The following is a 72,089-nucleotide window of genomic DNA, read 5'->3' as shown; positions in this document are numbered from 1 at the left end:
GTGTGCACACGCCAATAGTGGCAGGCAATATCATTCCTGCTGCAGAGTGGAGGGTGGGGCCAAGCCATGCTGTGTGTGTCTATGGAAGCACAAAGCCTGGCTTGGCAGCAAGCCTTCATGTCTGCCCTCGTTGCATGTGGCTTGCTATGGTGGCAGACACTGAAGAGGAGAAGTCAAGAGCACCAGAGGATCAGGGCCACGCTGTGTAATTCCATTGCACAAAGCAGGTAAGTAGAGCATTTGTTATTTTAGGAAAAGAAGACTTTATAATCGCCGTAAACTTACTTGAATGTTGAAATAACCAAAATCAAAGAAGCCAACATACAGCTGTGCAAAGTGCAGGGCAAAAACACACCTCTTCCTATATGGCCTTAAAGGTGAATGCCCTCCTTTTAAAGGGGAATTTCACTTTTGTTAGTGTAGCACCCCCCTTAGTCAGGTGCTAGGATAGATAAATTTAGCTCTGGCTCACTGTAATCCGTACAACTGCAGGTGATTAGTTAGGTCTGTTCTATGTTTCACATGCTGCAGGTTTGATGGCCTTTTCCCTGTATTTTTCTGGGTGGTTCTGGAACATAGTTGTGAAGTAATGTGAATGGACAGCATGAATATTTATGCTATGGCAGCCAATCCCTGTCTGCCCCACACAGGTGGCTGCTAGGAAAGGGATAAATAGTCTGGGACCTGGAACAGAAGTGCCCTGTCCTTCAGGAGGAGATCACAGCATAAGGTGGGCTGATTGCCCCCTTAGGCATTCCTGCCATGTGTTTGATGTTCGTTGAGGCCTTAGCTGGCTAGCTGAGAGGCATGGATGCTGAAAATTGATGGAAGCTGACTGAGGGGCTGTGCCTGAGGATCTAGCCTGATGTCACTGGGAAAAGGTGCCTGGAAGATATTGGAAAGAGGCAGCAGACCGGTGCGAGAGATCCGAGAGACTTTGTGCTGTTGCCACCCCTCTGGTATTAGAGAGTTAGCAGTGTGTGTAAAGGAGACACTGTGTTAGATGTCTAATTCTCAGTGAAGGGATCCAGATTGTTCTAAGTGGAAGATTTTACAGTATATCTCCAAGTTGCTACTACTGAGCTATAAAGCTAGAGATTACTAGAGTGTCCCAGTTACTCTGCTCCTATCCAAGTTCACGTTTTTCATAAAGTCATCAGACAAGCATACCCCTAGACTGTTCATTGAACCAAAGGAGTGACTGTGAGGCAACCATTGGGAAAACAACCCTGGGCATCATTCTAGTGGCTTCTATGGGGGTAATGCTAAGTATAAAAAAATAACATATAGAATTGCCACACCAGCCATTTTGTAATTTAATGTTTTTATACATGTATCTTTCCATTTCAATCTGACACTAATGTAATTTTCTAAAACTGTCAAAACATAAAATTCAATATAATAACCTGGAGGTGTTCTGTACAACAGAAATATAATTTCTTGCTTGTCTGATTAGTTCACTGAGCTGGTTCACTTGTCTGCCTGCAAAGGTAACATTTTAGGCATCCCATGCAATAGGAATTTCATTTTTTATTAATTACTTCTAAAGGAATGCAGACACTGCAAATTAGAACACTGAAAGTGTACCAGGTGGTTATAATGACCTATACCCTCCCTTTCAGAATTAGTGCGCACAGAACTCACCAAAAATACTTAGTGCAGAGGTCTTTACATAAGCAGAAAATTACAATTTTGGAGGTGTTCTCCAACAGCAGTTTCCTCCAAGTTGCCATATTGCTTTTTTTTAAATTACACTGATGCAGATTGAAAAAGAAAGGACATTTTTTAAAACATTAAATTCTGTTACGGCCTATATAGCAATTGTATGTTACATTTTTTTTTTTTTTCATAAAAGTAAAGTTATGCTTTAGGTGTTTAATATTTTACTCCAGCCCAATGTGTTATTGCTCTGGAAATTTTAGAACCTCTGTAAAGTTTTTATTGCTGTCTCTGTTTCTGTTTGGACAGTTGTCACCAGGAGGAAATTCTACCATTGACAGCTGTCACTAGAATAAGTGGTGACGGACAATACTAAAGTATGAACACCTGTCTTGGTTACAACTGTCAAAGATAGAATTCATCTCACTTTGGGGAGAGTTGCTCTCACTTGCTGTCATGTCACTTCAGGCTTGTATGTTTTGTATTTTTCTTAAAGTGATGTATAATGTGTATATATACAGTATATACAGGGCTGCTGTTGGAAATCATGGGGCCTCGTACAACCTAGCTGACAGGAACGGTGAACCAAGCCTAACAGGTGGCTCCAGCCGCATGAACAAACTATATTATTCAAGGAACCAGAATATCTGTGAGCCCTTAATTATGTTGTTTTTACATATGTCTTGAGAATTTTATTATTTTTTACTTTTTAAATTTTTTTAACAGCCCCATGGGGGTTGGTGAGATATCAGGGGTCTAAACAGACATCCAACATCTCACTTTTGAGAAAGAGAAAGATATTGAGGACATAGATTCCTCAATCCTTTCCTCCTCTATAAGGGAGGCTCCCTGTTCATTCATAAACTGAAGCAGGGAGGGCCAGAGGGGGCAATTGGTTCCAGTAGTCGGGCCTATTCCTACTGCTGTGGGGCCCCCCTATTGAACTTATGGCGCATGTGCCCTGAACAGGAGGGCAGGCACTACCCCCTTATCAGCACCCTTGAATATATATATTTATACACTCACCGGCCCCTTTATTAGGTACACCTTGCTAGTGCCAAGAAAATATCTCCCACACCACCATTACACCACCACCATTAGCCTGAACCATTGCAAGGCAGGATGGATTCATGCTGTCATGTTGTTTACGCCAAATTCTGACCCTACCATCTCAATATCGCAGCAACCAGTCTGTCCATTCTCCTATGACCTTTGACATTAACAAGGCATTTTCATCCACACAACTGCTGCTTACTTGATATTTTCTCTTTTTCGGACCATTCTCTGTCAATCCTAAAGATAGTTGTGCATTAAAATCCCAGTAGATCAGCAGTTTTTGAAATACTCAGATCAGCCCACCTGGTACCAACAGCCATGCCACGTTCAAAGTCACTTAAATCCCCTTTCTTCCCTATTATAATGCTCGGTTTGATCATCAACAAGTCATCTTCACCAAGTCTAGATGCATAAATGTATTGAGTTGCTCCCATGTGATTGGCTGATTAGCAATTTGTGTTACCAATTGAACAGGTGTACCTATTAGAGTGTATATGGATATATTATATAATCATTTATAACAGCATGATGGCATTAGAAAGTCCAGTTTCCCATCATCAGTTTCAACCCAGCCATTGCTGTTTGAACATACTGTAGAAGTATTGTATATATTATACATACGGTATATTTTGACATTGGTTGGGTCTGTTATTATTTTGGTGGGTTGCCCAGCATTATAGATTATAAATGATGCAGAAGACTAAACTATGAAACAAGCTCACATTCAGAGACAAATACAGTTATGTTCGCAATGTGAGGTAGGCTTTGTGTATCAATCACCCAGCAGGACAGAAGCCATTTTGTTCCTGCCCGTACAGCTTACTCATCATCTCCAGTCCTTTCACAAATTATATGAAGAAAAATGTAATGAGATTTTCAATATAAGACCGGTAGTCATCACTCACCAGCTCTAGCTTACTTCCAAACAATCCCATTAAACTCAACTTCATTTTAAGGAGAGTAATTAAGATGAAGTTAAGGAAGATGACTTTTCATGGTCCGGTGAACCTGAATAGTCAGGTACTTATTGAAAACAACTTTACAGCTTGTTCCCTCAGAGAGAAAAAAGAAGAAGAAATTAACAAGGGTCATTTTAGTTTCCTAAAGACAACATTTTCAATAAATGGTGACACACTGTTTCTTTAAGGATATAGAACATGAAGAATTTAATTTACTTAACCAAGAGAAGGAACAAATGCTTTGAAAGGATCGTAATATAGTGCTTTTATTTATGCAATAAAGGACATCATTTACAGAAGTTGTTCAAACTAAACCCATCAATAAAGAGGTACAATGCACTGTATGTTCTCTTCAAAGGAGCAGTATACGCTAGTGGGACCCATCTACAACCTGGGGGGATTTCAGAGCTAAACAAATGGATATGTGGTTGGGAGGAAAGAAAATTGGATGATTGTGATGAAAAGTAAAATAATAGGCCATTAAAACACCATCAGGGCTGATTCAAGGTCACACTAATGAGATCCCTCCACTTCGTTCCGCAATAGGTAATTTAGAACTGTATTCCCAAATTAATGTGCTCAAAACAGACAGATTGTTGGGAGTGGCCAGGGAGGTCCCAACAGTCGTGGTATACCTTGGAAACAATGAGGCAGTTAGGGGGAAAAAAGATCTTGGGGAATTAAAATTTAAACTTAAAGGGTAACTCAACTTTCAAAAATACAACTAATAAAAAAAATAATATTGTTACACAAGTCATATTGTAATTTAAAGTGGTTGTAAAGGCTCAAGGTTTTTAACATTTATGTATTCTATGCATGAAGATAAAAAACCTTTTCTGTGCTGCATCCCCCCAGCCCCCCCCCCAATACTCACCTAAAATCCTCTCGATCCAGCGATGTGCACTGGAGTCTCCGCTATCCCAGGACTCCCTCTCCTCATTGACTGAGACAGAAGTGGGAGCCATTGGCTCGTGCTGCTGTCAATCACAGCCAGTGATCCAATGAGAAGAGAGGGGGTGGGGCCGAGCTGTGGCTCCATGTGTGAATGGACACATGGAGCAGCGGCTTGGGAATGCACCTGCGAGGGTACCCCCATTGCAAGCTGCTTGCTGTGGGGGCACCCGACAGGAGGGAAAGGCCAGAAGCGCTGGTGGGGAACCCAAGAAGAACAGGATCCAGGCTGCTCTGAGCAAAACCACTACACAGAGCAGGTAATTCCAACTTTTTTTTTCCTTTACATCAAGCCTTTTTTTAGTATTGCTTTAATGTTATTTAAAAAATACCTTTCCATTTTAATCTTCAGCACTGTAGTTTTCTGTAAAATTCTGTGCAATGCAATATGCTAAATGTTGGTGCACAAAATGCATCCATAAATGTCATTTCTTGCTGGTGTGATTAGCTCAGTAATTTTCCCTGAAGTCTGCACTAAATAACAAAAATGCAAGAATGCATGAAGGTAAAAAAAAACCTTCTGCTTTTAGAACCACTTTAACTTTTCAATAAGACACAAAAGGTGAAACCAACACAATTTTACTTCTGATAATTGCAGTATAGAGGATGTTTTTCTAGCCTTTTGAAATGTAAGAAGACAATGCCAGTCCTGTCTCTGTGAACTACTGACACTGACTGAGGGAGCATGCAAGGAACAGGGAGGGACTAGATAGAACTGAACTAAGTAGCACTAAATAGGAGGGGAGTAAAGAAGAAGCTACCAAACTACATAGTAAACAAGGTGTAAAGATCCTAAATTGACAATAGATGTCACCATACTAAAAAGCAATAGTAGTCCGATGCAGAAATATGAAAATAATAATGATGATAATAATAAAAAATAAGAATATATGTTTATGTCTACACTTACGTACCCTAAAGACTTCCCTACATAGTAAACAGAGGTGGGGACACACGTTTCCACATTCCAAGCTTAATACTGTCTTAGAATAGTGGGTGTTCTGCCAAGCAGAGTATTGCAAACAAAGAGTAGACAAAGGAAAATGTCTAAAACATTTTTCACACGTTTCGTGTCATTATTGGAACTCTCATTTGAGCTGCAGGGGCTAGAGCAGCACATACCCAGGCAGAGCAACTAAACTGGATGAACAGCGCAGTGATGTAAGGCCCCTTGGAAAGCTCTGTAACAAGTTTGTGACATCAAACGATGTCTAAATGAAGTAAAATGCATGCATCCAAGTGGTTTAGAAGAACTCTTCCATATGAGTATCTTTTTCCAGGCACCCAGTCATACTATGTAGTTATTCTCCTGAGCAGTTCCACTAAATTCATGCCATCTGTCTTCTTGTTTTATTCCAAGCTTTTACCTTTTGAACTACAATATACAATATTTTTGGCTAAGGTTCTTTGGCTCTTTTTTCAAAATATGCCTGCAACTGTGGTTAATAAACCCTCGCCTGTATCATATTAGAGTCTTGATTCTGTTAAAATGTTATTTTTATTTAACTGATTTATTTAAACCATTTGTTTTTTAACTTTAAAATAAACAAAAATTTACTTAAACAATATTTAAAGTTATTTTTAAACCGTGGTGAATTTCCTTGTAATCTGTCTAGATATTAAATTCCCATCTTCCATCAGGTTGACAATGGAAGAGTCTGCACGGGCTATAAAACGAAAAAGAAGGATTAAAGCAATAATGACTCAAGAAAATGGCACCTAAAGTCTTTGATCTGTCATGGTGTATGCACTTTTGCTATGTGGGGCACAGGGGCGGACTGACCATTTGGAAACTCGGGCACTGCCTGAGAGCCCGGGGTCAGTAGGGGGCCCCATGAGATGCCCCTGGTACCTTTTTCATAGGCTTTTTTGAGTTTGGGCAAGGATACAGGGGCCCCATGATCCCCTAATGCCTGGTGGGGCAGGTATTTGATTAGCGCTCGAGGCAAGAGGAGGGCCACTGCAGGGCACAAGATGGCGGAGGGTTTGGCCTCAACAGGAGGGACAGTGTACTAACAAGGCTGGAGCTGGACTAGAAACTTGTGCTCTTGGCACCAAAACCAGCCAACCACAAAGCCCCTCTTACAGGAAGCCTGTTTTTTTTGTTATGGTATTAAAGAGTCACTAAATTGTGTAAAAACCAGTGTGTCAGTTGAATATAATATATATTCCTCCACCTCATGCTTTTTTTTTCAGGAACAACCTTTCAAAATGCAATTTTTCCCCAACATTGAACTGCCCCCCCAAACCTAGTAGGCATGGGTCCAAAATGTCCAGTCTGAGGTTTAAGCAGTGTACATAAAATCACATCATGTGCATTGCTCAACTCAGGCTAGACATCCCAGGATTACTTGTGCCAGTATTCAGAAATGGGCACGCTTCTCACAAATCAGCTAGCATATAGTTGCAGGAAGTTTGTTTTTGCCCACACTGGCTGCACTGACACGTAATATAGTAGTAGACAATGGGAATTCATCAAGGAGGGTTGTTATGTATGATCTACAATAAGGCCATGTAGGGATAGCAGTGCCACCCTCGAAAAAGGCAGTACAATAGTCTGATTTTTTAAAAAAAATATTCTTTATTGATTCAGAAGCAACAATGGCTAATCAAATAGATTAATAAGTATGCAGGAGAGGATAAGGGAATGATATTACAGGAAGCAGCTGAAGCTGCAGGAACAACAGCTATTTACTGCACATTTACTATATACAATTAAAAACCATAGCTGTGTATTCTATATAAAAAGAGAGTTATTGATAGAAGGTTACTAATAGGCTTTATGTATACCTAAAAAGTCTGTCAACCGAGCTATAGATAGAAGTCAAACATTTTGATTTTTTGAACCTTTTCAATCTATTCAAAAACTGTTGAGTTTTTTAGACCACAAATGAAAATGGTCAGTGAGCTAATAATGCAACAGGGTAATCAGGCAGCAAACCAAGTCAGTAAATTCACCCAATGTACCTTAATCCAAGGTAAATGTAATCCCCCAAATTAGGCATCATAAACATACACACCTATACATCTATAAGGGCCAGGACAAGGGGGAAGGGGGAGCATAAAAAGCAGTGCACAGGAATTCAATAGGTGGGATGATTGCCATTGTCAGAAGCCTCCCCATTGTCAGTAAATTCACCCAATGAACCTTAATCCAAGGTAAATGTAATCCCTCAAATTAGGCATCATAAGCATACACACCTATACTGCTATACAGGGCCGAGACAAGCTGGAAGGGCATAAGGGGCAGGAGCCCTGGGCACAGGAATTCAATAAGTGGGATGATTACCATTGTCAGAAGCCTCCTCGTTGTCAGAACATTGAGAGTGATTCCCCCATCCATCAAATGTATGGATGAGGGAATTCGATCATTTTTTTCGTTCAACCCACTGGCTGAATGAAAAAAAAAAATGATTACTATATGGCCAGCTCAGGAGGTTTGAATGTGAATTGTAGCTTTTACACAGTACTAAAATAAGCACAAAGCTTATATCTGGACATTACCCAAATTTACCCTCAAACCTTCTTTTACTTCCCCGAAACATGTTTCAGCATTATTTTTCACTTTTACCTGGTTCTCTTTGCAGGAAGCAACTTTATTCCTTCCTGTGACATCATCACAGGCATGAAAAATACTTGTAGGGGAAATGGCTAGGTGTTCAGTTTCTATTGATGTAGGCATGCCCCCAGAGCTACATCTCCCAAAAGCCCTTTTCCTACACACAGAGAGGCTGATGTATTAATGGGGTTAAGAATGTTTACATAATAAACCATGTAATATTCAATGCAGGGGCATGGTTTTGCTAGGAATGTGCATGTGAAATGGGACAGAGAGAAGCAAGATTGGGTGGGGCTCTGTAGCTGACAAATCTGGTTGGGATTTCAGAGCACACTGTTAGGGGTACACTGGATTTCTGGCAGAGTAATAGCTTGGCTTGGCTACATTCAAAGATATGAAACAAACAAGATAGGAATCTGCAACAATGTTTGCTGAACTCATTGTATCCTCCTGGTCAGGATGCTAGGTAAATTTAGTTTTTGGCTTGCTCTATAATCAGAGGAGCAGTGATCATTTGCCTTGGTCTGATCGTAGGTTCACAGTCTAGGAATTGGTTTCCTTCTGCCTCTGAGAAAAGCTTCCATAGCATAGGGTGGGAAATTCAAATGACCAGCATGAATATTATCTATGTCGTGGTCAATTCCTGGAGAGGTGTGCCCAGAAGACGGTCAGGGAGGTGGTTAATAGCCTGAAGCTCTGGCCAGACTGTCTTTTTCCCCATGAGGGATGGCTGAGTGAGCTTCAGGGGGCTGCTTGCCCCTGAGGCATTCTTGGACTGACTGCTGAGCTTCACTTTTAGTGGATCACACGTGAGAAGATGTCTGTACTGGGATTTGGGAGTAGAGACTAACTGTTCTGCAACTATTCTCATGATTCCCAGCTGTGAGAGCTAGATTGCCCTATCTTTTTTGCGAGAAGAGAGTCCCCCGCCAACTGTTCTTAAAGCGGAGTTCCAGCTGAAAAAAAAAAAGTTAGCAGCTACAAATACTGTAGCTTCTGACTTTTAAAATACAGACACTTACCTGTCCCTCGGTCCAGTGTTGTCCTGACCACTGCTGATATCACCAGCCGTCTTCTCTACCTGGCATCTTCAGTGTGGGCACCCAGCTGTGACAGCTTGTAGCTTCACAGCTGGGTGCCCACTGCGAATGCGTGAGAAGCGCTGAGCTTTGTCAATGACCCCCTAGTCTTCTGGGACCTGTCACATGTCCCAGAAGACTACAGGGATGAAGGGGGGAGGACAACGTCCGCTTCCGACGCTTAGGCAACCCATCCCCCTCTCCCCATTAAGGATTGGCACCTTTGGGGAGCGGGGGACGAAGCATTGAAGAAGAAATTCCCCTTTTGAGTGGAGCTCCACCTTAAGAGTTCAAGCAATAAACTTAAAAAAAAGGACATCCCTTACAGGGGTAGGCAACCTGCGGCTCTCTAGCTGTTGTGGAACTACATTTCCCATGAGGCATTGCAACATTACAAAACTGACAGTTACAACTATGACTTGCAGAGGCATGATGGAACTTGTAGTCCTGCAACAGCTGGAGAGCCACAGATTGCCTACCCCTGCCTTAGACTGTCTAATGGAGACAGAGTGAGCTAACTGTTGCCTGTGTGATTGGTAGTTTCTGCGCTGTTTGGGAAACAACCCATTAAAAGCAGCTCCCACAGGGGTAGCCTTACACTTGCAATATATAGGGTTCACCATGAGGGAATTTGTTTTCTTTTTCTCTACAAAAGTGGAGTTACATTTTAAAGGCAAGTGGGAAATTCAACCCACTGGCATCGATCCATAGCTGATAAATGTCTTATGTAATATCTATGACTGTAATATAGATTTTAAAGTGTATTCCCACTTTAGCAGCCAAATTGGGATAACAACTGCTTTATCTTTGTTAAGTTTCCATCCACATACCTTTAACTAGCTTTCTATTTGCTTACATATCTTACATAGCTTCCCCTCCTAGGTGTTTTTTACTTTAATACATTAATTAAAAAAACACCTTACTACTTGTTTCCCTCCTCCCTAACCTGACACCTCTCACAATCCAATGCTGTCCCTGCCGACAGCCCTGCTCTCCTCTCTTCCTAAATTCATAGGCTACACTTAAAACAGCGGGAGTCATAGACTCCTACTGCTGTTAGCCAAATCCTGAGAGGAGGGTGGTGAAGCATGGCCGAGCAGCACTGTGTGTGTCTATGGATGCACATAGCCTGGCTCGAGAGCATGCCCGCATGGGTGCCCCCATAATACACTGCTTGCTATGGGGGTACTCGAAACACTGGAGGAGCAAAGGGACTAACAAAGAAGAGGTAAGGAACCTCTTTGTGCCATACTGTTACACATAGTGTTCTGTATATCACATCATTGTGTTGAATAGGGAGCCATCTACTGGGCATTCTCTGCAATTGCAGTCTATTTATTCTTTTTTGAAATAGGAAACATGAAGTTTCACTCACACATCAATCCATTTTCAGTTCAGTTTCCACAAGAACACACCAGTGAAGGCTTCCCTTCTCCCTATGATACACATATGCCTGTATATTCATTCATACTGTTTCTTAAAGTCACGTATATATCTAAATTGCATTTAAATGTATTTAACCTCCTTGGCGGTATGATTCTTTCCGATTTTTTGTGCTGAAAGCGGTACCATTTTTTTGCATGGAAATATGTAGTTTCTTATTGTAGGCTGTAATTTTTAGGAATAACTCACTGCCATCTGTCCAAACAAGAGTCTATTAAACATCCCGGGTATGATAAAATTTGAAACACAAAATCATGAATTATAATTTAATAAATAATCATAAAAAATAATAATATAATAATAATACATTTAATTCAATAATATAATCAAACCAAAAACACTGAAATTTGAAATACAGAGGCAAATTCGCACATTGCTGAGCAAAGTCGCAAAATCGTTTTCAGTGTCTAATGACGAATTTCCCCACGAATCATTATCACTCAATTCTGCAAGTGGTTCTGATTTACTATCGCTGTTCTAAAACCGCTTTTGACGTAAAGGGACGCTTTTTGGACGCAGGCAGGGCACAGGACAAAGCAGTAGGGACAAAATATATGTGAAATGCATTGAAACAGCAATGACAGCAAAAATGAAATTTTTTAAAAATTTCAAATTTCCCGCTGGTTCCAGCGCCCGTATGTCCCGACGTCACAGGGACCGGAACACAGAAGCCGGATGCTGGCATCGGCCGGAGGAGATGGCCAGGGATGCTGCAGGGGACACATCGCGGGAGCGAAGGACAAGGTAAGTGCTGCAAGGACCCCCAGAGCAACGCCGCATGGTAAACCCGCATGGTAAAAACTCGGGATTACCGCTAAGGAGGTTAATGTGAATTGTAGGTAGCTGTTTGCAAGAAATGTGTTCATTGTAAGCATTTGTGAGAGACATGATTACCAGCATATTGTAACTTCAATTTATGTGATTGTATTGCAGTTTTACAGAACTATTCACAGAAGTAAATTCAGTTTTGGAATGAAACACTTCTGTCAGTTTTGTTAGCTAGCTGCAGGCTAACCATTAGTAGGACAGCACACATTGCATGTAAGTATTTTTTTTTCATGTTTTTATGTTAAAAAAAAAAATATATATATATATTCATTATAATATCACTTTAACCACTTGACCTCCGGAAGGTTTTACCCACTTCATGACCAGGGCATTTTTTTTTGTTGTTCAGGACTGTGCTACTTTTTTCACACAAATACAGTTTTTTTTGGTGGTATTGATTCACCACTGGGTTTTTATTTTTTGTTATATAAATGAAAAAAGCTTGACATTTGTGAAAAAAAACCCCAATCTTTTCTACTTTTTGTTATAAAACAAATTTCTTCATACATTTAGGACAAAATGTATTCTGCTACATGTCCGAATAAGTGTATATTAATTGTTTGTGCAAAATAGCATCTAAACCACCACATTACACCTCCCAGAAACTCCCACTCTGATCACAGTGCCCAGATACCCCCACCCTCATTACACACACCTTTGTAATAACCAATCCTCCCAGATCTCACCGGTCCTGCAATACCTCCTCCAGATGGGGTCAATGGAGAGGATTTCAAGACAGGAGGGGCAGCTACAGAAAAGAGCAAGGGGGGCTCCACCCTGACCTCTTCCTTTTCTTCCTCCTCCTCCATGGGGCCCTCTGAAGACACCCCCTGGCCTGACCCACCATGCACAGGGGTGCATGCATTGTATGTCTTTCCCCACTTTTTCATTTCACTTGTTCATAATAACTTGCAACCTGCCTATAATGTCTTATTTATAAACCAGCTCTAAAGAAACAACTGGAAAGGTAAAGAAAATATATTTTAAAAAATTATGTTTTAGGTATGTTGTGTGAATGGGAACACGTAACAGACATATAGTGGGATTTTCTCAAAATGAACTGAATTACGCTTTACGTTTTGTACACCATGTTTGCAAAAAGCTCTTTTACAAATATACCACTACTACATATAGTACAAAAACTGCTAAACAGAATAGACACATGGTGGCAGCATTGAGCACTTCCATTGACACTAAAATGCTAATTACACACCTTGATTAATCACATGCAAATTCCACATTGTATTAATCTGTGATCCCAGTTATTTGGAACACAGAAATCCAATCTGTGACTGAAAATGACTTGCTTCAAAGTAGTGTTTTATATTAAACATAACTTGATTTCCATAGACTATATATCTGCATTAGAGATGAGCGAATCGAAGTATCCGAAGTGGAATTCGAGTCGAATATCGGAAAAATTTCGATTCGTGCCGAATCCGAAAAATAGCCTAATTCGGACGCGCGAATCGAAATTTTTCAGAAAATGGCGGCTGACATGTGCGGCGACGGAGCGGGGATGTCTGGGAAGGCGCGCAGACAAGGCGCGCTGACCCATAATGCATTCCTCAACTACATGTGATCGCATCAGCCTATCAGCAGCCAGCCAGCCAGCACTGTGTAATGGTCGAGCTATAAATAGCGGCCATTTTGGAATTCTTCATTTGCCTGCAGTTATTGAACAGAGGCAGACCGCTCTGTACTAGGGACAGGGACAGAGTTAGGGCCACAGAAACGATAATTGGGGACAGAGAAAAGTTACTTAGGGACAGAGAACCATTACTCAGGGACACAGACTTGTTAATGAGGGCCACAGAATCGTTATTTAGGGACAAAGAAACGCTAGTTAGGGCCACAGAATTCATAATCAGGGACAGACAGAATTGTTACTCAGTGCCAGAGAATTGTTACTTAGGGCCACAGAAACGTTATTAGGGCCACAGAATTGTTACTCAGGGACAGACAGAATTGTTACTGAGTGCCAGAGAATTGTTACTCAGGGACAGACAGAATTGTTACTGAGTGCCAGAGAATTGTTACTTAGGGCCACAGAAACTTTAATTAGGGCCACAGAATTTTTACTCAGGGACAGACAGAATTGTTACTCAGTGCCAGAGAATTGTTACTCAGGGACAGACAGAATTGTTACTGAGTGCCAGAGAATTGTTACTTAGGGCCACAGAAACTTTACTTAGGGCCACAGAATTTTTACTCAGGGACAGACAGAATTGTTACTGAGTGCCAGAGAATTGTTACTCAGGGACAGACAGAATTGTTACTGAGTGCCAGAGAATTGTTACTTAGGGCCACAGAAACTTTACTTAGGGCCACAGAATTGTTACTCGCACAGACACAGAATTGTTACTCGCACAGACACAGAATTGTTACTGAAGGCCACAGAACTGTTACTTAGGGCCACAGAATTGTTACTCGCACAGACACAGAATTGTTACTCGCACAGACACAGAACTGTTACTGAGGGCCACAGAACTGTTACTTAGGGCCACAGAATTGTTACTCGCACAGACACAGAATTGTTACTCAGGGCCACAGAACTGTTACTTAGGGACAAAGAAACGCTAGTTAGGGCCACAGAATTCATACTCAGGGACAGACAGAATTGTTACGGAGTGCCAGAGAATTGTTACTCTGGGCCACAGAAACTTTACTTAGGGCCACAGAATTTTTACTCAGGGACAGACAGAATTGTTACTGAGTGCCAGAGAATTGTTACTCAGGGACAGACAGAATTGTTACGGAGTGCCAGAGAATTGTTACTCAGGGCCACAGAAACTTTACTTAGGGCCACAGAATTTTTACTCAGGGACAGACAGAATTGTTACTGAGTGCCAGAGAATTGTTACTCAGGGACAGACAGAATTGTTACGGAGTGCCAGAGAATTGTTACTTAGGGCCACAGAAACTTTACTTAGGGCCACAGAATTGTTACTCGCACAGACACAGAATTGTTACTCGCACAGACACAGAATTGTTACTGAAGGCCACAGAACTGTTACTTAGGGCCACAGAATTGTTACTCGCACAGACACAGAATTGTTACTCGCACAGACACAGAACTGTTACTGAGGGCCACAGAACTGTTACTTAGGGCCACAGAATTGTTACTCGCACAGACACAGAATTGTTACTCAGGGCCACAGAACTGTTACTTAGGGACAAAGAAACGCTAGTTAGGGCCACAGAATTCATACTCAGGGACAGACAGAATTGTTACGGAGTGCTAGAGAATTGTTACTCTGGGCCACAGAAACTTTACTTAGGGCCACAGAATTTTTACTCAGGGACAGACAGAATTGTTACTGAGTGCCAGAGAATTGTTACTCAGGGACAGACAGAATTGTTACGGAGTGCCAGAGAATTGTTACTCAGGGCCACAGAAACTTTACTTAGGGCCACAGAATTTTTACTCAGGGACAGACAGAATTGTTACTGAGTGCCAGAGAATTGTTACTCAGGGACAGACAGAATTGTTACGGAGTGCCAGAGAATTGTTACTTAGGGCCACAGAAACTTTACTTAGGGCCACAGAATTGTTACTCGCACAGACACAGAATTGTTACTCGCACAGACACAGAACTGTTACTGAGGGCCACAGAAACTTTACTTAGGGACAAAGAAACGCTAGTTAGGGCCACGGAATTCATACTCAGGGACAGACAGAATTGTTACGGAGTGCCAGAGAATTGTTACTCAGGGACAGACAGAATTGTTACGGAGTGCCAGAGAATTGTTACTCAGGGACAGACAGAATTGTTACTGAGTGCCAGAGAATTGTTACTTAGGGCCACAGAAACTTTAATTAGGGCCACAGAATTTTTACTCAGGGACAGACAGAATTGTTACTGAGTGCCAGAGAATTGTTACTCAGGGACAGACAGAATTGTTACGGAGTGCCAGAGAATTGTTACTCAGGGACAGACAGAATTGTTACTGAGTGCCAGAGAATTGTTACTTAGGGCCACAGAAACTTTAATTAGGGCCACAGAATTTTTACTCAGGGACAGACAGAATTGTTACTGAGTGCCAGAGAATTGTTACTCAGGGACAGACAGAATTGTTACGGAGTGCCAGAGAATTGTTACTCAGGGCCACAGAAACTTTACTTAGGGCCACAGAATTTTTACTCAGGGACAGACAGAATTGTTACTGAGTGCCAGAGAATTGTTACTCAGGGACAGACAGAATTGTTACGGAGTGCCAGAGAATTGTTACTCAGGGACAGACAGAATTGTTACTGAGTGCCAGAGAATTGTTACTTAGGGCCACAGAAACTTTAATTAGGGCCACAGAATTTTTACTCAGGGACAGACAGAATTGTTACTGAGTGCCAGAGAATTGTTACTCAGGGACAGACAGAATTGTTACCGAGTGCCAGAGAATTGTTACTCAGGGACAGACAGAATTGTTACTGAGTGCCAGAGAATTGTTACTTAGGGCCACAGAAACTTTAATTAGGGCCACAGAATTTTTACTCAGGGACAGACAGAATTGTTACTGAGTGCCAGAGAATTTTTACTCAGGGACAGACAGAATTGTTACGGAGTGCCAGAGAATTGTTACTCAGGGCCACAGAAACTTTACTTAGGGCCAGAGAATTTTTACTCAGGGACAGACAGAATTGTTACTGAGTGCCAGAGAATTGTTACTCAGGGACAGACAGAATTGTTACTGAGTGCCAGATAATTGTTACTCAGGGCCCCAGAAACTTTACTTAGGGCCAGAGAATTTTTACTCAGGGACAGACAGAATTGTTACTGAGTGCCAGAGAATTGTTACTCAGGGACAGACAGAATTGTTACTGAGTGCCAGATAATTGTTACTCAGGGCCCCAGAAACTTTACTTAGGGCCACAGAATTTTTACTCAGGGACAGACAGAATTGTTACTGAGTGCCAGAGAATTGTTACTCAGGGACAGACAGAATTGTTACTGAGTGCCAGAGAATTGTTACTTAGGGCCACAGAAACTTTACTTAGGGCCACAGAATTGTTACTCGCACAGACACAGAATTGTTACTCGCACAGACACAGAATTGTTACTGAGGGCCACAGAACTGTTACTTGGGGCCACAGAAACGTTAATCAGGGACACAGAATTGTTACTGAGGGCCACAGAACTGTTACTTAGGGCCACAGAATTGTTACTCGCACAGACACAGAATTGTTACTCAGGGACACAGAATTGTTACTCAGGGACACATAATCGTTTAATTAAAGAGTATGTCAGACAACATGCAGAGGAGTGGCAGAGGAGGCAATGTTTTAGGAGCGAGCAGACGTGGCAGCAGAGGAAGGGGTCGAGGCAGCACTATTCGCAGCCAGAGGCCAGTGCTCCCGGTGTCATCCAGCGGTCGTGTCTCCACCGACAACCCTGCCGTCGTCGATTGGTTGGCTCGGTCGTCTTCCTCTTCCCAGGTCACCTCTGACACCTACAGCCAACGGTCGGTGGGTACGTCAGACACAACCGTTAGTTGGCATGGCCCGGGACCAAGCCCACTGAAATCACGTGTCCTCTACCTGCCCCTGTCCTTTGGTGTTCCCTCACCAAGCGAAGTATCGCATGCTGTGGGCTCAGCCCCACTGTACAGTGAGGAAGAGCTAACAGAGGGCGGTCAGGAACGGGGGGAGACATCCGCCTTTTCAGCAGCCAGGCGAAGAAGTAGTGGCGAGGAGAGTGGCTCGGTAGCCGGTCTAGAGACAGGTCTGTCTCCTGACCCAGACGCAGCCGAGGGGGCTAGTAGTGAGGCGGAGACCCTACTTGATGATGAGGAGGTTGATCGCACTTGGCAGCCTCGTCGTCATCAGGCAATTTCTTCCGCATCATCAGGAGAAGAGGGTGGCAGCTTGGCAGCGAGCAAAACAGTCGGTGGGTTGCCCAGGAGACAGCAGCAGGGTCGCAGCAGTGTCAGTGGAGCCAAACGTCCACGGAGTAGAGCACCAGCTCCACTGCAGCCTACCACCACGGCCAGTAGTGGTGCCGGTGTGCACGGAGGAAGCAGCAGTCAGCCAGTGAGGAGTATCGGGGGCAAAGTTTCCTACTCGGCGGTGTGGCAATTTTTCGTCAAGCCGCCCGAGGAAGTAAACGTAGCCGTATGTCGACTATGTGGCCAGAAAGTCAAGCGTGGCCAGGGGGCCCATGTTGGGACTACAGCGTTGCGGCAGCATATGCAGCGTCGCCATTTGGTGGCCTGGGAAAACCGTGATAAAGATACGGCGGTTCTGCCCGCCCCAGCCCCCGCTCCATCACCCGCTCCGTTACTTGCTCCGTCACCCGACGTCAATCGCCCTCCATCAGCCAGTCAAGGCTCCAACACCTCTGCTGAGGGGAGTTGTCACTCGTTGGCATCTTCCGCTCGTTCAGATGCTCCTTCTCCTGCTACTCCTCTTCACGGATTCCGTCAGCAGTCTTTCTTGGAATCCGTTTCCAAGAGACAACAGTTTGCGAGCACGCACCCGACGGTGCAAAAGCTGAACGTCCTCCTGTCCAAGTTGCTGGTGCTGCAGTCCCTCCCTTTCCAAGTGGTGGACTCAGCACCTTTCAGAGAAATGATGGCTTGTGCCGCGCCGCGGTGGAGAGTGCCAAGCCGTCATTTCTTCGCCAAAAAGGCAGTGCCAGCCCTGCATTCACATGTAGAAGACATGGTGGGCCAGTCTTTGAGCATGTCGGTCTCTGCCAAAGTGCACGGCAGCGCCGACGTGTGGAGCTGTAACTATGGTCAGGGACAGTACATGTCATTTACGGCCCACTGGGTGAACGTGGTGCCGCCACAGCCGCACCAGCAACTTGGACAGGTCACGCCGCTTTTGCCTCCACGTTTGCACGTCCTTGGTCCGGCAAAGATGTCCGCCTCTACCACCTCTTCTTCCGCCGTGTCCTCAGCCGCCACCCCCGTGCCAAGTCCCATTACCCGACCGGCATATCACATGTGCAGGGCGCAACGGTGTCACGCTGTTCTGCACCTGGTATGCCTTGGCGAACGTAGTCACACAGGGGAGGAACTTCTGAGTGTAATGAACAGAGAAATCGACAGATGGCTGTCTCCGCGCAAACTGAAAATCGGAACCATGTTGACCGACAACGGAAAGAACATGGTGTCTGCTCTGCGTCAAGGAAGGTTGTGCCATGCGCCATGCATGGCTCACGTGTTCAATCTGGTTGTCAAGCGGTTCTTAAAATCCACCATCCCACTGCAAGACATCCTTAAAATGTCACGTAAACTTTGCATGCATTTCAGCCATTCCTACACCGCAAAGCACACCCTCCTTGAGCTGCAGCGGCAGAACGGAATTCCACAGCATCGCCTGATCTGCGACGTTGCAACAAGGTGGAATTCAACCCTACACATGTTAGACCGCCTTTACGAACAGCGAAAGGCCATCACCGATTTCCTGATGTTACAAGCGGATAAAGGTACTCCCCTGTGTAACTTCGATGTCAGCCATTGGCAGCTCATGCGTGACACCTGCCGCTTGCTCAGGCCCTTTGAGGAGGCCACGCTATTCGTGAGTCGGCAGGACTATGGGATGAACGACGTCATTCCTCTGTTGCACGTCCTTGAACAAATGCTGTTAACAATGGCTGGTCAGGGTGCGGTAGACGTGGCGCACAGATCTCAACGCCACATGACCCCTGTGGGGGCAGGACAGGAAGAAGAGGAGGAGGTAGAGGAGGACATTTGTGCTCAGGAATTATTGAGTGAAATGGGTGGTTTTTCCACTCAGCGGACAGGAGTGGAGGAGCAGGAGCATCTGGTAGAGGAGGAGGAGGAGGAGACAGAGGACCCAGACGCACCGTGGCAGTATGCTGTGGAGATGGAGGCAGGGAGTCCCTCGCATTCCTTGGCACAAATGGCCCATAGCATGCTCGGTTGCTTGCGTAGCGACAGCCGAATAATAACCATCAGACAGAGGGATGACTTTTGGCTGTCCACCTTGTTGGACCCTCGCTACCGTTCCAAAATGGTGGCCTTTTTCACACCTGCTGAGAGGGAGGCCAAAATAACGTACTATAAAAACCACCTATGTAGTCAGTTGGTCTCTGCCTTTGTGCGCCAACGTCCATCCTCAGACACTGTGGGCCCTGTGCGCTCGCGTTCCGCTGCCATGGCAGCAGGGGAGGGGTGGGGTGGTAGGAGCAGTGGCAGCTCCACCAGCAGCAGCTGCCTCAGTCTGCAGTCGATGATGAGTAGCTTTCTTCACCAGCGCAGTGAGGAAACTACTAACCAGCCGCAGCAGCAGCAGCAGCATCAGGTGGACCTGGAGCAGGACCTCAAACAACAGGCTTGGGCCTACTTGGACAGCACCCTGCCAACCGAGGTAGACAATCCCCTTGACTACTGGGCAACGAAACTTGACCTTTGGCCCCAACTAGCTGAATTTGCCCTTGAAAGGCTGTCATGCCCGGCCAGTAGCGTGGCATCGGAGCGCGTGTTTAGTGCGGCAGGAGGTATTGTAACTCCGCGGAGGACACGACTGTCCACCCAAAGTGTGGAGAGACTCACGTTTGTGAAAATGAATCAGGCGTGGATTAGTCTGGATTTCAAACCACCAGTTCCTGACACAACTGACTAAATCCGCCATGAATCATGCCTCAAACATGTGCCACTTTGAGGTCTCCTCACACACTGCTGGTGTGTAGAATTTTTTGACATAGGGTGCTGGCAGATTATGGGCCTCCCATAGCTGCTGCCAGGCCCCTAATCTGCCATAGGCCCCTATATACCGCTTCCTCATGCTGCTGCCAGGTCCAGAGTCTCTCATGGGTCCCTGTACGGCCTCCCATTGCTGCTGTCTCCATCGCCACACTCTGCCATGTGCCACTTTCAGGTCTCCTCACACACTGCTGGTGTGTAGAATTTTTTGACATAGGGTGCTGGCAGATTATGGGCCTCCTATAGCTGCTGCCAGGCCCCTAATCTGCCATAGGCCCCTATATACCGCTTCCTCATGCTGCTGCCAGGTCCAGAGTCTCTCATGGGTCCCTGTACGGCCTCCCATTGCTGCTGTCTCCATCGCCACACTCTGCCATGTGCCACTTTCAGGTCTCCTCACACACTGCTGGTGTGTAGAATTTTTTGACATAGGGTGCTGGCAGATTATGGGCCTCCTATAGCTGCTGCCAGGCCCCTAATCTGCCATAGGCCCCTATATACCGCTTCCTCATGCTGCTGCCAGGTCCAGAGTCTCTCATGCCATGTGCCACTTTCAGGTCTCCTCACACTGCTGGTGTGTTGAATTTTTTGACATAGGGTGCTGGCAGATTATGGGCCTCCCATAGCTGCTGCCAGGCCCCTAATCTGCCATAGGCCCCTATATACCGCCTCCTCATGCTGCTGCCAGGTCCAGAGTCTCTCATGGGTCCCTGTACGGCCTCCCATTGCTGCTGTCTCCATCGCCACACTCTGCCATGTGCCACTTTCAGGTCTCCTCACACACTGCTGGTGTGTAGAATTTTTTGACATAGGGTGCTGGCAGATTATGGGCCTCCCATAGCTGCTGCCAGGCCCCTAATCTGCCATAGGCCCCTATATACCGCTTCCTCATGCTGCTGCCAGGTCCAGAGTCTCTCATGGGTCCCTGTACGGCCTCCCATTGCTGCTGTCTCCATCGCCACACTCTGCCATGTGCCACTTTCAGGTCTCCTCACACACTGCTGGTGTGTAGAATTTTTTGACATAGGGTGCCGGCAGATTATGGGCCTCCTATAGCTGCTGCCAGGCCCCTAATCTGCCATAGGCCCCTATATACCGCTTCCTCATGCTGCTGCCAGGTCCAGAGTCTCTCATGGGTCCCTGTACGGCCTCCCATTGCTGCTGTCTCCATCGCCACACTCTGCCATGTGCCACTTTCAGGTCTCCTCACACACTGCTGGTGTGTAGAATTTTTTGACATAGGGTGCTGGCAGATTATGGGCCTCCTATAGCTGCTGCCAGGCCCCTAATCTGCCATAGGCCCCTATATACCGCTTCCTCATGCTGCTGCCAGGTCCAGAGTCTCTCATGCCATGTGCCACTTTCAGGTCTCCTCACACTGCTGGTGTGTTGAATTTTTTGACATAGGGTGCTGGCAGATTATGGGCCTCCCATAGCTGCTGCCAGGCCCCTAATCTGCCATAGGCCCCTATATACCGCCTCCTCATGCTGCTGCCAGGTCCAGAGTCTGTCATGGGTCCCTGTACGGCCTCCCATTGCTGCTGTCTCCATCGCCACACTCTGCCATGTGCCACTTTCAGGTCTCCTCACACACTGCTGGTGTGTAGAATTTTTTGACATAGGGTGCTGGCAGATTATGGGCCTCCCATTGCTGCTGCCAGGCCCCTAATCTGCCATAGGCCCCTATATACCGCTTCCTCATGCTGCTGCCAGGTCCAGAGTCTCTCATGGGTCCCTGTACGGCCTCCCATTGCTGCTGTCTCCATCGCCACACTCTGCCATGTGCCACTTTCAGGTCTCCTCACACACTGCTGGTGTGTAGAATTTTTTGACATAGGGTGCTGGCAGATTATGGGCCTCCCATTGCTGCTGCCAGGCCCCTAATCTGCCATAGGCCCCTATATACCGCTTCCTCATGCTGCTGCCAGGTCCAGAGTCTCTCATGGGTCCCTGTACGGCCTCCCATTGCTGCTGTCTCCATCGCCACACTCTGCCATGTGCCACTTTCAGGTCTCCTCACACACTGCTGGTGTGTAGAATTTTTTGACATAGGGTGCTGGCAGATTATGGGCCTCCTATAGCTGCTGCCAGGCCCCTAATCTGCCATAGGCCCCTATATACCGCTTCCTCATGCTGCTGCCAGGTCCAGAGTCTCTCATGGGTCCCTGTACGGCCTCCCATTGCTGCTGTCTCCATCGCCACACTCTGCCATGTGCCACTTTCAGGTCTCCTCACACACTGCTGGTGTGTAGAATTTTTTGACATAGGGTGCTGGCAGATTACGGGCCTCCCATAGCTGCTGCCAGGCCCCTAATCTGCCATGGGCCCCTATACCGACTCCTCATGCTGTGACGTTGCAACAAGGTGGAATTCAACCCTACATATGTTAGACCGCCTTTACGAACAGCAAAAGGCCATCACAGATTTCCTGATGTTAAAAGCGGATAAAGGTATTCCCTGTGTAACTTAGATGTCAGCCATTGGCAGCTCATGCGTGACACCTGCGCTTGCTCAGGCCCTTTGAGGAGGCCACGCTATTCGTGAGTCGGCAGGACTATGGGATGAACGATGTCATTCCTCTGTTGCACGTCCTGGAACAAATGCTGTTAACAATGGCTGGTCAGGGTGCGGTAGACGTGGCGCACAGATCTCAACGCCACATGACCCCTGTGGGGGCAGGACAGGAAGAAGAGGAGGAGGTAGAGGAGGACATTGGTGCTCAGGAATTATTGAGTGAAATGGGTGGTTTTTCCACTCAGCGGACAGGAGTGGAGGAGCAGGAGCATCTGGTAGAGGAGGAGGAGGAGGAGGAGACAGAGGACCCAGACGCACCGTGGCAGTATGCTGTGGAGATGGAGGCAGGGAGTCCCTCGCATTCCTTGGCACAAATGGCCCATAGCATGCTCGCTTGCTTGCGTAGCGACAGCCGAATAATAACCATCAGACAGAGGGATGACTTTTGGCTGTCCACCTTGTTGGACCCTCGCTACCGTTCAAAAATGGTGGCCTTTTTCACACCTGCTGAGAGGGAGGCCAAAATAACGTACTATAAAAACCACCTATGTAGTCAGCTGGTCTCTGCCTGTCTGCGCCAACGTCCATCCTCAGACACTGTGGGCCCTGTGCGCTCGCGTTCCGCTGCCATGGCAGCAGGGGAGGGGTGGGGTGGTAGGAGCAGTGGCAGCTCCACCAGCAGCGGCTGCCTCAGTCTGCAGTCGATGATGAGTAGCTTTCTTCACCAGCGCAGTGAGGAAACTACTAACCAGCCACAGCAGCAGCAGCAGCAGCAGCATCAGGTGGACCTGGAGCAGGACCTCAAACAACAGGCTTAGGCCTACTTGGACAGCACCCTGCCAACCGAGGTAGACAATCCCCTTGACTACTGGGCAACGAAACTTGACCTTTGGCCCCAACTAGCTGAATTTGCCCTTGAAAGGCTGTCATGCCCGGCCAGTAGCGTGGCATCGGAGCGCGTGTTTAGTGCGGCAGGAGGTATTGCAACTCCGCGGAGGACACGACTGTCCACCCAAAGTGTGGAGAGACTGACGTTTGTGAAAATGAATCAGGCGTGGATTAGTCTGGATTTCAAACCACCAGTTCCTGACACAACTGACTAAATCCGCCATGAATCATGCCCCAAACATGTGCCACTTTCAGGTCTCCTCACACTGCTGGTGTGTTCCATTTTTTGTCATAGGGTGCTGGCAGATTACGGGCCTCCCATAGCTGCTGCCAGGCCCCTAATCTGCCATGGGCCCCTATACCGCCTCCTCATGCTGCTGCCAAGTCCAGAGTCTCTCATGGGTCCCTGTACGGCCTCCCATTGCTGCTGTCTCCATCGCCACACTCTGCCATGTGCCACTTTCAGGTCTCACACACTGCTGGTGTGTAGAATTTTTTGACATAGGGTGCTGGCAGATTACGGGCCTCCCATAGCTGCTGCCAGGCCCCTAATCTGCCATAGGCCCCTATATACCGCCTCCTCATGCTGCTGCCAGGTCCAGAGTGTGTCATGGGTCCCTGTACGGCCTCCCATTGCTGCTGTCTCCATCGCCACACTCTGCCATGTGCCACTTTCAGGTCTCCTCACACTGCTGGTGGGTTCCATTTTTTGTCATAGGGTGCTGGCAGATTACGGGCCTCCCATAGCTGCTGCCAGGCCCCTAATCTGCCATGGGCCCCTGTTGTCGCTTGTTGGCATATTCCGCTCGTTCAGATGCTCCTTCTCCTGCTACTCCTCTTCACGGATTCCGTCAGCAGTCTTTCTTGGAATCCGTTTCCAAGAGACAACAGTTTGCGAGCACGCACCAGACGGTGCAGAAACTGAACGTCCTCCTGTCCAAGTTGCTGCTGCCAGGCTCGTAATCTGTCATGCGCCCCTGTACCGCCTCCTCATGCTGCTGCCAGGTCCAGAGTGTGTCATGGGCCCCCGTACCGACTCCAAATGCTGCTGCCAGGCCCGTAATCTGTCATGGGCCCCTGTACCGCCTCCCCATGCTGCTGCCAGGTCCAGATTGTGTCATGGGTCCCTGTACGGCCTCCCATTGCTGCTGCCAGGCCTGTAATCTGCCATGGGCCCCCGTACCAACTCCTCATGCTGCTGCCAGGCCCGTAATCTGCCATGGGCCCCTGTACCGCCTCCTCATGCTGCTGCCAGGTCCAGAGTGTGTCATGGGTCCCTGTACGGCCTCCCATTGCTGCTGTCTCTATCGCCACACTCTGCCATGTGCCACTTTCAGGTCTCCTCACACTGCTGGTGGTTTCCATTTTTGTCATAGGGTGCTGTATGGCCTCCCATTGCTGCTGCCTCCACCGCCACACTGTGGCTCCACACTCTGGTTTTGGCCCCGTGACTGCCCAAATGAGTGAAGTGTGCGGTGATTCTAAGATCGACGGCACTCATCTGCATGTCATACTGCCTGACAGTATTATTTCTCTTCCCCAGCAGACTCCAAGGGCATTTAAATTAAAGGTACAGTGTTCAGCACTAATATTAAGTCTCTCTGAAGCCTAGAAACACCCTTTTTTAAGTTAAATTCACAGCGAATATATTCGACTCGAATCGAAATTTTTCTACGAATTCGCCGAATCAGTCGAATCGAATTTTTGAATACTTCGCTCATCTCTAATCTGCATTTCAGGGATATGTACATTTTATACTCAAAAAATATCTTTTTAGCATGCTAGTACAATTTGTTTTCTAAATAAAATTAAAAATATCTTCTTTCTTATCTTTCACAGAGACAGAGCAAGCATGCAATAAACAATAAGTGAGGAAAAACAAGAATGTCTTATCTCTATACTTGTCCTGGGTGAGTGTCACAGAGGAAATTAGCATTTTTATAAGCAGAGGTCACCAATAACTGCCTATGCATTTTATTCCATCATATTTCCTTTAGCTGGTGCATTTAGAAATCAATTTTCGTTGTTCTACTTCAAATGTTACACCTTGATCCTTCCCAAAGGTAGCACCTAGGGATTCCCAGAGTTTTCTCGTATTGAGGAAAAAAGAAAGTTCACTGACAATTAGATTCACAGACTGAAATTTTCTTTATTGTAATAAAGTGTTACTAAACCCAGGACCCTGCATTCACTATAGTTGGCCCCCCCACAGTACACAGAACATGGAAATGCAATTATTTTAGTAAATACAAACTGCTAAATACCTTTTCTCATCAGCAGCTGGAGCAGTCTTGTGGCCTCTATCAGTGTCCAGCAGAGCACTGGTTAAAGCATGTAGAAGAAGTGTTAATTCTCCTCTAGGAGGATGCAGGACCCCTGACCTCTATCTGGACAGCACTGATTGGCCCTGTGCTGATCACATGCACTCTCCCAGAAAACAAAACTCTCTAGCAATACACAGCAAACTGAACATGTTCAGCGTGACTCCAAACCTCTGATCTATCAAGAAATATTTAGGGGACAATGGAAGAAGGGGAGAAGAGAGGATCAAACATCCTTTTTATACAATGTGGAGAATTAACCCCTTAAGTTCAACAGTGAATATATCAAGCATGCTTTGCTGCATATACAGACTGATTTTACTGTTGTGGGTTCAATAACAATTTATCTTTTCAGAACTAAAGCTCTGAAACCACACTGTAGCAGCTGCTTAAGAATCATTAATGCACAGTACTTACCACACCTAGAAAATTTGAGTAATCCCATAATTTTAAAAAGTATCTATGATGACCATGAATAATGGTAAGGAAAAACTGAATTTTCATTTACTAGCTGCTCCAGATTTTTCCTGTATTTTCCCATTTTTACTTGAATAAAAGCTCCCATTGTTTTCTTTATTTGGTACTGCTTCTATTGAGTAAGCACCTACTGCAACTGTCATTCAAATGTGTAAGAATTTAAAAACCTAAGGCTATTTTTTTGCCACTTCCTTTCTGCAGCATGCCATAGCTCTCAGTGGTAAGGCATACATAGACATGGCATAACTTCCACTGACTCTTTCTTAAAGAGACTTTAGGGTTGATTTACTAAGCCTAGTGTGTGCAACATCTGGTGCAGCTCTGCATAGAAACCAGTTAGATTCCAGGTTTTCTGTCAAAGCATAATTGAACAAGCTGAAGTTAGAAGGTGATTGGCTACCATGCACAGCTGCACCAGTTTTTGCACTCTCCAATTTTAGTAAATCAACCCCTTTGTCACTTGCTTGTTCAGTGCAAAATAACAGGTTGTGTTGTAAGAAGAACCCCTCTGCCACTGATACTCGCCTTACCTGCGCTCCCCTGCTGTTCCTTCCTTTTTTGGAGCTGGGCAAACCCCATGAGAGTAGCGCACTGACGTGCGTTCCACCGGCCGGATATGACGTCACCAAAGGCTCCCACTTGATAAGCATAACATGTTTGTTATTTTAATTAAAAAAGCCTTAATGAACACTTTAAGCTGGCAAATCCACCCGCCAGTATGCATCCAAAACCAGCTTTAGGAGTAGTTGGATTTAAAATAAAAGCCCGTTGTTAGTCTAGTGATTATATTGTTAGTGATTTTCTGAAGCAACATTTAATGAAATCATTTTACAGTACATGTTTAAAGCTTTCCACTGTGCTGTGAGAGTGGAGATTATGTTACTGGAGGCCGGAACCTATAGAAGTGGAATGGCAGTGGAAAATATTGCATAGACATGCATGTTTAGTTAAAACCTTGTAAAACTGAGATCTTGATTTAAAGTTTGCCAAACATAGTCAGTAAGGCAGCTCCTATGAGAGTTATAACTTCTTACAATTCTGACTCAACAGGTGAAACAGTGGTGTATCTATTACAAAAATCTCACTATATAAAGGTCAAAACTGACATCTACTGCACTTGGAAAGTTACCCCTAATTTATTACATCACTGCTACAGTTTTGCAGAGAATGTTAGCTGGTCTTTATGTGTACAGAGCCAGAATGCAGAACAAGTAGAGAACTGTGGGGTTGAATTAATATGGCTTGATGAAAGAAGAGTGTGTTGTCCGTAACAATAAATCCAATATTTTCTTTCATTTTCTTCCTATAGGGTAAAGTACACCTTTAATGGAGTGTCATGAGGATACAGGTCTAGAGACCTAACTACATTTTTCAAGCAAGCCTTCTTCCACTAGTGGGCTGAATGTGGAGCGGGTGTGGAAGCTCTGGCTAGCATCAACTGTGAGTGACAGAATGGTGCCGTGTGGGCCGAGGAATCCATTCAGCTGTCTGGTAGAAATGACTGTGCTTAGCAACCAAGAGTCTGAAGTCTCTAAGCTTGCTACTGTGGCACAAATGGAGCTATAAATAAATATACTCTGAAGAATGGGGGAAATGCACAAAGCTTCCAACACAGGCTGCAGTAGAGCACCTTCTCAGTAGGATATAACAACAGAGACCTTAATTCTTATTTAAATTGCAGCATTAAACTAGCAAGCTGACAATAAAATAGGCTCCATTAGGTTATATAACATAATAAAGCCAAAGCAAAATAGTCCTATAAGTTATTGCTGTAAGAATATATTATGTTGGCCTGTGTCCATATCTGGTAGTGATGCTTTTAGCAGTCAGAGGTTCTATACTTCCAACAGATGCTAAATGTACCAGGTAAGTCCCTGGTGTCTTTCCATAACTGCTGTGTTCTGTAAGCCCCATACACAGTGCATTCGACGCAGAAGAACACCCAGTGTGTCGTACAGGCAAGGTACTCACTGAACAAACCATACAAAAATGGCTGCATCCTGAACACTTTGTCTCAGTCTCTCTTCTGGCTCAATGATTAGTTTAGGGGTTTCCTTTTTTATGCTTTATTGAAAACATGAACTTGGATGGGTGCAGGGTAACTGTGGGATACTCCAGTAACATTAAGTAGTAACTTGAGGACACCTACAGTATCTAAAAATGCAGCCATGAGATTTAACGATTGCTAAGCTGCAGTATATTACATTTTTGGTTTGGGGTTTAATACCAGTTAAACATTTAGCTACCAGATTGGCTCCCTCTTAGCCGTTAGACCAGGGATCAGTCCCCCTTTAAACTTCCTTTCAGACCCTAGATCAGTTCTCTTGACATTCAGATCCCAGATCAGACTCTTCTTAACACTCACACCTCAGATCAGTTTTCCTTAACACTCAGTTTTCAGATTAGTCCTCACTTTAAACTCCTCTTTAGACCCCATTTCAGTCCCTTCTAAAATTTAGACCCCAGATCAGTCCTTCTTAACACTCATATTTCAGATCAGACTCCACAAACTTTTAGACCCCAGATAAACCCTTCCCTACGTTTACATTAAGACCCTAGACTAGACACTCCGTTACACTTAAACTTCAGATCAGACCCTTCTTTACACTCAAACCCAAGCTTTAGACCTCCCTTTAAAATAAGACTTTAGATTAGACCCTTGTTTTACTATCAAACCCTAGATAAGTCTCCCCATTTACAATCAGCTCCTAGATCGGACCTGCTTTGCACCTTCAGATCATTAGTTGGCACCATTGAGAGAAGAGTGCCCAGCACTTTCGATCAGTAGGAGAGAGATGCCCAATGTCACTGGTTAGTGAGAGAAAAGTACCTGGCATTATTGGTCAATTGGAGAAAAATGCTGGGGTCATGGGTCAGTCGGAGAAAATTCCAGGTTGTATCTGTCAGCGGGCATACAAAATGTCTTGTAATTGATGGGAGAAAAAAAATTAGCATCCCCTTAACCTTTAGATCACAAACCCACCCCCCTTTAATCTCTGGATCAGACCCCAGATCAGACCCTCCTAATACTCAGACCTCAGATCAGTCTTCCTTAACACTCCATCCTCAGATCAATCCTCCCTTTAAATGACTCCTTAGACCCTAGATCAATCCCTTTTAACATCTAGACCTCAAATCAATCCCCCTTAACACTCAGACCCCAGATCAGAGCCTCCCTATACACTCAGACTTCATGTGAGAGCCCCCCACTTTCCCTTCTTTCTTCACATTGAGTCCCAAGATTAGCCCCTACCTTTCACTCAAACTTCAGCACAGAACCCCCTTTACAGTAAGACCCCAGCTTTAGACCCCCTTTAAACTAAGACCTTGGGTCAGACTCTTGTTTTACACTCAGACCACAAATCAGACTTACTCTGTACTTTCAAAACTCAGATCAGCACACCTCTTTACACTCAGACCAGCATCCCTTTTTACAGTTAGACCTTAGATCAGCACCCCTTTTTATACTCAGATCTCAGATCAGCATCCCTCTTTAGACTCAGACCTCAGGTTAGCACCCTTTCTTTCATTTTAAACAAACCCTTTTTACCATAGACATGCCAATGCCCCAGAGCCCAGTAAGAACCAGTTCAAAGAAACATGTTCCAGAGAGAGACTGCTATTAACTCATACTACCAGAAACTGTGTATCATAATTCATCCTACTGAAGTGATATATCTTTTAAACATAATATTATATACTGTAAGCATTTTTCTAAAGTAGTATAAACATCATTTACCATTTACACTCGCTAACCACTTTATTAGGTACACCTTGCTCGTACCAGGTTGGACCCCCTTTTGCCTTCAGAACTGCCTTAATTCTTCACATGGCATAAATTCAACAAGGTGTTGGAAACATTCCTCAGAGATTTTGGTCCATATTGACATGATAGCATCACGCAGTTGCTGCAGATTTGTCAGCTGAACATCCATGATGCGAATCCCCTGTTACAGCACATCCCGGAGGTGCTCTATTGGATTGAGATCTGGTGACTTTGGAGACCACTGGAGTACAGTGAACTCATTGTCATGTTCAAGAAACCAGTTTGAGATGATTTGAGCTTTGTGACATGGTACATTATCCTACTGGAAGTAGCCATCAGAAGACGGGTACACTGTAGTCCTATAGGGATGGACATGGTCAGCAACAATACTCAGGTAGTTTAAACGATGCTCAATTGATACTATGAGGTCCAAAGTGTGCCAAGAAAATATCCCCCACACCATTACACCACAAGCCTGAACTGCTGATACAAGGCAGGGTGGATCCATGCTTTCATGTGGTTTATGTGAAATTCTGACCCTACCTTCTGAATGTCACAGCTAAAATTGAGACTCATCAGACCAGGCAATGTTTTTCCAATCTTCTATTGTCCAATTTTGGTAAGCCTGTGGGAATTGAAGCCTCCGTTTCCTGTTCTTAGCTGACAGGAGTGGCACTCGGTGTGGTCTTCTGCTGCTTTAGTCCATCTGCTTCAAGGTTCGATGTGCTGTGCGTTCCAAGATAGTATTCTGCATACCTTGGTTGTAACGAGTGGTTATTTGAGTTACTTTTACCTTTCAATCATCTTGAACCAGTCTGTCCATTCTTTTCTCACCTCAGACATCAATGGGGCATTTTCCTCCACACAACTGCTGCTCACTGGATATTTAAATTTTTTCAGGCCATTCTCTGTAAACCCTAAAAATGGTTGTGCGTGAAAATGGCTGATTAGCAATTTGTGTTACCAAGCAATTGAACAGGTGTAAATAATAAAGAGGCTGGTGATTGTAGATGCCCAAATGTAAGAAGATCAGAAGGTAATGTGGAATCTAACTCAGTTTTTCAATATGAAATATTGTAATGTTTGCAGTTCAGAGAAAACAAAGAAAGCCAAAAATATAGTTGGAATAGCAATCCTTTACTAGAAGAACCATCTAAAGAGATAATCTGCATGTTACTGAAGGCTCTAACTGTTGAACTTTGAGGTGCAAAATGCCTAATTTGACAACAAGACCCAAAGATTATTTGGTAAAGAGTCTTTCCCAGCCCTCTGAGAATTTCCAAGAATTTACATATAATGTAATTAGCTAAATCTCTAAAATAGAAAAATTTTCTAGTAAAACATTAAGTAGCAAAAGCTTGCTGGAAGATATAGGGTAGCTCAAGTGAGGCACAAATTTCAGTAAATGGGGTTATTCATTATGTAGGTAATATGTAATCCTCACAGTGTTTCCAGAAAGGATAAATCTAATGGTGGAAAGGGGAAATGTTTCTATGAACTGGTACAATTGAGTACTGTCCGTGATACTTTTTTTATTTGCACTAACATACAATTTTGAGGACAAGCTTTCGGGGAGTGTCCCCTTCTTCAAGGTCCAAGCAGTACTATACAAATCACAACGTTTTAGCAGAATGTTAGAAGAGATGAAAAAGGGGACACTCCCCAAAAGCTTGTCCTCAAAATTGTATGTTAGTGCAAATAAAAAAAGTATCACGGACAGTACTCAATTGTTTCTGTCGCAAATGCACTAATACGGCTACAATCACCTCAAGCTCTATGAACCGGTGAAATTTTCAGCTGTTGGATACTAAAGAGCAATTCCTAGGTTAAGGTGCTGAGCTTGCTTGTGCATGTAAGGGGTGTAGACAAAACAACACCAGTATGTAAATTTTTCAGAACACCATACATTCTTCTAAGAATGCTGTTTATGAGTACTGCACTGTACATAGTAATTCTTAAAAAGGAAAAGTCTTGAGGGCTGAAGAAGACAGAAATCTATTTAACACGCTACATATTTTCATAAATGTTCAGTTGCGCTTAGATCTGTTGACTGTGGAGGTCATGGAAACCTCAAAATGTATTTATAACAGTGCCCTTGATTTACATCCTGGAGTATGGGTGTATCACAATTGCTTAGCATTGACATAATAGAGTACATCTGGCCCTGTAAAATTACCACATCTCTGCAGGGCAATTATTTGGCCTAATGATTCCTATGAGATGCCTACCCACACCATTACTAATCGCCCACTAGGTTTAGCTGTCTGCATCAGACATTGCTGTAGGAAGTACCCTTTGGCTTTATCTGTCCATACATAGAAAGTAAGTTGAAAGATGACTCATCAAGCCATATTACTTCAAATAGCTTAGGGATCCATGTTCTGTGCTTCATACACCAGGTTATGCATTTCGTGTTAACCTTCGACAAAAGCCAGCAGCCATTCCACTCCATTTGTGGGGGTTTACAATTTTTTTTTGCAGAAACTGGACCATATATGCACTGATTCAATAATGTTGAAATGTGTGGCATTTAGTCACCATCCTATTGAGTGTCCATCTTTACCTATTGTTGAGTTTCAGCTTGTTCTTCTTTTCCAATACAGCTTGTCCATGATTGCCACATCTTGACATCCTTGATTAAAGGCGAATAGGCTATTCACTTCGTAGGGGTTTTTCCTTAAGCTTAATTAATGAGGTGAGGCTCTGCTGACTTTCAGTATCTAATGCATTTTGTTTATTTTTCTTGCACACAATTGGATATTCTTTGCAAAGGGAATTTTTACCAAATTTACTGCAAAATTAACAGCCTTTTTGCCTTTAATAAATTAACTTAATTGAATGATCTAAGGCTGGATATACATTATACAATTTTCCTATAATTTTCTATACAATGTCTGTACAATCTCCTTTAGATTTACCTTCAACTACTTAGTGCAAGAGCCTGCCTAATTGGATATTATTGAAAGTGTTGTGTAGGTTTGACCTCATATTATATGCTTTTTGGTAAATCTAAAGGAAAATTGTACAAGACAACAGCCTTACAGTTTTGTGAGTAACCCACCTGCAATTAGGCACTATTTAATTATGTTGTAACTCTCTTAGTTACCTCATGCTGCTTTGAAAGCTCAACTATCAAAGTGATAATCTCATACCTCTTATGTGCTTCTTCCTTTCAATCAACCTAGTATTTACACCTGTAACTGCTTGTAAATTAAACCTAAGAAGCTAAGATGTATGTATATCTTAAATATATTAATATGTTTACTTTAATATATGTTATCTACTGTGTATACATGGGTACACCCAAAGAAAAATAAATGCATATATATATATATATATATATATATAGCGAATGCTTGGGAGTCCCTATTGTTTCCCTGGATCCATGAATTACAAACTTTAGAGTCTGAGAGGATTATTGAATAGCTAAGCCTCACTTGCTTTATATGATTCTTTGTTCTCTGGAATTTCCAGTTGACTACAAAAAGACAGCCCAGTCGAGCAAAGAGTCATCCCAATCCAGCAAAGAGACAGCCCAGTTGAGCAAAGAGACATCCCAATCCAGCAAAGAGACAGCCCAGTCCAGCAAGGAGACAGTGCAAACCAGCAAAGAGACAGCCGTATCCAGAAAAGAGACATCCCCGTCCAGCAGAAACATCCCAATCCAGCAAAGAGACAGCCCAGTCCAGCAAGGAGACAGTGCAAACCAGCAAAGAGACAGCCGTATCCAGAAAAGAGACATCCCCGTCCAGCAGAAACATCCCAATCCAGCAAAGAGACAGCCCAGTCCAGCAAAGAGACAGTCCCTTACAGTAAAGAGACTGCAGTATCCAGCAAAGAGACATCCCCGTCCAGCAGAGACATCCCAATCCAGCAAAGAGACAGCCCAGTCCAGCAAAGAGACAGTCCCTTACAGTAAAGAGACAGCCCAATCCAGCAAAGAGACAGCCCAATCCAGCAAAGAGACAGCCCGTACAGCAAAGATACAGCCCAGTCCTGCAAAGAGACAACCCAACCAGCAAAGAGACAGCCGAGTCAAGCAAGTCTATACAATTTGTCTTAAAAATGTTTTTTCTAACTGTAAGTGTTCACTGGCAGTGGCAATTTGGCACTCACATTTATTCGGTCCAGGCCGGCTCCCTGCAGTGTCTGTGGCGGCAGCAGCGACACCTATCTGGCATCAGGCAACATGGTCTCCTCCAGCTCCTCCCCCTTCACAGTCATGGGTGACCCACGGGTCTGCTGGCTGCTAGCTCCCACCCCCTGCTCTGACAGCCATACAGGAAGAAAACTGACTGCGCAGCCGTGGTGAGACCGAGGAGCTCGAGACGAGGGGCAGCTCAGCTGCTACATCTGATATGTGTTTTGCAGCTGCCCCACATTAAGTACATGTGAACTGGCAGGTGTGCCCTATGGCCAGTTCGGCCCGGGGGGATATGATCAACACGTATAAATACATCAGTGGTTTATATAGTGAACTCGATGTAGAGTAATTCACCCTGAGGTCATCACAGAGGACAAGGGGGCACTCTTTACGTCTGGAGGAAAAGAGATTTAATCTCCAAATACGGAAAGGTTTCTTCACAGTAAGAGCTATGAAAATGTGGAATAGACGTCTTCCCTCAAGAGATGGTTCTGGCTAGCTCAGTGAATTGCTTTAAAAAGGCCTGGATTCTTTCCTAGATACACACAATATAACTAGTTACTAACATTTATAGGTAAAGTTGATCCAGGGAATATCCGATTGCCTCTCAGGGGATCAGGAAGGAATTTCTTTCCGTGCAGGAGCAAATTGGATCATGCTTCAGTCGGTTTTTTGCTTTCCTCTGGATCAATTGTGGGTATAGGATTATAACTTTTTTTATGGTTGAACTGGATGGACTTTTGTCTTTTTTCAGCCAGACTAACTATGTAACTATATGCATTGTGCCAAGTGTAAAGTTTGGTGGAGGGGGGATTATGATGTGGGTTTGTTTTTCAGGGGTTGGGCTTGGCCCCTTAGTTCCAGTGAAGGGAACTTTTAAGGCTTTAGCATACCAAGACATTTTGTATAATTTCATGCTCCCAACTTTGTGGGAACAGTTTGGGGATGGTCCCTTCCTGTTCCAACATGACTGCACACCAGTGCACAAAGCAAGGTCCATAAAGAAATGGATGAGAGAGTTTGGGGTGGAGGAACTTGACTGGCCTGCACAGAGTCCTGACCTCAATCCAGTAGAACACCTATGGGATGAATTAGAGTGGAGACTGCGAGGCAGGCCTTCTCGTCCAACATCAGAGCCTGACCTCACAAATGCAATTTGCACAAATAAAATTTAATCTACAAACACGGAAAGGTTTCTTCACAGCAAGAGCTGTGAAAATGTGGAATAGATTCCCTCAAGAGTTGGTTCTGGCCAGCTCAGTGGATTGCTTTAAGTAAGGCCTGGATTCTTTTTTGGATACACAGAAAGTAACTGGAAATATCATTTATAGGTAAGGTTGATCCAGGGAATATCCGATTGCCTCTCGGGGGATCAGGAAGCAAATTTGATCATGCTTTGCTGGGGTTTTTTTGCCTTCCTCTGGATCAACGGTGGGTATAGGATTATAACTTTATTTTTTTTAATGGTTGAACTGGATGGACTATTGTGTTTTTTCAGCCAGGCTAACTATGCAACTATGTAACATGCATCAACTCATTTGAGTAAAACTGAATATGTTGTAATCTAACTTATATTATTAACTTTACTTTCATCTAATGAGCTAAACAAAAGTTCTGTAAAACTCAAATGGGGCGTGCTCATTTATGATGAGCACTGTATGTATATATATATATATATATATATATATATATATATATATACATACAGCAGTCACTTCAATGGGCTGCCAGTTTCTTTTTATCTTATCAAATGAGAATAAGTATCGCATATCATTTGCCTGGCCATCTACCAAACCTTGCACTTTTAAGCTGACTGTGCTTTGTGACATTATACTTCATGGTTTCTTTCCCTCTCTTAGCCAGAATGACAATCCTTGGGCTGACCATAGATGGACCAAAAGTAGGCTGCTTTTAATGACTGATTTCTGTTGAATGGCCTTGTTTGAAATTTTTTTCGCGATCAGGGGCTGCAGCCAAAGAGAGTCCCTGCTGACAGAATACAATGTCACAGTGGGGACAATTCCTCTATCCATTTTGATTGTGTGGATGGAGGGATTTGTTCACTTTTTTTTCCGTTCAGCCCAATAACTGAACATAAAAAAAAAAAGAACGATCCGTCTATGGCCAGCCTTATTGCAGATGCATGCCAGTAACTGCACTAACTGAGAAACGCAGGTCCTCTTTAAAACAATATACTCTACATGTATCATCTACATTATTTAAATTGGGTTTCAAAATTAAAATCAAGTGTTGGTCATGGGAAACATCTTCTACTCCAGGCCCCACAAGGCTTAGAATGACAAAAAGCAGAGCACATGTAGCTGCTGAGCATAGTTCTTAATTCTAATAACATTTTAAGTTTTGCTCACACTTGAGTCAGTAATTTAATGTTAATAGAAACAAATATTCTAGTTTCCTGTTTCTGGCCATAGTTAATTTTATAGCAATGAAGAATGTTATTCACATTATACTGTATAAATTCACACCCTCTGCAGATGTAAAGTAAGCCAGCTTTCTAAGAAATAGAAGTCTTTGTGTAATTTTATTGCTTCTGTCATGGACACATGTGCACTGACAACACTGCAGCATATGGGACCATACAATTTATACCTTTACAAGGCTGGAATCCCCTCAGCAAACAGCAGCTTCACTCGTCATCCATATCAGGCACAATACAGCTACTGCCTATTGCTCATGTTAAAGATTCCATTCATTTTCACTTTCCAAGTAAGCAGATTATAGCAGCGGCAGTCCATGTGTGGTCTATGCCTATCATCTACTTCTGCTTTATTCCAAAATGATGAGAAGTGCAAACCCAACAGTAATTTACTGAAATAATGCATGAAAATAAAATACCACTATACCTAAACAGTAAGAGATACTCTCTGCAAAATAGTTTCTTATCATATTGATAAATATACATGCAAACATACCTCTCTGTGAACAGAAAATGACTTAGCTGAATTTGAATAGCTTTTAACATTTTAAAGTAATATTAAACCCTCAGGTTTTTAAGCACTTCCAGCAGCTGATTTAATCACTTACTGAGCATAGGGTTTCCCTATCTTTAAATCCTATGCCTATGTTCCATTTCCAGCTGATGCCATGACTGTTGCTCCAGTTTCCCTGTTTCAGGATGGCTCCTTTCTCTTGCAGCTCATGCATGGAGCTACCCTTACTATAGTAACATAGTTAGTTACATAGTTTGGCTGAAAAAAGACAAAAGTCTATCCTGTTCAACCATAAAAACAAAAAAAAGTTATACTCTTATACCCACAGTTCATCCAGAGGAATGCAAAAAACTCAGAAAAGCACGATCCAATTTGCTCCTGCAGGAGAAAAAAATTCCTTCCTGGTCTCTCTACACTATGTGCAGATGTACAGAAACACACAGCTCTGTAAATTAGGATGGCAAGACACTCTCCAGGTCCCCCCATCCTCCTCTCTTTGTCCTATCTCCAAGCTAACAGAATAACTTGAGATTGTCTAATAACTCTTTTCTGTGAAGAATGGAAGTTCAGGGTAGCATCACTGAGAGAGCAGGAACCATCAGCACTGAACAGGTAACCTGCAAGCGCTGGGGTAAGAATTTTAACAAATAGTTTACTTGGAGATGTGTGTTTTATTTTGCTCAATGTGTTAAGCTAAAGAAAAGCTGAGGGTTTAATGCTACTTTTAGCTAGAACCTTCAAGTAGAACTATAGACAATACTTTTTTTCATTTTGGGTAGAATGAGGGAGGGTTGTAGCGCCTGGGAAAAGAAAATTTCATCATCTGTGTGCAATTTCAGAGATTTCCCTTCACTTCCTGTACCATAGCCAAACAGGAAGTGAGAAGAAATCCCTACAAATAAGGGAATCCTTAGGAGACTAGTGTCCCCATTGGACTATTTCCCCTCTATTAGTTTTCTGGTGGGCAACTATCCAAATTTTGGATATTCTTTACATTCACTTTTAAATGATAATGGTAAACCTGACAAATAGAGAGGGTGAATCTCCTTAGAGGGGGCACAGACAGGAATAAAACCTGATAGGGGTTCTAATCCCTCTCTAATATATCCAAAACTAAAAACAAGCTTTGAGTTTAGTTATACTTTAACAGTTTTTAAAATTGGATGGCTAAATATAAATTCTTTATCAACTGTTACTTTAAGCAACTCACCTTAAAGTGAGTTCATCTGTGTTTTAGATATTTGTCTGGCTTTTGGCTTTAAATGGACCTTGCATCAAACTGCAGGTTCCACTTGAAGGATAGCTAAGGCTCAAACTTTGCATTATATTTTATTAGAGTGTTGGGGGCATTAAGCCTGTCATTTTTTTATTTTACCACATCATTCGAGAAATTTCCTTTCGCTCCCTGTCTGATGGATGCAAGGATGCAACAGGAAGGATATCTTTCCCATGAGAAGGAAATGCCCTCTTAGACAGTTGTCATAGGAATAAATGTCCCCATTGGAAAATTTCCCCTCTATTCCTGTTTTTGTGGCAAATCAAAATGTAATTTTGTTATTACTTCATATGTCATTTTCATTCTCAGTTTCATTGGTAATCTGGACATTGAGAGTGGATTTTTGTAATGTGGACACCAACAGTAATACAATCAGACAGCAGTTCTAACCCCCCACCACTTTGTCCAAATCTATGAAAAAAAAAGTTTACTTTATACTTTGACTTTTTCGTGCAAAGACAGAAAAAATGAAGCAAAACACAGCTAAACACTAATGCAAAACCACTAACAACCGCTGAAAAACTCACGTTTTTAACGTGACTTTACACAGCTAATGCTACCAGTTATTAAAACGCCCCGTGTGCATGTGTAGGCATGGTATGCATAATATGAGACAGTGCTTTGCTGTGCCATTGATTTTGAAAGGAACACCTATGCACTAATAGACTGGCAGGCTATGCATACGCCATCTGTTGTGCTGCACTGCATTTAAAATCAATGGGTCATGTTCATTTTGACCGCACTGTGGAAACCTATTCAGAATGCACCAGTGCCCAGGTCTTTTGCTATACTGTTCAAATATGCACAACATATTTTCAAATTATGTCAGACTTACAGTACTTGCCAAAGTGCTTGATCCAGTGATGCAATAACTGCAGTCTCCTTTGTTGCTCTATTGCCACCAGTCTTCAGTGTCTTCTACCACCATGAATGGAGACCAGATTGTTTTGTAAAAGAGACATGTATGGTCTGTTCTGCGATATAACACAAGCTTAGGTGCAATAGGCCCTTACATAGAAAGTTATTGGTGATCTCTCTTTTTTAAAATGTATTCGGCTACCTGCTAGACTGTTCCATGGGCTTAATATTTTCAGAGTCACCAACTGAACATGTACGCAGCCATGATGCAGCTATCATATTTTAGAGCTTGCGATTCCCTACACGGTAAAAGTGATCTGAGCAGAGAAAGGGTGTTCACTCCTTGTGATAGCAATAAAGTTCCATAAAAAAGGTACTATACAGTGCCAAAAAAATGAAAATAAATAAATAAATATAATGTAAAAAGAGAATGTAAAGTGCCTTTGCCCCCCCACCCCCCTGTGCTTACTTGCAAATGTGAACGCTCATGTAGGTCAGGCACACATACAGTATGTAAATGGTGATCACACCACACATGTGAGGTATCATTGCGAATGTCAGAGACAGAGGGCTAGACCTCTTAACTCTGTAAAGCCTTTTATAGAATTGCCTGTGGAGATTTTAGGTAGCGTAGTTTGTTGTTGTTCCAAGGGTGGACGCAATTTTAAAGCGTGACATGTTAAGTAGTTAAGTATCTATTTAGTTGACATAATATCAGCTTTTATACTTTACCAAAAGTTAGATATTATATTGTGTTTGTGTTCACTAAAATTCATTACAGTTTATTTTTCCTGAAAATTTACATTTGATAAATTGCTGCACAAATATTGTGCAACAGAAAAAAAATGCAGCAACAACTATTTTATGCTCCAGGGCCTATGGTTAAAAAATATATAATGTTTGGGGATTCTAATAAATTTTCTAGCAAAAAAATGCAGATTTGTATGTGTATATGAGAAATGTCAGAATTGGCCTAGTCTTAAGTTGAAGAGCTTTTCCACTTTCACCTGACAAGTAGAAAAGCTTCTGGCATCCCCCTGCCTTTGCTGCTGATTGGTGATTATGGCACTTTGTACTGTACTCATCCATTGGCTGAAAGGTGCTGCTAATAAACTTGCCATCTAAAACCTCACTCAGTGCAGCTACACTTTTTGATGTGTACAGACAAGACAAAGTAAGAAAAAATGATCAGCGCAAACACTAACACCAAGTACCCAAAAAAGTCCATAAAGTCCAATAGAATATAATGTAATATAAGTGGATTTAAAGTAAGAAGGTCCATAGGGCACTTTGGGCAGGCTTCATATAGTGCTGTAGCAGGAAAAAAGAAGCGCCTCTAAGCGCAGCAGAACCACTTTAATATTTCACAAATGCAGAAACACTCACATTTGGAAGAGGTAAAACAAGCATGTATGTGATAAATATCCAGTATGAGGAACGGCTGTATACAAGTGTCTGACATCCGCGTCTGTGCCCAGAACAAGCGTGGTGACAGGAGAAAGATGAAGGAGAAAGCCGGCCGGCATGTACGATCTCCCTAGGATGGTGTCTGGAACGCACGCTGAAGTGCGACGTCGGCGTTGGCATGATGATGTCAGGGACCAGCATTCATTGGAGCATGGAAAGCATTGCACCAGCGACCCTAAAAACGTGTGGAAAATGTAACATGTTCCAAAGGTGAACTTATCCTTTAAAAAAAATTAACTGTTCCAACTAACATACAAATTAAACTTAAAGCGGAGCTCCACCCAAAAGGGGAAGTTCTGCTATAAAAACTGGTCCCCCACTCCCCATTATGGATTGGCACCTTTGGGGAGCGGGTACCCGAAATTGACAGGTACCCGCTCCCACTTCCACTGCGATCGCCTAGGCAATCGGGATTGGAAGTTGTCCTCCTACCCTCCCTTCCCGTAGTCTTCTGGGACACGTGACAGGTCCCAGAAAACTATGGGGCCATTCAGGAAGTTGAGCACTACTTGCGCATGCGCAGTGGGCACCCAGCTGTGAAGCCGCAAGCTGTCACAGTCGGGTGCCCACACTGAAGATGCTGGCACCTGGAACACCAGACGGCTGGTGAAACGGGCTGCGGAGAGGACACCGCAGGATCATGGGACAGGTGAGTGGCTGTTTTTTAAAAGTCAGAAGCTACAGTTTTTGTAGCTGGTGACTTTTATTTTTTTTACAGTGTGAGTGGAACTCCGCTTTAAGAACAAACCTACAGAAGTTTTTTTGTTCGTAACCCGGGGAGCACATTCCCACCAGCAAGCAACAAGGGGATACCATCAGATTTTCCTCTAATGATAAGTGGAAAACTAATTTTTCATGTAAAAAAATACATCTAATTAGCATAATGGCCAATCTGTTAAAATGCTTAGTTAAAGGAAACATTGGAATCCATGGCTATTGCCTGGTTTTGGTTCTTGTTATTAAATTAACTCACTATATTTTGTGCATACACATTGAAGGCAAAGCATCATTGTACATACAAGGTTCTTTAATGACAACACCTGACTCATGTAATGTTTCTGCCTTCAGCGAGACGGCTGAGGTATTTTCCCTTAATAAATAAAGGACTCTGTTCTTTGTGAAGCCCAAGGTCACCTTACACTCTCAATAAAGTAATGATGTCATTTCTAAATTTATCCCACTCGAATATACCGTCAACTTAAGAACACATGGTCAGATCTAACTAGATAATTAATGGGAGGGAAAAGAACGTGAATAGTGGGAACACAGACGTCTGTATTGCTACTGCAGGGAAATAAACAAGCTTATGGAAAACAGATGTAGAATGAAACATTTGGGATTACAATAAGTCAATAAACAGAGGGTAGATTCTCCTACAGAACCCATACGGCAAGCCATCTAGAAAAATGAACAGTAAATAGTGAGGACTCAATCAGACTGAAGACCTACTTTTGAAAGAACACACACAGACCAAATTGGGAGTCATTTTAAGGGAGCCTTTTGTTCTTATGATAATATTGTAAAAATTAATTTGATCATCTGAACCCCTTTATGACTAGAACACATTGAATCCTAGATGCCCAGAATACATTTAGCAGCCCCAGTATGTGTTGGGTATTTTGGCAATAACCCTATGATTAATTTGCCTATACTTTACATAACAGAGATATAAGGTTCTTGTTTAATACATTAGTTTAATAAGTATTCTGCTCTTGTTTATCAATGTCAACTGACAAATAGATACAGTGTTAAAATTTGTTTTTTTCTACATTTTTCAAATAACTGTTTTTAATCTTTTTTTAATTTTTTTTTAAAGAGTTGGTTCTGGCAAGCTCAGAGGATTGCTTCAAAAAAGACCTGGATTGTTTCTTAGATACACAGAATATAACTGGATACTAACATTTATAAGTAAAGTTACTAAACGCCAAAGCCAAGGGCGACTACTCTGTCCTCCTTCTCCTGGACCTTTCTGCGGCCTTCGACACAGTCGACCACCCCCTCCTCCTTAATAAACTACTCTCCCTTGGTATCAGAGATACCGCTCTCTCCTGGTTCTCATCCTACCTATCCCGACGCTCCTTCAGCGTCACCTACAATGGTGCCACCTCCCCCTCCCTCCCCCTCTCTGTTGAGGTCCCCCAAGGCTCTGTCCTTGGACCCCTTCTCTTCTCCATCTACACCTCCTCCCTGGGCACACTCATACACTCCCATGGCTTCAATTATCACCTCTATGCTGATGACACCCAAATCTACCTCTCCACCCCTCTCCTCACCCCCACTATCTCTGCCCGCATCACTCACCTCCTAAATGACATCTCAGAATGGATGTCGCTCCATTTCCTCAAGCTTAACCTCTCCAAAACCGAACTCCTCGTCTTTCCCCCTGCCCACACCCCCCCCCAGCCTATCCATCACCACCACCAACACCACTATCATTCCCGCCCCGCAAGCCAAAGTCCTTCGCGTCATTCTTGACTCGAACCTCTCCTTCCTCCCTCATGTCAAATCACTTGCAAACACTTGCAGGCTCCATCTCCGCAATATTGCCAAGATACGTGCCTTCCTCACCCCAGACACCACCAAACTTCTTTTACACTCCCTCATCATCTCACACCTTGACTACTGCAACTCTCTTCTCATTGGCCTACCCAAGCGCAGGCTCTCCCCGCTCCAGACCATCCTGAACTCAGCGGCCAGACTCATCCACCTCACCACCCGCTCCACATCTGCCTCCCCCCTCTGCCTCTCCCTCCACTGGCTCCCGATTGCCCAACGCATCAAATTTAAACTTCTAATCCTGACCTACAAAGCCGTTCATAACACTGCCCCTAACTACCTCACCAACCTGATCCCCAAGTACCACCCTACCCGTACCCTTCGCTCCTCACAGGACCTCCTTCTATCCTGCTTCCTGGTCTCCTCCTCCCATGCACGACTGCAGGACTTCTCCAGGTCCTCCCCTATCCTCTGGAACTCACTGCCCCAATCCATCCGACTGTCGCCTTCCCTCCCCACATTCAGGCGCTCCCTCAAAACCCATCTCTTCAGGGAAGCCTACCCCACCCTCACCTAACGGCCATCCTCCCTCATTCCTCCCACCACTTCATCCCCCTCAGCCACTTCATTCCCCTCAGCCAATTCCTATTGTTCCACTACCCCCTCCCTCCTAGATTGTAAGCTTGAAAGAGTAGGGCCCTCTTACACCTCGTACGCTGTCTGTTTTTGTACTGTGCCATGTATTGTCCCCCCCTATTGTACAGCGCTGAGCAAACCCTTTGGCGCTATATAAACTCGATGTAATAAATAATAGTAATAAATAATAAAGTTGATCCAGGAAATATCTGATTGCCTCTCAGGGGATCAGGAAGGGATTTTTTTTCCCAGCAGGAGCAAATTGGATCATGCTTTGCTGGGTTTTTTTTTCCTTCCTCTGGATCAACTGTGGGTGTAGGATTATAACTTTTTTTTCTATGGTTGAACTGGGTGGACTTTTGTCTTTTTTCAGCCAGACTAACTATGTAACTATACTATGTAATTTTGTTTCCTGTCATTGTCTTCTAAACAGAGACTTCCTTTAATTTGTTCCTGTGACAACACAGAAAATTAGGGGGAAATCGCCATATGGGGGTCAAAAACTGCAGTAAAAGCCTGGCAAAATTATAACCCCTTTTTGCATTTTCAAGATAAAAAGTTTTTTGCTGAAGTAAGATAAAAGCATCAGGAGTTCAACAAGCTCAATAGAAAAAAATAAAATTTATACAAGTAAGGTCCTGGTTTGAATTTGCTGTCACAAACTTTCCCATTAAAATTATGGACTTTTATGCATTTGAAGTGAGGTGGTTTATTTCTATAATTTATTATGAAGCATTTTGTTACTTCATAAATATGCACGGTTCAGTTTTTGAAAGTCAGCGGCCCATCTTATTTGAAAAAAAAAGAAACATTCTCTGTATGTCTTTTAATCACTAAAAATTTATGGATCTGACTATAGCTAAAACAAAAATGCAGAATGAAGACACAATTTAGTATCTGCTCTCAAGCACAGAGAAGATATATACATATTTATTGAATTCAGGGGCATCTCTTCACCTTGGTACAAAATCTAGCTAGCATGTGCCTTACACTGTTGATAACTTCATAATTTAGGCTGGCTTCACAACTACAGTTGCATTAGCATGCTAAAACTCTGAATGACACCCAAGTGCACAAGTGTAGTAAGGCCTGACATATCTGCATTGTGGGGAATGGCGTTAAAGAAATATATGAAATAGATTTTCACTCACACTTCGCTTTGTGAATAAGGAGATGCCATGTCCAAAGAAAGAAAATGATTTTGACATCACATGATAAATGAACACAACTTTACTTCATTCTGTAAGTTAAGTGAACATTAACTGTACAAAGCAAGCATGCTCTTTTTTTATTAATTTAACCAAACCCAGATTTTACCTGTAGCACCATTTTCAGTGCATGTAGCTTAACCATTAACCTTAAAGTGCATGTAAGGGGAAAACTTTTTTTGAAGCTTTGTATTGAGTATGGAATGGTTAAAAATCCATGTCAGGTTTTTAGTTGCTGTCTGTGTCTCTACTGGGGAGATTCAACCTCTCTATTTGTTCTACTGATCATAGTCATGTGGACAGTAAGTAAGAGAAAATTAAAAAATGTAAAATTTTCACTAGAGCAAGAGGTAAAAGTAAGTCACTCAATGGGGACAGCTCTCAGTCCTTACAGGTGTCATGAGGCATAACATAGAACACCTCAAATGTCTCTCACCTCTCTCATAGCTTTGGGTAAGATTGGTAAAGTTTGTTCCATTAGAGTTATCATGAGATCTCTCACACACTTGTCTCTGGATGTCACTTATTTTACTGACACATCGGTGTCCCTTCAGAAATGTTTCTATCACAAGCACATGCTTTTTGCTTGCAATATATACTGGTTTCCCCCCAATGTGAAGTGCTCAGTGTCTTTAGCTTCACTCTTAGGATCAAAGTGGACAGAGACAGGGTTCCTGAACATTAAGAGAACTTCCCCTCAGGTTAAGATCAACTCCAGAATAGAGTCCTCACTACACATGACCATACCAGTATGCATAGGTTAAATGATAAGTATCGGTAGCTAAACAAGAATTACCAATAATGATTCAAAATATTAACCAGCAGTGGAAAGGTTTGGATGAAACCTTCAAATCTATCTATGGGATATCATATAGAACATAGTTTGAGCACGATACCTTAATACTGCATTTGGTGATGGCCTGTACACACGATAAGAAAATCGTATGAAAATTTCTGTATGAGGAACAATTGGCCGAGTATCAGATCATTAGTATAGTGCTTTCGACAGCCGATTCCAACTTTTTGGATGACAAAAACCGAGGATGCAAAATAGAAAGTTTTTAGCATACGCGAACACAACGTCTGATTTTTGTTTGTGTACAGTAATCGTACAGAAATATTCAAATAGAAAAAAATGCGAATGATCAGAAGCATAGAACAACCCTACACTTCCTATTCTACTATGCTAGTATGTAGCTATGTTTGTCTATATTTGCCTTTGTCGGCTGAGGATTTTCAGTCAATACCATTTCGACTACATCATGATATGCCCTTTCGTGGAGAATTGGAAGATCGGTCGTCCAGTTTTCCCAATGTGTGTACAAGCCTTTAGTCTGCAATATTAAATTCTCATCAAAGAACATAAATTGTGTTGAACTCCTATACACTCTTCTGCTCTGGATTTGTTCTGTGGGTGTTTCAGAAAAAAAGATATTTCTTATGCAGCAGATGTCCATTGTTTACTTAAAATTTGCGTATTAGTATTGTCTAGATGGAAATCAAATGATCTGTGGAATAAGTAATAGGATTTACTTTGGGAGACACAAATTTATGTGACAAACATACAACATTTATAGTAGAACATTTGGAGGGGATTTCGCTCTGAATATGCTGAGGAATAGCCAGGTGTTCCTCATTTGTCTACACATATTCTCCTGAGGAAGCCTAGTAAGGCAAGGTTGAGGTAGTTTAATATTATCCTCACCAAATATTTTACAAGTTCAAATTTACTTAAAGTGTATGTAAAGGCAAAACTTTTGTCTGTGTGCCTACTGAGGAGACACCTCTAAATTTTTGCCCTTTTGACCATTGTCACCGAGATTAAAAGTGAGGAGAAATCCAATATGTTAGAGTGTCACCATAGCAAGAGTTGAGCATAATTCATCCAATAGGGACACCTGTTCCAGAGACTGCCTAAAATGGGAATCCCCAGAACTTGGTGAGATTTTTTTTCACTTCCTGTTGTATCTTACAGACAGAAAGTGAAGGGAAATCTCCTGAAGTGGATACACACATAAAAAAATAATAGTTATAACAAAAATGTGGTCATACATACACTTTAAAGAGAAGCACCAATCAGAAAATAAAAATAATAAAACATCTGTCAAAGCAGCTATAAGGATTTCTGCCTAGTCGTCATTTAATTTTTTATTTAGCCAGTCCTTATTCTTGTTACATATCTTTTGTTGAACTTTATAAATAGGGGAAGTACACTTAAGATAATAGAAATACAGATACTCTTAGATTGTAAGCTCCAAGGAGCAGGGCCCTCCTAACTCTCTTGTATTGAACTGTATTGTTGCTGTATTGTCTCTCGTTATATTATAAAGCGCGGAGCAAACTGTTGGCGCTATATAAATCCTGTATAATAATTAGAGATGAGCGAATTATTCAAAAATTCAATTCGGCTGATTCGCCGAATTTGAGGAAGAAATTCGATTCGATGCGTATTAATTCGCTACGAATTTAGCTTATTAAAAGGGTTTCTAGGCTTCAGAGAGCCTTTAACTTAGTGCAGAACACTGTACCTTTAATTTAAATGATCTTGGAGATGAGGAAGGACAAGGAGAAGGAGAAGGATGAGAAGAAGGAGAAGGAGAAGGATGAGAAGAAGGAGAAGGAGAAGGATGAGAAGAAGGAGAAGGATGAGAAGAAGGAGAAGGATGAGAAGAAGGAGAAGGAGAAGGATGAGAAGAAGGAGAAGGATGAGAAGATGGAGAAGGAGAAGGATGAGAAGATGGAGAAGGAGAAGGATGAGAAGATGGAGAAGGATGAGAAGATGGAGAAGGAGAAGGATGAGAAGAAGGAGAAGGAGAAGGATGAGAAGAAGGAGAAGGATGAGAAGAAGGAGAAGGAGAAGGATGAGAAGAAGGAGAAGGATGAGAAGATGGAGAAGGAGAAGGATGAGAAGATGGAGAAGGAGAAGGATGAGAAGATGGAGAAGGAGAAGGATGAGAAGAAGGAGAAGGATGAGAAGAAGGAGAAGGAGAAGGATGAGAAGAAGGAGAAGGAGAAGGATGAGAAGAAGGAGAAGGAGAAGGATGAGAAGAAGGAGAAGGATGAGAAGAAGGAGAAGGAGAAGGATGAGAAGAAGGAGAAGGAGAAGGATGAGAAGTAGGAGAAGGATGAGAAGAAGGAGAAGGATGAGAAGAAGGATGAGAAGAAGGAGAAGGATGAGAAGAAGAAGGATGAGAAGAAGAAGAAGGATGAGAAGAAGGAGAAGGATGAGAAGAAGGAGAAGGATGAGAAGAAGGATGAGAAGAAGGAGAAGGATGAGAAGAAGGATGAGAAGAAGGAGAAGGATGAGAAGAAGGATGAGAAGAAGGAGAAGGAGAAGGAGAAGGATGAGAAGATGGAGAAGGATGAGAAGAAGGAGAAGGAGAAGGATGAGAAGAAGGAGTTTCAACCGCTGTATGGAGGGAATGTCACAGAACTGTCAGAAATAGCCTATTTCTGACAGTTCTGTGACATTCACTCCATACAGCGGTTGAAACCGCTGTATGGAGTGAATGTCACAGAACTGTCAGAAATAGGCTATTTCTGACAGTTCTGTGACATTCCCTCCATACAGCGGTTGAAACATTGTATCTATTTGTTTCCATAAATGGAAACAAATAGATACAATGTTTCAACCGCTGTATGGAGGGAATGTCACAGAACTGTCAGAAATAGCGGAGCTCTGCAGATACACTTAGCGGAGCTCTGCAGATAGATACAGCGGTTGAAACATAGGCTATGTTTCAACCGCTGTATGGAGTGAATGTCACAGAACTGTCAGAAATAGGCTATTTCTGACAGTTCTCTGACATTCACTCCATACAGCGGTTGAAACATAGCCTATGTTTCAACCGCTGTATCTATCTGCAGAGCTCCGCTAAGTGTATCTGCAGAGCTCCGCTGTATGGAGGGAATGTATGGAGGGAATGTCACAGAACTGTCAGAAATAGCCTATTTCTGACAGTTCTGTGACATTCCCTCCACACAGCGGTTGAAACATTGTATCTATTTGTTTCCATAAATGGAAACAAATAGATACAATGTTTCAACCGCTGTATGGAGGGAATGTCACAGAACTGTCAGAAATAGCGGAGCTCTGCAGATACACTTAGCGGAGCTCTGCAGATAGATACAGCGGTTGAAACACTGCAGAATAGAGGAGCTCTGCAGATACACTTTTTGCCGGCTTGGAATTCTTCTTATTTTCATCCTACTTCTTCTTCTTCTTCCTCTTCATCCTCATCCTCATCCTCTTCTTCTTCTTCTGAGGATGAAGAAGAAGAAGAAGAAGAAGAAGTAGGATGAAAATAAGAAGAATTCCAAGCCGGCAAAAAGTGTATCTGCAGAGCTCCTCTATTCTGCAGATACACTTAGAGGAGCTCTGCAGATACACTTTTTGCCGGCTTGCAATTCTTCTTATTTTCATCCTACTTCTTCTTCTTCTTCTTCTTCATCCTCATCCTCTTCTTCTTCTTCTGAGGATGAAGAAGAAGAAGAAGAAGAAGAAGTAGGATGAAAATAAGAATAATTCCAAACCGGCAAAAAGTGTATCTGCAGAGTTCCTCTATTTCTGACAGTTCTCTGACTTTCACATTTACAGCGGTTGAAACATTGTATCTGTTTCCGAATAAAAACATCTGTATCCTAAATGGAAACAAATAGATACAATGTTTCAACCGCTGTACATGTGAAGGAACTGTCAGAGAACTGTCAGAAATAGCGGAGCTCTCTGCAGGGACACTTTTGCCGGCTGATCGGGAAAAATCCGAAATTTTCCTGAAATTCGAATCGAATTCCACTTCGCCTGGTTCGATTCGCTCATCTCTAATAATAATAATAATAATAATATTGTGCAGAGTACAACATTCATATAGCAAGTTTTAGACAAATTCATATAATAACTTTATATAATATGCAGTGTACAATATTTATACAACTGGTAATCTACATCTATATACAAAATCTAATAGGAAGAAGAAGAAAGAGAAAAAAAACTAATGGGGGTGAATTATAGAGGCAGGGGTATGGAGTTTCTGCCTTAACCATTCCCAGCCATTCCCACACTATCCATCTATTGATGTTAGGTTCCAGAGTAGTAATTAGAAAAAGTGTGGGATCAAAATTGAAAGGATAAGTGTATTTGATCCAGGACTGCCAGATTGTTAGGAAATTGTCATGTTTATCCAAAAGCTGTACATTTTTCGTTGGGAAATATATCATTAAGTCTAGTCTAGTTGTCATCTGATAAAAACTAAGTGAAAGGTTTTAATCCATTTATTATGAATGTGGGTGGAAGGAAGAAAAAAAGCAATTAAGCTTAAATGCTAAATCAGCCCTATACCAGTAGGTCATCAACCCAACAGTAATTAATACAAAAAGAAAAGGGTAAGGGGCGTTCTAGGATAGTCAAGTGCTATTTTCACTAAGCATCACACCAAAGTTAAAAGACATATTTGTTATTACAAATATCACAAAACTATCTAGATAGAAATTACACCACAAAGTGTCCCAATACAGAAATATGCATAAAACTTCAATGGCTACTGTCATGAATAAGGATGTTGACACGTTTCATGGTCCATGCAGCTTCTTCAGGACTTCACATTTCTATATGACAGGTGCCTTTTACATATAACTTTCATCTATAAATCAGAGAATTAGGGATTTCACACAAAGGAAGCAATACAAAGAGAAGGGGATGCTTTTTCATACAGGTACATGGCACAGCATGCACATATCAGGAATATTAAATGTTGGGTTTACATACTCTTACTAGTGATACATCAATTTATGTGAGTTTTTTCAAAGGATTGTATGTTAAGAGAGCTGTTAGCCATTGGACCCTACCCAAAACTTTTCCTTGCAAGAGTATTCAACATCCTTTCACCAGGCTACTGGGTTTATGTTTGTTATAGGGAGATAGAAAATAGGAATAAAGAGAGTAAATTAGAACTGTAGTGTGAGGATATTCTTTACATGTCCATTCAAAGTCATCAATTGTTAAGATAGAAAGTTTCCTATTAGGAATTATTCTTGTGTTCATATTAATTTTGAAAAGTTATGAGTCCATCTATGTTTAAAAATGAATAAACTATATGAAAGCCATATGTAATCCACCAACAGAATTTGAATGTGTTTTCCATTCAAGAGGGAAATAAAGGGCAACTGATTAAACCTGCCAAAGGTAAGTAAGGAAATTAAATTATCTGAATACCAGACAGAATCCCAAAATGTAACTGAGTATCCTAGTGTTGGAGAAAGTTGTTAGGGTACACAAAAGAGATGAGATAGAAGCTAAATGACAGTCTGGAATATTTAAGAGTGTGTAGAAGGGCATTTCAGTACTGGCATGTAATATGGCCAAGGGAATAATTTGTTGCACCACACAATATTTAATGTGGGACTGCAATCTGTTCAAGTTTTTAATGTCAAACCATTATGCTTTTACAGATTCACGGCCTTGTTGAGCCCCACTCTCGGTTTATAGAGAGGTATACAGTAGGTTTTGGCAAGACTCTAAAACAACAGAGGAATTTGGTAAGAATGTAATTTTTACTGCATTTAGGGGTTGCTAATTTTGTAGTCTGGTTTATTGAAGATGCATTGATTGTTGGTTTCCTAAAAAAAAGTTTAAAGGATAAATTGATTCCTGAATAAGGGATCTTGGAGACCCATGTAAAATTAAAGTTGAACTGGATAAAATTAAAAAAATCTTGTCCTCTTTCAAATGTGGATTCTTTAGCCTAAAGACAGTGACTGCATTTTGTTAGTTTGTAGTTTTTTCTTTGTGTGTCACTTCTTGTCCTTTAGACATATATGGCCAGATATACGTCAATAGATGCCACTATGGGTGGGGCTTCTCAGGGCTAGCTGTCATTTAGAAAACATGGTACCAGTCTGTGTTGCAGGAGTGCTAACTGTACCCCTTCTAAAAAGGCTAAAAACACTGTTTACTTACTTTAAGAAAAGTGCTCTGTATCAAAGACACAGACATAATTTTAGTGACAACACAACCAATGACCCTCCTTCAAGGTTCAACAAGCCAAAGGTTCAGAAACGCTCAATACCTATAAATATGAGATTGAAAAAGAAAGGGAATGGGGGCCAGTAGCAAATATCCAAATATAGCTTTATTTATACATATATACAAAACAGACAAACTACATAAAATCAGCATAAAATCAATTACGCACCACCCTGTCCATTTCTCTCATACAATTATAGCATAAATATACATACAGTACATAACATAGGAAGAACTCCAGTTCAAGAAGGTGCATAACTTATAAGGCCAGCCATAATACTTATAACCCAGATGCAATTATAAGAGAACCACAGGATCCAGCAATCATCTCTTATATGTACAGTGTGATTAGCTATAGAGTATATAAAAAAATGACTGACCATAGAGTCCCAGGCTTATATGAAGGTCACTGACCATAGAAACTAGGTAGATAAATTACCTCTCAGTAGCATCCTGTAATATAATGCTTAGCTAGAAATATCTCACGTAGTTATCAAGTGGCATAGTCTAGAGGAGGACACGGGAAATACAGTCCAATATTATAAACTTGGCTTATATTGGCATAATTGAATAAACCCAAGTGCGCACTCCCTCGCATGCCAACATGACAAATGAGAGTCTTTGACAATACTGGGGATGGTTAAATCATAGGTCGGTGCACAGAAAAGCCCCATAGATAATGCATCCAGTTAAGAAGAGGCCAGTGCTAAATGTGCAAGACCCCAGGCAGTAGGATGAATATAACCAAGGTGCCAGAGATGTATACACTTTTTCATTTTGGGTTTTTCTTCCTTCACCGGGCTAGGGCTGGTGTGGTAATCATGCCAGCCTGACCGCTTTCACCAGCTCTTCCAAATGCATTAAGGCTTAATTTTAGTGTCATAAAGAAAATTATAGGATAATGATTGCACTTTACAAACCACAGTTACGCAAATTGTGTTAAATCTAACACTGGTCCAGTTTGAAACATACATTTTAAAAATGCCATGTCTATAGATTGCATAGAAAATAAAAATAACTTTTGCTAAAGGTCTTGTTCATCTAAAGAAAAAATCTACATGTGCATGAATTCATTATCTTAAGTAATAGTAATACTTTATTTTAGTTTATTTTCAGTTTATTTTATTTTTTGAGAAGAAAATCCATCCCTGAGGATATAAGAATTAAACATAGTGCAGCAATTTTAAAAGCTGGATATTTTAATAGTTGCAATAACCTATATTTCATTTAACTTTTTTTTACAACAACTGATGCCAATGTGACAAAACAGCAATTCAGTAATGTATTCTGTAATTTAAATGCATGCAATTACTTACCATTAGAAAAGAAAATTGGATTACTTTACACTACTAGTGAGGAAATCTGAGACTATCCACTTATCAGTCTGGATCCTATTTCTGAATAAATAATTTGTAAGAATAAATTAGAATATTCTACTACTATCTTATCTTGAAACAATATAATTGACCTGATTTTATCGCAGTCTATTCCATTTAAAATTGTTATGTTACCTACACAAAACAGCATATTAGATGTTCCCTTCTATTAAATAACAAAAGTCAAGGGAAAAACAGTACCTGTTAAATGTCTGAAAATTTAATGGCAGTCATTAGCACCTGGCTACCCTGCTGGCTACTGCCCTACATAGGCTATTTTAGCCACTCAGTTATCCTGTGCAATAAATTGGTTGCTTTTTCCATATGAATTGGCCATCATCCATTCCTACACAAGAACTTACAAATAATTATAGGCCTGTGGCGTCAAGAGCATTCTTAAAGCTTTCCCAAGTACACAAAAAATATCCCAAGAATTTACAAGGGAGATGAGGTTATATGTTATATGCAAAAGGAAGTACACATTACATATGAGAGACTGGTACAAGGATTTCTTGGCTTCAGCTAATAATTTACTGGGACTTGTAGCCATGAGTTCCTATTTTCATTACAGCTCCACTGGAAGATTAAATTTGGTAATGTGAATTATTATTAAATCCATTCAGATATCATTTTTAAATGGAAAATACTGTAAACAGCATAAGGACCTAGGCTTCTCTGTTGTTTCTATAATGATTGCAACAGTGGATCCTTCCATAATACTAGTTGTAATGCTCAGAGGCAGTGATGAGCCAAAGGTGCCTGGGTTCAGTTCAGTATAGGTCCGCCATTACTGAAATTCAGGTGCTGAATCCGAACTGAATTGAAGACAATAGGTGAAGCTTAGAAATCAGTTATTTTCTAGGCTGGTAGGCCAGGGATTGTCAAACAAAAATGGCATGGAAGGGGTGTTCACTGTCCAGTGGAACATAAATCAATGCAACAAAATACATAAAAATGATAAATTACATTTGTTGGTGAGCAGCTATTTTGATAATTCTGAAAGTAAAACATTAAAAATGCACAATTCCTTTAAATAGAATGCCTGGGGAATTCCCTTTACTTGCCTGTGTAGTGGTACATCTGTATGAATTATATATCCTACTACAGCAAAACTGACATTTACAAAGAAAAAATTATGGTTTATGGCAGCTTCCAGCTGCAACATTTTGTTTGCAACATAACAGCCAGGGATCCCTTCTATACTAGACCCCTATACTAGACTCTTAATCTGCATGGCAATCAGGTATATCACATTAATGGGCTTAATGGGGGATTCCTCCCCCCGAAGAATGGCACAGGGTACTCTCTAAAATTACTTACCAGATCCTTATCCTTGATGAGGGTCTGGTATGAATGTCAATAAGAAATCTGCACATAAAAAAATGAAATGGGGGGGGGGCCTCTAGCTCCTGAATGTGGCCCACTACATCCTGAATGTGGCCCTATGCCTCCTGAAACATACCAGGGTTCTTACCCAAAACATGGGATATGGGGAAATATAGACACATACATTTTTGATAAGTCATTTATTTAAAAAAAAAATCCCTAGAAAATACCTTGTAGATCTATAATCAATCACGTCACCTAGCGATGTAAATCCACATCAATCACGTTGAACTACTAATTGGCCAAAACAAAACAAAAAAACACTGATACTCCGACTTGTCTGCAGCTGCCCTCTCCCTGAACTGTTGTTTGGAATGAAAGGGGTGGGGATGGTGGCTGACATCATTGACTAAATATGTTCATCAGCCACTATCCCTGCCCCTGTGATTACATGGTCAAGGATTCCCAGCCTGCAAATGAATAAGGAAGGGTGATGTTACTGGTTGCTAAGGACACGGTGGGTGCCAGCATATATAACAGTGGTAGAAAAAAATTACATTATATATGATGTTTGGCAACCGCTGAATCAACATTCAGATGAATGTTTGAACAAGTAAAGTTCCGTCCAAACACAAGCAGCTTTGTTTAATTTTAAGATGCCAATGAACGGGAGAATCTGAAATGTATGTCGAGGCTTATACAAAATAATTATATATTAAATAATGAATACTCCATAGATTTTAATGTCTGGAAGCTGTGTGCAAACGCCATGCCATTTTCTAGCCTCAGACCTGTTGATCCTGATAGTAATTAATGTGTAAGGACTCTTCCTGCCTATGGATGTCAGCACTCTCATATACCTGTGGATTTATAGTGGAAGGCTGGCCAATCCTTGGTTACAGCATCACAATCTGCCCCACCCTTTTACACTGCTAAAAACCCTACCCGCACCTGCTGCTAGGATCTAGGAATAGAGAGAAGAAGCAGTCATGTGACCGCTCAAAAATATTTACTATTATTATTATTATACAGGATTTATATAGCGCCAACAGTTTGCGCAGCGCTTTACAATATAAGGGAGACAGTACAATTACAATACATTTCAGTACAGAAGGAATAGGAGAGCCTTGCTCATGGAGCTTACAATCTAAAGGAAGGGGGAGGTGATACAAAAGGTGATAACTGCGGGGGAATGATCTGGCAGAGGTGATTCAAGTACAGTTCTTAGGTGGAGGTGGTGTTAATGTTTATATTTATTTGTTTATATTTTTATGTTTATAGGTTAATGTTTATATTTTATCACAGTGCGGATCAGGCATAATATTTAGAAGTAAATGTGTGTTAGCCTTGATGGCTGCTTTCATTTTGTGTTGTGATTGTTTCTGTATTGACATATCACATACCATTTGGATAGAAATCATAAATATTAGAAAAAGGGAGAAAATTCTTAAATTCTAATTTTATAATCAACTAAAAAATGTATATACCTACTTTTTGTTTTAAGGATTTTTTTCATTGAATGTAATCATTTTAGTCAAGAAACTAGTCAGTTGCAAACTCAGTATCCACAGAATACTGCTTGCTGCCAATTTATGAACTGTAAGCTAACAAATTAACTAACTTTACTTTCTATTGCTAATCCTTCCTAAAATAAAAATATTTATTTTGGAAAGGCATGGAAAGTTTATCCTCACCTGGGACAACGGCACCTCTAAAGGCTTTTAGAACAGGGCAGTAAAATAAAATTGGCTACTTATATTGTATGTGTCAGTCATATCTGGACAGTGCCTTACTTATGAATTTATTGCAAGGTAACACTATTCATTTTCATTTCTACACTGTAACAAGCTAAATCTGCAGAAATCCATAGTCAATTGAGGCTTTTTATTACAGGATATATTTTGGAAATGTACCTATAGTAACAGTGTAACATAAGTAGGATTATTAGTTATACACCTGGACCTGTAGGTATAATATGAGGAAAATTTGAGGAACGAGTAACTTTTTTTTCTTTTTTTTTTACTTAGTCAATGATGCAGCAATATTTAGGTAAAGTATAGTGTTTTAAATATTTTTTTTAAGAAATATGAAAAAAGAAATAGAAAATATGATCATGTTGTAATTTTAAGACTTTAAAGCTTTGTTTGTATATGTAATTTATAAGGATATACAGGAGTACCTCGATTTATGAACGCCTCGGTTAACATAATTTTCGGTTTCCGAATGAAAATCCATTGAAAATAATGCCTTGGTTAACTAATTTTTTTCACAATACAAAGCAAGTTTCCCCAGGATGCATTGCACCTGGGAGGTTTATAGCGCCAGCCCTGTGCCTTTAAAATGCACTTTATAAAGAGTTTTGAACAGAAAATCCTTTTTTTTTAACTTTTTTCTGACCTCCATAACAAATAATTGGTTTTCAATGCGTTTCCAAATTTTTTTCGCAATACAAAGCAAGTTTCCCCAGGATGAATTGCACCTGGGAGGTTTATAGCGCCAGCCCCGTGCATGCTGGAGTCTGTGGGTAGCACGTGGCGTCGAGTGTGGAGGTGTTGTTGCAGACTTTGCATCAAGTTTTGGAGCCATTTTTAATCATGTCCCTGTACAGTATTTATGCCTTTAAAGTGCACTTTATAAAGAGTGAACAGATAAAAGACTTTTTTTTTTACTTTTTTCTGACCTCTGGATTAATCGGTTTTCAATTCATTCCTATGGTAAACAGCATTTCGGTTTACAAATTTTTTGCAATACGAAACGACCCGGAGAACGCATTCAATTCAGAAACCGAGGTACACCTGTACGTTGCATTGTTAAAGTGGCTAATTTCCATATATATATACAGTTGTGTTCAAAATAATAGCAGTCAGACATCACTAACCTGATCAATCACTGTTTTTGGTAGAAATTATATTTCTACATGGCAAATAATTTACTAGCAGGTGTAGTAGAGTAATAGAAATCCAACAGACCCAACACTCATGACATGCATGCTGCTGATTCTGTGAAATTGAATCACTAATTGAAAGGGGCATGTTCAAAATAATAGCAGTGTGGAGTTCTATTAGTGAGGTCATTCATTCTTTGAAAAACAGGTGGCAATTATTGCCCTTATTTAAGGAAGGAAGGCAGCAAATGTTGTACATGCTGGTTACAGTGCATTTCTCTCTGAAATTCTGAGGAAATGGGTCGTTCCAGACATTATTCAGAAGAACAGCGTACCTTGATTAAAAGGTTGATTGAAGAGGGGAAAACATATAAAGAAGTGCAGAAAATGATAGGCTGCTCAGCTAAAATGATCGCAAATGCTTTAAAATGACAACCAAAACCTGAAAGACGTGGAAGAAAGCGAGAAACTACCATTCGAATGGATAGAAGAATAGCCAAAATGGCAAGGACTCAGCCAACAATCAGCTCCAGGAAGATCAAAGAAGGTCTAATGTTACCTGTGAGTGCTGTTACAATTAGAAGACGCCTATGTGAAGCCAAGCTATCTGCAAGAAGCCCCCGCAAAGTCCCACTGTTCAAAAAAAGACATGTGCTGAAGAGGTTACAATTTGCCAAAGAGCACATTGACTGGCCTAAAGAGAAATGGCGCAACATTTTGTGGACTGATGAAAGTAAGATTGTTCTTTTTGGGTCTAGTGGGCGGAGACAGTTTGTCAGACGACCCCCAAACACTGAATTCAAGCCACAGTACACTGTGAAGACAGTGAAGCATGGTTGCGCAAGCATCATGATATGGGGATGTTTCTCATACTACGGTGTTGGGCCTATTTATCGCATACCGGGGATCATGGATCAGTTTGAATACATCAGAATACTTGGAGAGGTCATGCTGCCTTATGCTGAAGAGGAAATGCCCTTGAAATGGGTGTTCCAACAAGACAACGACCCCAAACACACCAGTAAACGTGTAACATCTTGGTTCCAGACCAACAAGATTGACGTTATGGAGTGGCCAGCCCAATCCCCGGATCTTAATCCAATAGAGAACTTGTGGGGTCACATCAAAAATGCAGTTTCTGAGGCAAAACCAAGAAATAGAGAACTGTGGAATGTAGTCCAATCATCCTAGGCTGGAATACCTGTTCACAGGTGCCAGAAGTTGGTTGACTCCATGCAACACAGATGTACAGCAGTTCTCAGAAACAGTGCTTATACAACTAAATATTAATTAAGTGATTCAAAGGAAAGCAAAATCTTCAAACATTTTTCAGTTTATATAGTGAATGTTTGAGTTTGTAAAGAAGAATACAAACACTGCTATTTTTTTGAACAGTCTAATATTCACTTTTCTTCAATTTTTTTAGAGGAGCAACACAAATTTGATATATTTTTGATTTGGAGTAGAATGTGTAGTGTTCCCAATGCATTTGTGTGTATGGAAATAAAAGCTATTAGAAGGATTTTGTTTCAACACACTGCTATTATTTTGAACACAACTGTATATATACACATTTTATAGAATGCAAATCTATAAATGCAAGCTGGTGTATAATGAAAGTTATATTATAACTGACTTTAAAGTATATATAAAACCATTTTTTGTTATTTAAATAGAGGAGGGAATAGTTAAAGTGAATATAAAACAAAAAACAAAAAAAAGTAGTACCAGTATATTGTAGCTTGCCAGTCTGCTGATGTGTTGGCAGCATTAGTTTTCTTTTCTCAGCCTAGTTTTAATCTGATGATCCTTCAAATTACATACTTCCTGTTCCTGGGTGGCTATGCTCACTCCTCTGCTGTATTTAGGAAAGGAGCCATAGTTTTGATTCAAGCAGGATAATAAGCATGTCTGCCCTTGTTACTCTCCATGACATATAGCGGTGGTATCCAAACTTTCTAAGCAAAGGGCCAGTTTACTGTCCTTCAAGCTTTAGGGGGGTGAACTGTGGCCAGTGGGAGTAGAAAATATCCTGGTGTCATTGGGAGTAAACTGCGCCCCATCTTCGGTATTAGGGGAGGAATAGTGCTCCGTTGTTGGGGTCTGTGGCAGGAACTATTCCCCACTGTTGGTGACCATTTGGAAACTCGGGCACCGCCCGAGGGCCTGGGATCAGTAGGACACCCCATTAGATGCCCCTGGTACCTTTTTCATAGGCTTTTTTGAGTTTGGGCAAGGACACAGGGGCCCCATGATCCCCTATTGCCCGGAGGCCCCATGAGTTGTCAGTCCGCCCCTAGCCAAAAGGGCCACATAAAAGCAAGCAAAGGGCCACATATGTCCCTGGGCCTCAGTTTTGAGACCACTGGAAACATTGGTAGTTTACAGAAGAAAACATTGTTTTTTATTTATGTTAGTGCAGCTCACAGGAAGTCAGAAAGATATTACATTTCTGGCAAAATCAATTGTTCTTAAGTAAAGTTATCTTTTAAGACCCTTGTTAGATTTGATTTATTTACTTCACTTCATGTCTTGTCTATCTCAAATCTCCTATTGCTTTTTGTAGTAAGGACACAGATTGCCATAAAGTGGTTGTAAAGCTTAATTTTTTTTTGCTAAAATAATAACCATGTTATACTTACCTGCTCTGTGCAATTGTGTTGCACAGAGTGACCCAGATTCTCCTCTTCTGGGGTCCCCCTCTGACATTCTTGGCTCCTCCTCTTCTGTGTGCACCCCCATAGCAAGCCACTTGCTATGGGGGCACACCTGTGGGCTGTCTCCCAATCCAGGCTGTGTTTGTCCATAGAGAGGCAAAGTGTGGTTTGGCCCTGCAACTTGCTCCATTCTCACAGGATTTGATTGACAGCAGCAAGAACCAATGCCTCTGTGTCTTGTGAGGAGAGGAACACATACCAGTGTCCTTGCAGATAGAGGTAGGACTCAGGTAAGTATTTATGGCAATGTGGGGGGCAATACAACTACTGATATATTTGTCACCTTAATGCAGGGAATGCATTAAGGTAAAAAAAAGTTCTGACTTTAGAACCACTTTAAACATCTCAGATTCTATCCAAAACAAAAATATAAAAAAGTTTAGGCTTTACATACACTTAAACCACTTCCCGTCATGTGATCACATAAATAGTAGTAAGCAAGATGTCACTTCCTGACATCATTGCTTACTACGTGTGAAATCTGTGAATGATCACACAGGTCACATGGTACAAGGCTATTCACAACAGCCTTGTACCATGTGACAAGCTGTGACCAATCACAGCTCTCATAGTATTTCTCAATGGCTGCAGGAACGCAGCCAGAGAGAAATACAAATGATTGCTTTTACAGCCTTTATGGGTGTAAAAGCAATCAGTGTAAAAAAAAAATAAAAATCTTCATCACCCTCCACCAAGTAGTACAGTGTCACTATGGTGACACTGTACTGCTAGGGTGACAGTATATTAAAAAAAAAACATAAATAATAATATAAAAAAATAAAATAAAAATGTCAAATGTTTTTAAAAAAAATTATAATTTTTGGTTATAAACTAAAAAACTAATTTGGGTTATTTATTTTTTTTTACTAAAAAGATAACTGAATAAATTGTGGCCAAGATTTATGAAGCAAGATTATTTATTTGCAACATTTTATAAGAAAAACACTTTTTTCCAAATTTTTTTTAACTTTTTCATTTATATAGCAAAAAAAAATAAAAATCCCAGTGGTGAATAAATACCAACAAAATAAAGTGTTATCTCTCTCAAAAAAATGCTAAACAATTCATATGGGTACAGTGTTACATGACCGCGCAAGTGTCATTCAAAGTGTGATAGCACTAAAAGCTGAAAATTGGCCTGGACTGGAAGGGGGTAAAAGTGTCCGGACTTGAAGTGGTTAAGAAAACACTACAATATAGGCTTCACTTTCTCTTTAATATGTATTTAAACCCAGTCACAACACTCTCACATCAACTTTAACATGTTAATTGAATTTAAGCATTTTCAATATTTTTAAGTTGCAGCTTTTATTAAAAATCAATAGAATACCTAGATACCTAGAGATCTGGCCATTTAGGTCCTTGTTCAGGTGCTTCCAGTTATGACTCAGTCCCAGTTTCCAAATTGTTCTCTTGCCTTGCCATCCTGTCACACATGCAGGAAGAGGCCATTTCATCACATATTACACATTCATGGTTTGCTGTTGTCACGAGGAAATGCTATGCAAGTGCATGCAGTTATGAAGTGGCTGCTGGATATCAGTGGTACTGAAATGCAACAAAAGAAGAAAAAAAAACTGGAAACAAGTATTTTGTTGAAAAAATATGACTATTGTTTATGATGCAGTTCTTCATCAAACTAGATGTCATTCAGTTCGTGTTTACATCTACTTTTCATCTCCGGTTTTTGTAGTATGTATTTTTACAGACAGCTGATTTCCATATGCATCCCCTGACCTTGTGGTTTGTCTCCATGCTGGAAATACAAAATAAGGAATTCATGTGGTTAAGATGTTCATTTAAATGAGTAAAACACAGGCAATGTAAACAAAGGATGAATGCAAAGGCTTTTTACCATTTCAATGTGTGTTCTGGAGATAGCACAATCGAACAATGTTCCACTGTCGGGAACATTTTATAAGACCAGTATCATAAAACTACTTGTCACATTTTTCACAGTTCAAGTATTAAGTCGTAAATACAGTAGAGACGTTCCAGCAACAATCAAGTGAATTGCAAACCATAAATTTCAGAAGCTGAACCAGGCAATAGAATTAGTTTGCGGAATCAAATGTATGGTGTCAGTGTGTTAAAGTTCTGGAATTAGCCGTACCATTCAATGAAAGCATTCATTTGAAATCAATAGATTATAGTGATTAATTTGCATTAGACTGTATTTCACTGTACACATTATCCATTGTATAAAGGCGTTCTTGTACTCTTGAACTTAAAATTCATTTTCCTAGAATAAAAATTTGTATTAAGTCCAAAATGGCTGCTCTGTCTGTTGGAATATGAATAAATGCCTTTTTAATGTCAGGGTTGTTTCATGACCCCAGCATATCCAAAGCAGAAGGCTGTTTGACTGGAGGATGTTTAAAAGTGAAAACATATCAAATACATATGTAGCGCTACCCCTAAAATAGCCGCTTGGAATTTGCCCAGGTTCTTTTTCCAGTAGATTGCCCCACAGCCAAGCACACAATCACAGTCACTTGTTGGCTCAATAACAACAAACTAGGGCGGTTCGTTTTGTTGTTTTTTTATTTTTGGAGTAACTGAGATAGGTTTGAGGGAATTGAGTGGGATACTCCAAAAAGAGAACTATATACAAGTTGAGGACAGTAAACTCTTTTCTGAAAAAACTATAGCAGAAGTCCTTGCAATAGCAAACTGTGCACTTGGCTTTGTAGTAGAAGCAGTTAAAAGCAGACCTCTTTCTTTAGAGCAAAGTCCCTTGACATAGAGCTATATAGATTGAGCTCTTCAGCACATCAGCGGATGTCTCCTTTGGACAAACACACAGCTGACTGTCTAGCAAAAAGGTATGGCAGTAGTCCAAAAGTTTCTAAGATCTCTCACAGCAGTCTGTACTCACAAATGTCAAGGGAAATTTGGTTGCCTCCTTCCAACGTCCGTGCAACACCTTTCTCCTGTGATACCAGACTAGATCTTCAGATGACAGTCCCTTAGTCATCTCTCTGTAGCTTCAGCATCCAAGCCCTCAAGTCACCCACCTGAGGCCTCACGAACAGCAAGCACATGGCAGCAACCCCTCCAGGCTGGACTTCCACTCTGCAGGCAAAGACCCAGAAACTCTGTGTCTCAGAGTACTTATACAGACTCCCAACAGCCTTCAAGGCCACCCTCCCTGGGATTGGCCAGGGCTGTATAAATAATTCATACTGCTATTTACTTTCCTCCACACCTATGTTCCAGAGGATTCTACTGTTCTCTGGAAAACAGAGGAAACAATCAAACCAGCAACAGCTGAAACACTGAGCAGACCTAACTAATCACATGCAGCTGCACTGATTACAGTAAGCACAACTAACTTTACCTAACACAACTATTACAGGCACACTGGTTACAGTGAGACAAGCTAAATTTACCTACCAAACAAAAATAAAGTTCCTCTGAACACAGTGAGTCAGCACTAAATCTACCTAATCCTAGCACCTACCTAGGGTGCGCTACCAGGGGCGGACTGACAACTCATGGGGCCCCCGGGCAATAGGGAATCATGGGGCCCCTGTGTCCTTGCCCAAACTAAAAAAAGCCTATGAAAAAGGTACCAGGGGCATCTCATGGGGCCCCCTACTGACCCCGGGCCCTTGGGCAGTGCCCGAGTTTCCAAATGGTCAGTCTGCCCCTGGGTGCTACACATATTTAACTTAAATATGCTTAAAAATATAAACATATACTTAAAATTACATGAATATAAAAGCAGTGACAATCTGTAACTGAGAGACACCAGGCTATAGGACCAGGGGTCATCTTCCCCAGGCCAGTAATAATAGATTGTGTTGGGCTACTGGACCTGTGTGGAGATAGTTCACCATTCAGACATCAATCTGGGACCTGCATGTGTGTAAAATGCTCAGAATTATATATACAGTACATGCTTTCTGGTTACACCTTTTGTCACAATGTGTAGTAGATGGAAGTCTTCCAACACCAACCTTCATTGCAGCTCGCAGATGACAGGTGATTCAGTGCAGAATGCTGCAAAGGAAGCTGGAAGAGATGAAAAGTTGTGACGTAATAAATCATATCCAGTAAGTACACCCACCCTTCACTATGGCTCTAAATTACTGTGACCCCTGTGACACATATTGGATGGTAGGCCTCTCTTTTTCCTACAGAAATCTGTCCCTACCATAAAAAGGGCTAGTTGGTTGTTTTTGCCCAGGTCTCTGTTCTCTAGTGAAAGAGTCAAAACCTAAAACATAACCCAAGAACAAAAATTATATATATATATATATATATATATATATATATATATATATATATATATATATATATATATACACACACACACTATATTGCCAAAAGTATTGCCCCCACCCTTCAAATTATTGTATTCAGGTGTTCCAATCACCTCCATGGCCACAGGTGTATACAATCAAGCACCAAGGTATATAGACTGCTTCTACAAACATTTGTGAAAGAATGGGTCGCTCTCAGGAGCTCAGTGAATTCAAGCGTGCTACCGTGATGGCTTGCCACCTGTGCAACAAGCCCATCCATGAAATGTCCTTGCTACTAAATATTCCAAAGTCAACTGTTAGTAGTATTATAACAAAGTGGAAGCAACTGGGAACAACAGCAACTCAGCCACCAAGTGGTAGGTCATGTAAAATGGCAGAGCGGGGTCAGCGCGTGCTGAAGAGCACAGTGCGCAGAAATCGCCAACTGTCTGCAGAGTCAATAGCTAAAGACCTCCAAACTTCGTGTGGCCTTCAGATTAGCACAACAGTGCATAAAGAGCTTCATGGAATGAGTTTCTATGGCCAAGCAGCTGCATCCAAGCCTTACATCACCAAGTCCAATGCAAAGCGTTGGATGCAGTGGTGTAAAGCACGATGCCACTAGACTCTAGAGCAGAGTTCTCTGGAGTGACGGATAATTCTTCTCTGGCTGGCAATCCGATGGACATGTCTGGGTTTGGTGGTTGCCAGGAGAACGGTACTTGCCTGAATGTATTGTGCCAAGTGTATAGTTTGGTGGAGGGGGATTATGGTGTGAGGATGTTTTTGAGGGGTTGGGATTGGCCCTTTAGTTCCAGTGAAGGGAACTCTTAAGGCGACAGCATACCAAGACATTTTGGACAATTTCATGCTCCCAACTTTGTGGGAACAGTTTGAGGGTGGCCCCTTCCTGTTACAACATGACTATGCAGCAGTACACCAAGCAAGATCCATAAAGACATGGATGAGCGAGTTTGGGGTGGAGGAACTTGACTGCACAGAGTCCTCACCTCAACCCGATAGAACACCCTTGGGATGAATTAGAGCAGAGACTGCGAGCCAGGCCTTCCGGTCCGACATCAGTGCCTGACCTCACAAATGCACTTCTGGAAGAATGGTCAAACATTCCCATAGACACACTCCTAAACCTTGTGGACAGCCTTCCCAGAAGAGTTGAAGCTGTTATAGCTGCAAAGGCTGGGCCAACTCAATATTGAACCCTATGGACTAAGACTGGGATGCCAATAAAGTTCATGTGCATATAAAGGCAGGCAGCCCAATACTTTTGGCAATACAGAATATATATATATCTATATATATAGATATATATAGATATATATATAGATATATATATATAGTATATATTTATATATATTGCAGGTTACCAGCCCTTGATGTCATGGCTGCATAGCTTTAATTTTTCAGGCTAAGAATATTTCAGCAAAAATATCTGTTGCTTTTGAAAGGAATCCAGTATCCTTGTCCTCTCCTGTGAGCTGACCTTAAATCATAAAACAATATTATCTTTGTTCTGTAAACTAGTAATCTTTCCATTACCCTTATAATAGACATAAGTGAAGACATTTGAAGTCATTCCTGGGTGACAACTATGGCTCATCCCAGAGAAACAGTGAAAGAGTGAGTGTAGCCAAGCCCAGGAATTGTGTTATTTGTAGAATTACCTGGTGGAAAAAAAGAAAAAACTTCTGAAAAATTAGAATTAATGCAGCCACCGCATCTAAGCATTGGAAAAGTGCAATATAATTATTATTTTTAGGAAAGAGATGCCATCATGCAATTAGAGGTATTTCACTCACATCAATAAGACAGAAATTCCATCCAGTCCAAGTCAATTTTATTTTAGTATGTTTTGCATTTGGAAACACATTCAGGCTACATTCAATCTAACAGATTGCAGTTCGTAAACTGACCACACTTCTCTGTGTAGTTACACCTACATGCCACACTGTGACCACACTGTAGAACTGAAGTATGTATGTTCCCCAAGTTTCAACAACGCACAGCTGTTACATTTCATTATTTCACTTACAGTATATTATATGAAAACACAGAACCTGTTTCTCATATAATTGCTCATTTTCTCTGTACAGTTGACTCATATAAAACACACTAATTTATATTGCTGCATATAACCCTGTACTATAAAGGACCAGTTTGTAAAAATGTTTACACTGAAAATGTTTGAAAATGCAGACATAGCATAAGGTTGTAATATACTAGTCACTTTCATTTTTCTTAAACTGCATAGCAAAGGACCATTTAAGTGCTATGAGTTTTTTCCAAATTGGTGCAATAAAATCTGTGAATAAAAACATAATTTGGATTAGGTAACCTGTTTTATGGCACCTGATATACACCAGATACGTTTCTTGTCTTGCTCACCATTTCATCATGTTTCTGTTGAAATAAAGACCAGTCACTGGTTAATCTCATTTTCTTTTAAAAGGGGTTATCATGTACATTTGTCATATTTATGTGGCAAAAAAAAGAATGTAAATAAAAGAGATTATCCATTATAAAGAAAAGCAAACTACCGATTCTTTACTCTGCATATCAGTGAAAAGTAGCCCTGCTCTTCCCCATACCCCTTTTCCTTTGGCATATATCCTCAGGTATCAGGTTTTATCCTCAGGTAGTATAGCATATATCCCAGATGAAACATTTGTTTTCAGTGTCAGAAAACCCTACTAGTTCTAGGGTCCAGTATGCTTAGTGTAGTTTTTTCCCTCCCATACCGTCCACACTAAGAAACACAATTCATTTTTAATCACATGCAACATGAGCTCCTTCTAACACTTAACCTTCTCCTACCTGAACACATAACTATTTCTTAACAGTAGTGTTACTAAACCCACAACAGTAAAATCAGTCTGTATATGCAGTAAAGCATGCTTGTTATACTCACTGTGGAACCTAAGGGGTTAATCCACCGCATTGTGTAAAAAAGGTTGTTTGATCCTGTCTTCTCTGGTCTTCTCCTTCTACTGTCCCCAATCCATCTGCTGGTAGTACAGAGCCCTAGGAGGCACTCTGCACATGGAGGCACTCTGTTTGGTATGTACTGCTAAAGAGCTTCTTTTTTGGGAGGGTGCATATGATCGGCACAGGACCAATAAGTATTGTCCAGACAGAGGGTCAGGGGTCATGCAGCCTCATAGGACAGTCAGAGGAGAATGAAAACTCCTCCTACAAGTTTTAACTAGAGCTTGGCAGGACACTGATAGAAGTCTCAAGACTGCTATATACTGCTGATGAGAAAAGGTATGTAGCAGTTTATATTTACTAAAATAATTGCATTTCTGTGTTCTGTGTAATGTGGGAGACCAGATAAAGTGAATGTAGTGACCTGGGTTTAGTAACACTTTAATGTTTAACTGCAGCATTAGATATACAGTAACTCCTAAATGAGCTCTTTAAATGAAACTCAATATAAACTTTCCCCTAAACACTTTAAAGTTTTAGTTCATGGTTTCAGAAAACATTAATAGGTGAACTAACACCCTACACCCGCCCCACCACCAGATCCATGTTTTGCTTACCTCCATGGGTGATTAGTTGTCAGTGCCCACATATCCAGCGTGTGGTCCAGGGATTTAAAATCTCTGCTCTTCTCCCTCTTAACTCTGCAAGTTTTTGGGATAACTTCTGATTGGTCAGCATTACAAACTACTTTTTATTGTATGAATGGCTCAGAGCACCACTTATTGGTCAGCAACAGACAGAAGCGCTTTTAGCCTTCCCAGAAGCCCTAGAGAATGAAGAGGGAGAATAGTGGGGATTTTAAATCCCTGGACCGCTTCACTGCTTGTGAAGTCATCAACTGTGCATCACCCATGGGAGGTAAGTACAGCTGGGACTGAGGGGTTTTAGTGGATTAGTTCACGTTTTAATTTTTTCTGAAAAGATGAGCTAACAATTTAAGTGCTTTCCCGCTGCCCTATAGTAGAACTACTGCTACAGGGTGGCAGGGTTGTGCAAAATTACATATATATACGTGATTTGCATTTCCGGTTAGGGAGCTCACGCATGTGCCACACTACCCGGGCCGCCATTGGTGGCTAGGGATGTTAATCTCCGGGTCCCGGCTGGAGATTCCTCACTGGCACCCGGAGATTGTTGGGACAAGCTGACAGGAGAGAGACCTGTGTGTAAACATCACAGGTCTCTCGCCTGCCAGCAAGGACATGCTGCTTTGTATTTCTCTGCACAGCAGAGAAATACAAAGCAGCATGTCTGCCTAGTAAAACACACATTGCACATAATGTAAAACAGCACACAGTGAACTCTTTGATCGCCCCAGATGTTAACCACTCCTTGCCCAGTGTCATTAGTACAGTGTCAGTGCTTTTTATTAGCACTGCTTACTGTATTAGTGTCAGAATGCCCACTGCGGTCCCGCAGACCTGCTATAAATCGCCGATCCCTGCCAAAAAAATTGCATAATATATACTGCCATTTGTAGACGCTATACCTGTCACTTAAACCAATTAATTTACATGTACTGGGATTTCTTTTAGCAAAGACATGTAGCAGAATACATTTTGGCCTAAATTTATGAAGAAATTTGTTTTTTAAACTTTTTTAATGGATGTTTTATAGCAAAAAGTCAAACATATTGGTTTTGTTTTTTTCAAAATTGTCAGTCTTTTTTTGTTTATAGCGCAAAAAATGCAAAATACACATGTGATCAAATACCACCGAAAGAAATCTCTGTTTGTGGGAAAAAAGGACAGAAATTTCATCTATGTACAACATTGCATGAGCGCGCGATTGTCAGTTAAAATAACGCAGCGCCGTAATAATGGTCTGGTCAGGAGGGGGGGGGGGGTAAATCCTCTGGAGGGCAAGTGGTTAAAGCTGATCTCCAGAAACAAAAACAATATACCCTTTACCAAATCCCATGTGCCATATCTATATTTTTACTGTGAAATAACTACTAAAATGCCCTGATTAGTTTCCTTAAACTGTCATGTGACAATTGGGGTCCCAAGTCTTGTATCCTCTGCTCTGTAGTATAGGAGGGTCTCTTTTGTGGTACCCACATTGCTTCCAGGTGATCTGGATGCTGCCTATTGGCTATCAGAATAGCCAATAGCAGGGGGTCCTCATAGTCTTCAAGCATAACAAAAGTCATTACACAAGACCAGTCGCTTAAAGTGTTACTAAACCCAGGACCCTGCATTCACTGTATCTGGTCTCCCACAGTACACAGAACATGAAAATGCAATTATTTTAGTAAATATAAACTGCTGAAAACCTTTTCTCATCAGCAGTTAGAGCAGTCTTGTGGCTTCTATCAGTGTTTGGCAGATTACTGGTTAAAGCTTGCAGGAGGAGTTTTTTCTAGGAGGATGCAGAACCCCTGACTTCTGTCTGTGCAGTGCTCATTGGCCCTGTGCTGATCACATGCACTCTCCCAAGAAAAAAAAGCATCCGCAGTGTCTCCACACAATATGTCTTATCAAGCGATAAGAGGAGGACACTGGAGGAAGAGGAGGATCAGAGAGGTCAGGATCAAACAGCCTTTTTACACAATGCAGAGGATTAACCCCTTAGTTTGCACAGTGAGTATAACAAGCATGCTTTACTGCATATACAGACTGATTTTACTGTTGTAGGTTTAGTAACACTTTAAGCAGATAACAAAACACACTGTAAATTCACCAAATGTGTGGTGCTAAACTAATAAACATGTTTATAATAATGTGTAATTCATCGATGAGAATAATATAGTAACAAAATCAATAAAGTGCTATTATGGATGTCCAATTAATATAAAAGACAATATTCATAAATGTTGATAGCATTCATGTTATATTGTTGTATAAGTTGTATTTACTTTTGTTATCAAGCGCAACTTCCTATTTACTTATAAAAAACATCCATCACGGCGACCAATAGAAAGGAGCAGGAAGTAAAAGGGGGAGGCCAGATCGCAACATTACAAAGAAATGAAGATTAGGACAGCGTAGGTTATTAGGCCACTGTGTGATCTTGTAATATTCCTAAAGTCCAATTGAACATTCTCAGCACATCAAAAATGTTCAATGCCTTACAGTTTAGTTCCTCGATTTTCTTTTATATGAACATTTATTAATTTACTAATAAGTTTCAAGTTTTTTTTTGTTTTAACAGATCCAGCAGAACAACATTTCAAATTGAGAGGCAGACTACAAAAACCACACATCATTATGATGTAGAATGCACAGTAAGAAAAAGTCACATAGGTAATTTACAGTAATATAAAAACAATCATAAAAAAATAAAGATCAAGTACATGAAAGAGGTAGGCAGCAATAAAGGCAGAAAAACCGCAGGACTAACAAAGAATCAATACAAATCAGAGTACGATAGACATTCAATCTAACATTAAGTGTCGATGTGTTTTCCAACCATCCCATTTTCTGTTGAATAAATGCATCCTATCCAATAGTGTATACTGAATATGTTTTATGAGCAGGACCATATCCACTCTTCTCAAAACAGAGGCCAAAGGGACTACTGGTGACCTCCAATTAAGGGCAATGGCCCATAGGGTGGAAACGCAACAGAACAACATTTCTGGTTGGGGCTTCTATAAACTGTACTATAAAATTGTCTTTCAAGAAGATTATACATTTTTGCCCTTTTTCAGTTCCAGCAGTGCCATTACACCATTCAATTTTAGGGTATGTACAGTCTCTAATTATTACCATTGTATCACCATATGCAACCCTGTTTATCTGTGTAAGGAATTGAGTATCTACCTTCTCATTAATACTATGAGCGCTATAACAAACTCAAATAATGACCTTCATAGTATGCTCACCCATAATGCCTCAGCACCATTGCACTCTCCATCAACAAAGTCCTCCTTCACACTCACTGTCAGATCACTTCTTACAGACAGACACTGCCACCTTTTTGTTTTACCTTGTCTCTCTCTGAAAGAGAGTATAGTCAGGAACATTAACAGCTCAGTCCTATCAAGAACATACATCAAAGCTTCCAACTCTCCTGTTTTGCTTGGCAGACTTCTGGCATTGGTAAACAAACATTTTACTCCATTGTTGCATTTTGCATTTGTATTAACAAGATCTTTTCTTGTAGTACAAGTAGTACTGTTGTACTGCCAATCTTTGTTTGTAACATCGGAATCTACTTATGCCCTCCCATAGTCCTTCTCCCATCTTTCCTCGCTCCACCCTCCATTAGTATCCCTATGTATACATGCAGCTGTGGAGTGGAATTTGCCTTGGCTGCTTATGATGGATGCAGCACAATGACAGATTCCTGGTGGGATAGCTCA

General features: G+C 41.7%; 2 long non-coding RNA genes across 2 annotated transcripts; one reads left to right on the top strand and one right to left on the bottom strand.

Moving 5' to 3' along the window:
- The first annotated feature begins 27,722 nt into the window (after positions 1 to 27,722).
- LOC149445055 (uncharacterized) lies at positions 27,723 to 35,931 on the top strand. Its single transcript, XR_016306471.1, has 3 exons — positions 27,723 to 27,844; positions 32,774 to 32,865; positions 33,645 to 35,931. It is a non-coding gene; the product is annotated as an uncharacterized LOC149445055 (long non-coding RNA).
- A 25,796-nt stretch (positions 35,932 to 61,727) lies between these two features.
- LOC149445054 (uncharacterized) lies at positions 61,728 to 64,631 on the bottom strand. Its single transcript, XR_016306470.1, has 2 exons — positions 64,493 to 64,631; positions 61,728 to 62,286 (listed from the first exon to the last, which is right to left on the bottom strand). It is a non-coding gene; the product is annotated as an uncharacterized LOC149445054 (long non-coding RNA).
- Between the last annotated feature and the right edge of the window lie 7,458 nt (positions 64,632 to 72,089).

Source organism: Staurois parvus, unplaced genomic scaffold (genome assembly GCF_062004578.1).
Source record: "Staurois parvus isolate SC_StPar_1 unplaced genomic scaffold, SC_StPar_1.0 ptg000748l, whole genome shotgun sequence".
Lineage (NCBI taxonomy): Eukaryota > Metazoa > Chordata > Amphibia > Anura > Ranidae > Staurois > Staurois parvus.
This window is presented reverse-complemented; position numbering and strand designations above follow the sequence as displayed.